This window comes from Heterocephalus glaber, unplaced genomic scaffold, assembly GCF_053883595.1.
Source record: "Heterocephalus glaber isolate CG9 unplaced genomic scaffold, H.glaber_assembly_v1.0 deba00000122, whole genome shotgun sequence".
In the NCBI taxonomy this organism is placed as follows: Eukaryota; Metazoa; Chordata; class Mammalia; order Rodentia; family Bathyergidae; genus Heterocephalus; species Heterocephalus glaber.
The window spans coordinates 8,117,049-8,189,137 of NW_028258138.1; the positions used below are offsets into that span (position 1 = coordinate 8,117,049).

Sequence of the window (72,089 nt, forward strand, 5' to 3'; positions counted from 1 at the left end):
ATGTACCATGGCAAAGTGGACACTAGCGCAAGCCCATATATCATGTCATACCCCACAGTGGCTTCCTGGGCTGCCTGTCTGGGAGAGAGGAGGCTGCATTTTCCTAACATTGATTCATCCTTAACAGTTTCAGAAAAATGAAAAGTTAAGGAAAGGTATAACACTGCATATAGACCAAAATAAGGTAACATCCTAAAATAGAATTGCCAAATGTGTAAAGAGTGGTTTCTGTGGATATTAACTCAAATTATATTTTTGAAATTGTTCTGAAATTGTTCCACAGTTTGTTGCATAAACTTGCCAAACCCAAAATAAGAACTTATCCTGATTTAAAAAAATATTTTCTTATGAGAAAGTGCAGTTATTTAGTATAAAGTCAGCTGATTTTATGTTAGATGACATTTTAGGGTTTTCAGACAAAGAACCAATAGTTTGGCTACCAGAATTCTCATTTTAAGTTGTCACTGTCAAATTTTCTTTAAAATTTTGTTAATGGAAAGTGTTGATTAAGTGATTGAAAACTGATAAAATATCAAAAGTTAGAGGGGAATTGTAGAAAATAAAATGGTATATATTATTGCCTTTTCACTTTGAAAAAATTTCTGGCATAAAAATAACAACAATAGGTTTTACCACTCCCAGCCCAGAGGAAGGGGATTCCGGGCTGCCTTTCCACAGCTCCCAGCCCAGAGGAAGAGGCTTCCAGGCCGCCATTCCACCACTCCCAGCCTGGAGGTAGGGGCTTCTGGGCCACCTTTCCACAGCTCTCAGTGCAGAGGAAGGGGCTTCTGGGCTGCCGTTCCATTGCTTCCAGGGCAGAGGTAGGGGCATCCGGGCCACCATTCCACTGCTCCCAGCGCAGAGGAGGTGACCTGTGTGGGCATCAAGAGCACCACCCCCCACCCCTGTCTAAATGAGAAGACACTTAAACAAGTCTTAAAATTAGACTTCCAGATCACCTACAGCAACCCCAAAGGGAAATGAGATGGAACACTCTGATACTCAACCACCTGGACTCCCTGAACTGGCAACAAAAGAGGATCTGGAAAAAATGAAATCAGAAATAATTTCTCAGATAACAGCAGAGATTGTGCTCATAGTGCAAGACATGATTAATAATTCTAGGGAGGAACAGAGGAACATGATGGAATCTCAACATAGGTAACAAATGGAATCCATAAAACAGATGCAAACAGATTTCCAGGAGATCAAAAACTCCACAGAAAGTCTACACAGCAGAATGAGACAATGTGAGGACAGAATTTCAGATATAGAAAATAAAATTGCAATTAGCGACCAGGAAATGAAAAATTGCTTTAAAATTGTAAGGGACCATGAGAAATCAATCTAGCAGCTGCTAAACGATGCAAAGAATAAAAATATAAGACTGATTGGAGTCAACAAAGAAACAGGAGAGAGTGCAGATGACATAAAAACACTGTTCACAGAAGTGGTGGCAGAAAACTTCCCAAGCAGGGGAAAAGAACCTGACATACAAATAAGTGAGGCATATAGGACTCCAAATAGCTTTGATTGAAAAAAATCTACACATAGGTATATAATTGTTAAGATCCCAGAAACGCAACAGAAGAACAAAGTTCTACAAGCAGTTAGAGAAAAGAAACAAATCACATACAAAGGAAAGCCCATCAGAATCACACCAGACTTCTCAATGCAAACCCTCCAGGCAAGAAGAGCTTGGAGTGATGTATTTCAAGCCCTAAAGGAAAACAGCCTCCAACCCAGATTGATGTACCCTGCAAAACTATTTTTCAAAATTGATGGAGAAATAAGATACTTTCATGAAAAAGAGCACCTTAGGAACTTCATGAATACCAAACCAGCACTCCAGAAAATTTTAGACAATATCCTAGGAACAGACAATGAGGATAACAACCCCAGGAAGCACAGCTAAATGAACCCATTGGGTACGACAAGAAATTAAATGTAAAGGAGGAGAATCCAAAAAAAAGAAAAAGTCATGACAATGATAAGTCAATACATGTCAGTTATAACCATCAACGTTAATGGTCTCAATTCACCAATCAAAAGAAATAGACTGGCAGAATGGGTCAAGAAGCAAAATTCAACAATATGCTGCGTACAAGAAACACACTTAATTCAAAATGAAAGTTAAAAGGTGGAAAACGATACTCCACGTGACAGGAACCCTGAACAAAGCAGGAGTAGCTGTCTTTTTTGCAGATGAAGTAGATTTCAAACTAACACTGATTAAGAGAGACAAAGAAGGACACTACATCCTTGTAAAGGGAACAACCAACAGGAAGAGATGACAATCACAAATATCTATGCACCAAACACTTGTGTGCCCAACTATATAAAACAAATACTAATGGATATGAAAAGTCATATATGCACTAATACAATTGTACTGGGGGACCGCAATACCCCACTGTCACAAATAGATAGATCAACTAGACAAAAAATAAGTAATGAAATACTAGATCTTCAATTGAACTCTTGATCAAATGAACTTAACAGATGTTTACAGAATGTTCCACCCCACCAAATCAGAATAAACATTCTTTTCAGGTGCACACATGGGTCGTTCTCCAAAATAGACCACATACTCGCTCATAGAACATGTTTAAGTAAGTGCAAAGGAACTGAAGTTATCCCCTGTATATTATCAGACCATAGTGCGATAAAATTGGAGATGCATAGCAAAAGAAACCGCAAAAATTTCATAAACACATGGAAATTGAACAACACAGTTCTGAATAAACAATGGATCACAGAGGAAAAATCAGACAGTTCCTTCAATTAAATGACAATGCCAATACAATATATCGGAATCTATGGGACCCAATGAAAGCAGTCTTATGAGGGAAATTCATAGCCGTGAATACACATATTAAGAAAACAGAGTGAGCCCAATTAAACAACCTGATGCTGAACCTCAATCTTCTAGAAAAAGAAGAGCAGGACAAACCCAAAGCTCACACAAGGGAGGAAATTATAAAGATCAGAGGAGAAATCAATGCAATGGAGACTAAGAGAACGATACAAAAAACTAATGAAGCCAAGAGTTGGTTCTTCGAAAGAATAAACAAAAGTGATAAACCCTTAGTCAATCTTATCAGAAAAAGGAAAGAAAAGGCCCAAATCCATGCAATTAGGAATGAAAAGGGTGAAATTACAAGAGACCCAGCAGAAATCCAGAGGATCATCAATACCTACTTCCAGAACCTATATGCCAATAAGATGGAAAACACAGAAGAAATGGACAGATTCCTAGTTACATATGAATTACCAAAGTTGAACAAAGAAGATCTAAAAATTTTAAACAACCCAATGTCAACCAATGAAATTGAAAATGTAATTAAAAACTTATCAACTAAGAAAAGCCCAGGCCCTGATGGCTTCACTGCTGAATTCTACAAGACATTTAGAGAGGAACTGCTGCCATTATTGTTTAAACTCTTCAATGAAATTGAAAGGGAAGCAATACTTCCAAATTCATTCCTGGAAGCAAGCATCATCTTGATCCCCAAAGCAGAGAAAGACCCAACCGAAAAAGAGAACTATAGGCCAATCTCACTAATGAACATAGATGCAAAAATCCTTAATAAGATACTGGCAAATAGAATGCAGAAGATCATCAAGAAGATCATACACTCTGATCAAGTGGGATTCATCCCAGGGATACAGGGATGGTAAAACGTATGCAAATCAATCAATGTAACATGCTATATCAATAGAGCCAAGGACAAAAACCATATGATTATTTCCATAGATGCATAAAGAGCATTTGACAAAATCCAACATGCATTTATGATAAAAAACCCTACAAAAAATTGGAATAGATGGTCTCTACCTCAAACTGATAAAAGCCATCTATGAAAAACCAACAGCCAATATCATACTAAATGGTCAAAAACTGATATCCCTCACACTCAAATCAGGAACAAGACAAGGATGTCCACTGTCACCACTCTTCTTTAATATAGTTTTGGAAACATTAGCCACAGCAATTAGACAAGAGAAAGAAATAAAAGGAATACAGATAGGAAATGAAGAAGTCAAATTGTCATTATTTGCAGATGACATGATACTCTATACAGAAGACCCCAAGAACTCCACCAAAAGTCTTCTAGACTTAATAAACAAATTCAGTCAAGTAGCTGGTTACAAGGTCAACACACAAAAATCAATAGCTTTCCTCTGTATGAACAACAGACTCACTGAGTCAGAAATAGAGCAAACAATTCCTTTCACAATAGCATCCAAAAAACTGAAATACCTAGGAATCAACCTCATGAAAGAAATCAAAGACCTTTTCTTTTAAAACTATAGCACTCTGAAAAGAGATATTGAAGATGATATCAGAAAATGGAAAGACATCCCCTGCTCCTGGTAGGAGGGATCAACATAGTGAAAATGGGCATACTTCCAAAGCTGCTATATAGGTTCAATGCAATCCCAATTGAAATCCCAGCAGCAAACTTCACTGACCTTGAGAAAACAATCCAAAAATTCATTTGGAACAAGAAGAGACCCAGAATAGCCAGAGCAATTCTAGGTAACAGAGACATGGCAGGAGATATCACAATCCCCAACTTGAAACTATACTACAAAGCTACTGTGATAAAAAGAGCATGGTACTGGTAAAGAAACAGACTGGAGGACCAGTGGAACAGATTAGAAGATGCAGAAACAACGCCAGACACACTCAGCCACCTCATATTTGACAAAGGAGCCAAACACCCTCACTGAAGGAATGATAGCCTCTTTAATAAATGGTGCTGGAAAAATTGGGTTTCAACTTGTCAAAGATTAAAACTAGACCTATATCTCTCACCATGAACTAAACTAAAATTGAAATGTTTTAAAGATTTAAATATTGAAATAGAAATGCTGAATCAGCTGGAACAGAGGTTAGGTAGAACTCTTGAAGACATTGGTGTAGGAAAAGATTTTATGAAGAAAACCTCAGTTGCCTATGAACTAGCACAAACAATCAACAAGTGGGATCTCTTTTTACTAAAAAGGTTGTGCACAGCAAGAGAAACCACCTGCAGTGTGAAGAGACAAAACACAATGTGGGTTCCTCAGACAAAGGCCTACTATCGTGAATCTATAAAGAATTTAAAAAGATCAGACCTCCAAAATTTAAAGACCCAGTCCAAAAATGGGCATCTGAAATGAACAGACATTTCTTAGACAAAGAAGTAGAAAGAACAAATAAACATTTGAAAAAATGTTCAACCTCACTGGTCATTCGAGAGATGCAAATGAAAACAACGCTGAGATTCCACCTCACTCCAGAAAGAATGGCTGCTATCATGAATTCAACCAATAACAAATGCTGGTGGGGCTGTAGGCAAAGAGAAACCCTGCTCCACTGCTGGTGGGAGTATAGACTGGTGCAACCACTATGGAAATCAGTATGGAAATACCTCAAAGAACTAGGACTGGAAGTCCCATTTGACCCAGCTATTCCCCTGCTGGGTATCTTCCCCAAAGAATTAAAAGAATCATACCACAGTGATATATGTGCACCCATTTTCATAGCAGCACAATTTGTAATTGCTAAAACTTGGAAGCAGCTCAATTACCCATCAACTGGAGACTGGATAAAGAAAATGTGTTTTTTTTATAAAATGGAGTACTACTCAGCCATCAAAAATGAGAAATTAGAGACATTTATAGCTAAATGGGTGCACATTGAGGTGATACTCTTAAGTCAAATAAACAGGACACACATGTAAATACCGAATAGTTGCTCTAGTGTGAGAAACTGAAAGTGTAAATAAGTACTAAAAGGTATAATAGATAATGTGAAAGAGGAAGAAAAGGGGCAAAGGGGAAGGGGAAGTAGGAGGTGTAGGGGAACGGAAAGAAGAGAATGGAATTAATATGAGAAAATGAAAAACTGGAAACAAAGTCTTTGTAAATAGAGGAGGATGGAAGGGTTGAAGGGAGGGCAAGGGAAGGGGGAAAAATAAGAACCAAGAGAGATTAAGTAAAGGTGCAAATTTCCAATGATGAATGTCATTGTATTGTATACCTAAAATGTACCAGTGATCAATTGATAATGCGAAATAGGAAGAAAAGTTCCAAAGGGGTAGGGGAAGTGGGAGGGGTAGGGGAAAGGAAAGGAAAGAAGGCAAAGGAAAAATGACGAGAAATGGAAAAAACTGAAACAAAGTCTTTGTAAATAGGGAAGGGTGGAGGAGGTGACGGGAGGGCAGAGAATGGGGAAAAAATAAGAACCAAGATACGTCATGTAAAGGTACAAGTTCCCAGTGAGAAATGGAAACGTACTCTATACCTGAAATGTACCAATAAAAGAATTTAAGAGAAAAAAATAACAACAAAATATTGGTTGATAATAGGAGTATGGTACTTTATTTATTTATTTGTTATTTACACTTTAAAGCTGGATGAACCAAAACTGGTTAGAAGATAAAACTTTCAATGTGTTTATGGCCTATACTCCTATTACGTCTCTCATTGTTTTTATTCTCATGCCCCAAATTATGTAAATAGATGACCCATTTCAAATAAAGTTGTAAGTGCAAAATAAGGTCAATAATTAGTTTAATCAATCTTTGCCTAATAGTAAAACAGAAGTAGTAATTTAAATAGATTAGCAACCAATGATTTTTCTGCCATAACATCATTCAGTAATATTTTAAAATTTAGGATTTAAGCAAAGGCCAAGTAAGTAACTTGCATTTAAGTGATTTCTTAATTTGTCTTAATGAACAAAAGTGATGAAAGCCCTACTTTGCAGAAGTTCCCAACAGCAGACAGCCACAGGGCACTTCTGGGTTGCTCAGCCACTGTCGAAATGGGGTGGATTGAGCAGCTCAGAGATTTTCAAGCTTTTTGTTCCAATTTCATTCTGATACATTGTTTATCAAATCTTCAATGTGGATATTAACCAGATAACAAACAATCAATACTGAACCCTTTTCTTTGCTACATCAAGATCTCTCGTGGGTAAAAATATCTCCTTAAAGAGTTGCCCACTCATTCATTCTACATACTTCATTCCTTCATTTACCTGAAGTAGCAAGTAAATGTTGTAAGCAAAATAGTTTTTAATCTTTGTCCACATGAAGGCTACTTTATAAAAATGGACACTTTTTCTCTGAACTTTGTTCATCCTGGTGCTTTTTCAGAGGTAGGTTGGCTCTGTTTAAGCTATTTGAGGGCTTCTACTGTGTATGATAACAGAATGATGTTCTTTATTTCCAAGGACATCTACTCAATTACAATTTTTGTCTCAAAGAAATTGACATCTCTTTAAGACCACACATGAGTGTTGGAAGGGTACTGTTCTACAGTTGTGTACATGAGTTTGCACATCTCTCCACACTATGTAAACGGTATGCCAAAGAAGCAAATATGGACCCTACGTGAGTGTCACACCATAGCTAGCTCCTATTTCTGTCCATGTTTAAGGTCATTCCTTCACGATAATGAAATATAACTCTCAAGATACATGCTAATGACAGTGTGGCTCTTTGGCACAGTTTATACCGTGTTAGGCACAGTTATCATTGGCCCAGGTGGATGGAAATTGAAACAGCACCTTTGGTATTTATCTTGTATAACTCGAAACACCAAGAAACGCCCACCATAGAGGTCACCACTTTACCACTGTGGGAAGCCGCTATCGGAATGTCTTAGTTAAGGCAAATACGTGGTATTGATAACTGCCTTTGGGGTTTGGGGAAGGCTGCCTAGGAGTCAGTCATAACTGTTCTGCTGGCTTGTATAAAACCTCAAATAAATGAGAACATTGCTGCTTAATTATTACCACTCTGTGGACAGTTTTAGTTTAGCCTGTTGTGTTAAATAGTTCAACCAAAAAAAGGTCTCAGCTCATCTACCCCAAAATAATTTCAGTGAAAGCATTTCTCCTTTCAGGGAAAGAGGATGGAGACTCTGTCATTGTTGGTATTAACCAATCATGGTACAAACCAGTCTTTGCTCAGTGGCACCACCACAAAGTATTTGGAGATCTGCCTCCACCCACAAACTACTTAATGGGAAAAAATTCACTTGCTGCCAACCCACTGTCTGATTTTGAGTTTTTATGGCTGTACTGCTCTGCTTGATGGTTGGGGTCTAAATATGGTCCCTGTTTCCTCCCTAAGCTTTTGTGCTCCTGTCAACCAAACCACAAGTGAGGGTGGACTTTCAGGGTCTTAAACCCAGTGAGCCCATTTTGATTGAACCATCTGCATTCCCCCAACCATGCTTTGCAGATGTTTTTCATTCTTAGAAGAGGTCAGAGTTCATTCTGAGAATCTAATGGCTTGTTGCCACCCTGGGAGTGGATTTTTGCCTTCCTTGCTGACATTTTAAGTAGACCACTGGGTGTGGGCTGCTACTCCGATTTCCAACATGCATGGTGTAATTACATGAAAATATTATAAACTATGTTTATGGAAAGGGTAAGGGTTGGCTCCAGAGCCCAAACCTTTCCAGAAGACAGTGTGAGACAGAGCAGAGAGCAGAAGGACTGGCCTGACACAGGGATGGTGAGGGAGTCCTTGGAGATCTGGTCAGCCTGTTCAATTCCTGTCAGTGCCTGGAGAGCTCTGAGAGTTTCCAGGACTTGATCCCTCTGCTGAGGGGGTCCATGCCATGTGGGAATGGTTTCCCAGAAAGAGATGGCAGGAGAAATCAGGAGAGGTGGACTTTTATTTCATAGGAATTCTTTTGCAAAATTCATTTTTCACAATGCCTCTTTCTTATTCTCTTACCATGATGTTAAGATGAAGTTGAATTCTACAATGGCTTATTCTGATCTTTTTTTTCCAAATATAAATCCATGTCTGCAAAAAGAATGTTACTAGGAGATGCTGTCATGAACACAGCTATCAGTGATGGAGAGCCACAGCTTTCCTACTGCAGAGTTTACCAACCCAGGGCCTGGGGACTCAAGTCTAGGAGTTAAGATAGTTGAATACAATACTTGGTTCTCTTTTAAAGTCTTATTTCCCTAATGTTTGATTCCATAATAGTTGTACCTTTTGGGTAAGAAAAAGAAAATCACAAAGACCATATGAAAGCAGTAACATCCATAATGATTAAAAAACATGTTTCTGGAAAGAGTTTCACAGAGTTGTATCTGTTGTCTTTCAAATGGTTTAAATCTTAGACTGAATAACTGGATAACTTGTTTTGAGACAATCTTGGTTCTACTATGGAAGGGAGAAATAACTTGAGTCACATGGTAAAATTTCATCCAAGGTGGGGAATTCTGGAGAAGGATGGGACTTTCTGCCATCAAAGGAGATAGAGGCTGCTAGGTAATTAGAAAAAAAATCTATAGATGTGAATGGAGATGTCAAGGGAAGAAAATGATTTTGTTCCAAATTAAAATGGCAATTAGACAAAATGCTAATTTTAAATACACTGAATGTAGTAGTCAGCTTTTGGTTGCTGTGACAAAATTCCTGATAAAATCAACTTAAAAGAGGAAGAATCCATTTTGGCTCATGATTTCAGAAGTTTCAGTCCATGGTCACTGGGCTCCATTGCTTTTGGGCCTGTGGTGAGGTAAAATATCATGGTGGGGAGCAAGTGGTGGAGCAAAGTGGTTCACCTCATGGAGGACAGGAGAGCAGAGTTGGGAACCAGGGACACAATATACCCTTCAAAGAGTTACTCCCAGTGACCTACTTCCTCTCATAGGCCCTTCCTCCTAAACTTCCTACAATCTCTCAATAGTGCCACCATCTGGTTATCAAGCCCTCAACACAGGAGGCTTTACCTAACAGTTCCAATCTAAACCGTAGCACCAAGATATCATTTCTTATCTATGAGATTGATAGGCATCTAAAAGCTTACTTTCATACTCTGATGTTCAGATGGGGTATCACTGTGTGCATCATTAGTGGAAATGCAATGTAACAAACACCTATAGAGGGGAACCTGGCAATATCTAGGAAAAGTAGTTAGGGATTTACCCTTTGAACTAACAATACTGTGTCAGGAAGACAATCCCAAAGATGTTGGTAAAATAGGAAATGACATTTGCACTAGATTCCTTATTGAAATATGGCTTGTATTCAACCCATCAGTGGATTATTTGGTGGAATAAACTGTGGTACATTCATGCAGTGATAAAACTACAAAAAGAAATATGAAAGAAAACTACCATCAAGTAATCTTATTTCTCTTGTAATGAAGAAGAGTGTGTCTAGTATTCTGTGTTAGGAGGAAAAATACCAATAGATATTTACACAATGTTTATATATATATATATGTTTTTAAAGAGCCAGTAGAGTGATAAATATAATATAAAAATGTAGGGTCCAGGGTAAAAATTAGAGATATCTGAGTAGGTCCTGTTGTATAGATCTGTCTTTGGAACTGAATAAATGTTTTATGTAACCTAAAATTACATAAGTAAAAAGAAAATAAAATTTGCAAATTAACATGGACAATGAAATACATGGTATCAACCCTGTATCAAGTTGATGAAAATAAAATCACACAGAAAAAATTTTTGTATTATAGAAATTTAACAGTACATTACATATAAGAAATATCCTAAACAGACAGTAAATGGGTGATTTTGCTTTTAATAACAATACCAGCATTGCTGTTTCAGAACAGTTACATAGATATACATATAGTCACATTGTAGGACAAGCAAATACTTTTGTTAATGACATTAGGAAACCATATTTTCAGGATAGAGATACAAAATAAAGTTAACGAATCAAATAGAATTTTTGTTCTTTTTCACTTAATTTCAAAATATCACATTAATTTGTGATTTAATTTTCTTTTTGACAACTATGCATTTCCTAGTGTCCTTAAAGTGGGAACATCCCCATGTCTATCAACAGGTGAATATATAAACAATGTGAGGTATCTATACATACATTGAAATAGTACTAACTAAAGGAGTGAACTGACAATCTACACAATGACATGGGTGGATCTCAACAACATCCTGAGTGAAAGATGTCAGGTACAAAATACCACATTTTGTATGATGCTTCATGGGATATTTTAGGCAAGGTGAAACTGTAATAGAAGGTGGAGGAGTGGTTGCCTGGGGTGGGAGGTGGAAAGCTTGAATGCAAAGAGGAATAAGGGAAGTCTGTGGGATGATGGAAATGTTCTGTACCTTAGTGAGGATGGAGGTCTCAGGAGTTTATGTAGTTGTCAGAAGTCATCAAACTTTAGATTTAAAGTTTGTGAATTGAATAGTATGACATTTATACTTTAATGCATTCAGTTTAAACCAAGACAAGGCAAGCTGGTGGGCTGGCATTCCACCTGGGAGCATATACCCATCTTGAACTCTTGCTACACATCCAGGAATGGAATGTGGCCAGTACATGGTGGACAAGTGAGCAAGGAATGGGGCCAAGGGCAACACACCCTGTCTGCCATCAAAGGTCAGTCTGGGGAGGTCTTCTGTTGCCTAAGAATGAGCAATCAGGAAAAAAGATCAACCAAGCAACAAAGGTCCCATGGAAAGTATGCAGAAACAAGGGAAATAGAAAGCAAGTTAAAAGCTGATCTCTGAAAAAGGTTTCCCAGAAGAATTAAAAGACAATCCAGGAAAATCATCTGTTTACTGTAACAGGTGATGGGGAGACAGGTTCCCTAAGACAGGATCAGGGATCTAAACGGGGAACGCACTGCCATTCTAGTTTCCCATTTTGCAGGATGAGGCATGTGTCAGAGCCTGTCCCAGCAGGATTGTTAAGAGCTTTGATGACAAATTAAAGATAGTGGATTTTATCTAGTAGGCTCTGGATTTTTCTTTTTTCTTTTTTTTGTACCTGGGATTGAACTCAGGACCTTGCACTTGCAAGGCAGGCACAGTGCCACTGAGCTAAATCCCCAGCCCTGGATTTTTCTTTTTTCAATTCAGGAGAGTAACATGACCAGGCTGTTTAGCTTTGTTTGTTTTTGACTGAGAAAGATTACCCTGGCTATGGTGGGAATCATAGTTTTGTGGAAGGAAAGATTGGAGGTGTGGTGGATGGCAATCCTTTGGGTGAAAGATAACTTGGTTCTGAACTGAGGCAGTGGATAAGAAAGATTGGATTAAAGTGACTTCATGAATGGAGACTTGAAATAGAGAAAATGGAGATTAGAAGGGAAAACAAATGTGCACTGGTTTAGAAACTTTCATTTGCCTGTGGGAAACCTAGGGGTTATAAGCTGTTGTATTATATTAGGCTTTTACTAGTAATTGTGTTTGGGGGAGATGTTATTAAAATCATGTAGATCCATGTCTGAATTATAATAAGCTCTTTCATAGCAGACTTCAGCGATGCTTGCCAAAAGTTCATTTTATTCTGGAATTTAAAGGATCATCTTGGTGTAATACCACTCTGAACAATGACTTAACTTTCACATTCCTCAAATCTCTGGATTTAGTCTCTCAGATTCAACTTCATAATTCAGTCTCTCCTAAAAGAGCACTTATATTATGGAAGGTATTGTGCTAAGTGCTATAAGAAATATGAAAAATATAGAAACTATGTCTCTGTATAGATATTAGTAATATGCACTCAAACAATACACTCTTTGGAAAAAGCAATATAAGATATAAATCCAACAGTCCAGGAGATGAGTTTATGTTTTTCATCTATTCTGAAGATGCCTTGATGAAAAATGCTTCAGGATCAAACAGTCATCCACAGGTTCTGTGCAGGATGGAGAATGATAAGACCTACTGTGTGGAGTGTTGAGAAGTTCCTCACCTGGACCCACCACTGGGAAGGCGTCCTCTCTCTTTACCCATTTGCCGGATTCATTCCATTGGTGTGCAGACAATTTATGCTTGGGATGAGCACAGTGGTAATGAAGTGGCTGTTGAGGAAACATCCTTTAGGTTATAGGACACTTGTCTTAATTGCAAGGTCCTTATTTGGCAAATCCATGCCTTCAGGATGTGATCAGAGAACCATTTAGCCCTAATGATATTTAATGGCAGTGGCTGGAATTTAATGAGGAAGATAATTTCGCATAATTGGGGGCTTCAGCTGAGTTAATGCTCCTGAGTGCCACTGCACTGGGGGCTCTGTCTGAGTCAGACATGTGCTTCCTGCCTGTGTTTCTCATTCTGTGGCCCCAAGGAGAGGTTCTGGAAAGAAGCATGCAGAGCTTTTGACTGCTCTGAGTTCTGCATCACTGTATGCTTCTTTATCTGAATGGAGAGAGGCATCACCCTGACTTACTCAAGAAAAGATTTTGTTGAAATTTCTTGTTTCCTTTTACAATTAAAAAAATTACAATTTTATTGACATTCTGAGTCTAGCACAGAAATTGGCACATAATAAGTGTGGAATGATTACCTTTTACTTGTCACTATTGGGTCTAGATGAGAATGTTTTGCAGACCCAAGATGCTATTTATGTAAATATCATGATGATACTATGATATAAAAACATCTAACGGTCCAAACTGTTTTTATAACACCACTTCTGACAACAAATGCATGAGTGAGGTTCAGAAAACCCCTTAGTTTAGGGAATTTATAGAGGTTTCATTAGATAGGCATTATTAATCAGATCATTAGCTGTTGATGATTACCTTAATCTCTAACCTCTCTCCTCTCCCTAGAGTTGGGGTGGGAAGGGATTGAGGTGAGGTTGAAGATTTCAGTTCCCTACTCATGGTTTGGTCCTCCTGCTTCCCAAAGCTACTAAGGATCTCCCAGCCACCAGTCATCTCATTAACGTTCAAAGGGGCACTTTATCAGCAGTGGTGGCGAGCTTATGACGGGTGCTACAGTGGGTATTTGTTTCATTGGAAGCTCTTAAAAGTTCACCAACACAGCTCTAGAGATTTCAAGAGACTCAGCAGCTCTTGTATCAGGAAACAGAGCCTAAAGGCAGGTGTTGTAACAAAAGAATCTCCTGTTACTCCTATTATCCAGGAAGTTACAAATGTTTTTGGCACTGTTGTTTATTGAATGTTTGTCCTTCCTAAATTCATACGTTGAAATCCTAACCCTAACTGTGATGGCATTAGGAGACTGGGCCTTGGGCAAGTAATTTGGGCATAAGGGATGAGTCTTTGTTAATGAGATTAGTGCCCTTATGAGAAGACACATCTGCAAATAAGGGAGTAGGCCCTCATCCTATACTGGATCTGTTGGCACCTTGATCTTGGATTTTCTTACCTTCAGAACTGTTAAAAATAAACATTTATTGTGCAAGCTACTCGGGGTATGGTAATTTATTATAGCAGCCTGAACTGACTAAGACCAGATCTCTGAACTGTGAAATAGGGATGAAGACCAAATATGTTTCTCATTGCTTTATAATATCACAAACAGGTATACAATTACTTATATATGGTATTATGATTTACATCAAGGATGTTCCTCAGAACCCTCACGTGGTCATTGGCGGGGCTTTTGGAAGGTGATTGATTCATGGGGACACTATAGGTGAATGTGCTTTTAGGTGGTGGGGCCTGGTCAGAAGAGGTGGATCATTGAGGGTATGATCTGGAAGGGTTTATCCCTACCTGGCTCCTTGTTTTGCTCTCTGCTTCTTGACCACCATGGTATGAGCAGCTTTCCTCCATGACAGGCCTTTCTACCATGCCATTTTCCCCCTTGCAGCTGGCCAACCAAGCTAGGACTGAGACCTTGAAACTGTGAGCCAAAATAAACCTTTCCTCCTTTAAGTTGTAGGTGTATAGTAAGGTGTCTCAGCAATGAGGAAAGTGACTAAGACACATGAATGTGAATATTTGCTTTGGAAAATGACATAGCAGAGAATTTTCTCCATTGATAGAGACAAGAAATGATGATAACATCACATGTCACACACTCATTGGATCCTGATGATGTACCAGTCACTACACAAAGTGCTTGTTGTATGTTATCACATTCTTTGCCGAGCAAGATGTGCCTTACATGGAGTTTGGTGAAAACTGTGGAATGGTTCTATTATTGTTTAATGTTATTGTGTAATTCTCTTTTCCTTGTGAAGAACCATAAAACCTAGGTTAAAATATGGAGAGACTCTACAAGGCCTCAAGTCTTTGTTACTGGATCCGCAGTCCCACAACTTCGCCCAGTATCATCGTATTCCTTCTAGGGCTTTTAATGCAGCCAAACTGTCAATTCAGAAATCACCAGGAGACCCTAACTGACTGACTGAGTCAACTGAACTCAGTAATTACACTTGTTGACAGGTCAATATGCTTGAAATAGCCATGACTGGTTCCTCTATCAAGACTGTGGAAATGCAGTGAGTTGGTGTTTAATACATTTTCACAAGCTAAATACCCACATGGAACACTGTGTGAAGCTAAGATCACTACAAATAATTCTTAGAATTGCTACTTGTCATCGTGTGGTTTTTGGAGTTTTCTCCTCCATGATGTCATAAAACCAGAGATAAGCAGGACTAATGACAATCTAGGCTTTTCCTGGAAGTTAGTGGTGGCAAAAGTATTTTTTTCCTTTGATTTAACTGCATTTTAGAGTGGATTTTTTGGGCAAAATTTCCAGGGACTATCTAGCTATTGATAAGTGCAGGGGCTGCTATCACTGGGCCTCTGATGATGACAGTGATGTGATGATGGTTGTGGTTATGATGACTTACTACATCATCCAAAAGAGAGTAACCACATTTGAAATAAGTACAGCGTTATCTGCTCTTGAACTTAAAATCCATTACAGGAGGCAAGACAAATGCACCAGTGTCATCAGCACAAATACTGGGCATCTGTTGACTCGAAAATGGGGAACTTGCAAAATGGCGTGGCTTGTCAGGTGCTTGAATGTCCACACCCTGCCCTACACTTCCTGATCTGTATAGGCTGGGCTTGGCTGTCTTTAGTAACTTGATGTTGGACATTAGTGCTTTAGGTCAAAATGCACTTTGCAAATTAGCAGTATAACCAAAGGATGAATCACAAGTTAGGCACATTTTCCTTCTTTTCTTCCTTCTTTTCTTTCTTCTTTTCCTTCCCTCCCTCCTTTCCTTCCTTCCTTCCTTCCTTCTTTTTAAACTTTCAGATCTTGTATAACACTTTTAATGGATTTTTTTCTATATTGGTGCATACACATAGCAAATTCTGATTAATTTAAGTCCCATTACCCACCCTCTTCTTCCTTTCCCCATCTCTAAAAGTCTACCTTCTAGTTTCTTGTCATTCTTATTTTTATTGTTAAATTTACTTTCAGATTCCTTATATAAGAGAAAATATAATATTTTACTTTCAAAGACTGATACATTTTGCTAAACATGATCATCTCCAGTTCTACCCCCTTTCCTGCAAATTATAGGATTTTATTCTTCTTTATGGCTGAAAACTACTATATTATGTACATATACCATATTTTCTTTATGCAGTCATTTAATGATGGGCATCTATGCCTTTTCCTCAGCTTAGCTATTATGAAATGTCCCACTATAAACATAGAAGTGCATGTATCACAATAGCATTATGTCTTTAATTCTTTTGGAAATATGCCAAAGAGTGGTACAAGCTGGATCAAATGGTATACCTATGTTTAGTTTTTTCGAGAAATCTCCATACTGATTTTCTAGTGGTTGCACTACTTTCCATTCCCACCACTGGTAGAGAGGGTTCCTTTTTGCCCACAACTTTGTCAGCATGTTTTATGTTTTGTATTCTTGATGATAGCCACTCTGACAGGGATGAGATGGCATCTCAGTGTAGTTTTATTTTCCTTAATGGCTCATGATGTTGAACAGTTTTTCATACACTTACTGACCAATTGTACTTCTTTGGAAAATGCTCTGTTCAATTCATTTTCCCATTTAATGACTGGGTTATTTGATTTTATTGGTGCTAGGTTTTTAAATTTCTTTATATACTCCAGATATTATTTCTCTATCAGAAGAGGATCTGGGAAAGATTTTCTCCTATCCTGTCAGTCGATTGTTGGATTGTTTCATTTTCTGGGCAGAAGGTTTTTAATTTGATGCAGTGCCATTTGTTGCTTCTTGATATGATTTTCTGTGCTATTGGGGTGCCGGTTAGGAAGTCTTTGCTGGTGTTTGTGGCTTCACATATTTCTCCTGTATTTTCTTCTAGCAGTTTCAAGGTTTGCAGTGTAATGTTTAAGACTTTGATCCATTTTCACCTGATTTTATTAAAGGGAAGCAATAAGTACCTAGTTTCAGTCTTCTGGGTGTGGATATCTAGTTTTCCTGGCACCATTTGTTAATGAAGCTGTCTTTTCTCCAACACATGTTTTGGCCTCTTTGTCAAAAATCAAACTGTAGGTACTTAAATTGTTTCTATCTCTTGTGTTCTATTGCCTTGGTCTACCTGTCTGCTTTTGTACCAGTACCATATTGTTTTTGTTACTGTAGCTTTGTAGCATAATTTGAAACCTGGGATTATGATGCCTCCAGCCTTGCTCTTGTTGCTCAGGATTGCTTTGATGGCTATTCTGGTTCTGTTGTACTTCCATATGAATTTTAGGATTGTCTATTCCAGTTCTTTGAAGAATGTTGGCACTTTGATAGGGATCACATTGAATCTATAGATTGCCTTTGTTACTACGGTCATTTTAATAATATTCTGCCAATCCATGAACAAGGGAGGACTTTCCATTTTCTAATGGCTCCTTCAGTTTCTCCCTTCAGTGTTCTATAATTTTCATTGTAGAGATATTTTACTTTTAGGTTAGGTTGATTCCTAGGTATTTATTATTATTTTTTGTACTATTTTGTTGTTTTGTTTTGGTACCAGGGATCAAACTCAGGTCCCTGCACTTGCGAGGCAGCTGGTAGAACCACTGAGCTAAATCCCCAGCAGTTTTTTATTATTATTATTTTTTGAAGCCATTATGAATGAAATTGTTTTCTTTGTTTTTTTCTTGGTGGGCTCATTATTGGTCTATAGAAAAGCTACTGATTTTTCAAGGTGGATTTTGTATCCTGCCCCTGTGCTGAATATTTTTATCTAAGAGCCTTTTGGTGAAGTTTTTAGAGTCTTCTATATAAAAGATTATATCATCAGCAAATAGGGATAATTTGACTCCTTCCTTTTCTATTTGTATCCCCTTTACTTTCTCTTACCTAATTTCTCTGGTTCAAATTTCAAATACTGTATTATACAAGAGTGGTGCAAATAGACTCCCTAATCTCATTCATGATTTTAGAAGAAATGGTTTAAGTTATTTCCCATTCAGTATTATGTTGGTTGTGGGTTTGTCCTATAAGGATTTTATCAGTATGAGTCTGTGGATTTGTCACATATGACTTTTATCAACTATGTTCTTCAGAAGTTTGTTTTATATTATTTTTGTTATTTTTGAGATAGGGTCTCACTATATAGTTCAGGCTGGCCTTGAACTTTTGATGATCCTTCTGCCTCAGCTTCCTGACCACTAGGATTACAGGTGTGCAATACTATGCCTGGATCTTCAGAGTTTTTATTATGAAGAGATGTTAAAATTTGTTGACAGCTTTCTCTGCATCTGTCAAGATGATCATGTTGTTTTTACCCTTGATTTTATTTATGTGGTGTATCAATGTATGTCAAACCATCTTTGCATCCCTAGGGTGAAAGCAACTGGTCTTGGCCTGTGAACTTTTTGTTGAATTCTGTTTCCAGGAATTTTATTGAGGATTTTTGCATCTATATTCACTAAGTATATTTGTCTATAGTTTTCTTTTTCAAGTTACATTCTTACCTGCTTTTGGAATCAGAGTAATGCTGGCTTCATAGAAAGAATTTGGAAGCATTCCTTCTCTTTCTATGTTTGAGGAGCATTGGTGTTAGACTTCTATAAAGATCTAGTAAAATTTTTCTTAGCTGGGAAATGTTTTATCACTATTTCAATCTCACTGCTTGCAATTGTTCCGTTTAGATTTTTCAAATCTATTTTGGAAAGTCATGTGTGTCTATATTTCTTCTAGATTTTCCAGTTACTGAAATATAAATTTTTAAAATAGTTTCTAAAATCCTCTGGATTTATATGGTACCTGTTGTAATTGCACATTTTTCATCTCTAACTTAATTAATTTGAGTCTTCTCTCTTTTTGGGAAATTTGAGTAAGAATTTATCAATCTTGTTTACTTTTTAAGAACAAACTCTGATTAACTGATTTAAGGAGATTAGATTTTTTTAAAAAGGAGATTAGATTAATTAAAAAACTAATCTAGATCCCCAGCACCAGCAAAAGAAAACCAGATAACTTGATCTCTTTGCTCCATGAAATTACACTACTGCAAATCCACTATCAGTATGTACTATTTTCATATCTGTGGTTTACACATGAAAAGAGTGATATATTTTTGCTCCTTCCATTCAAAAACTGTTTGTCACCCTCCCTCAGAGTGTAGAAATCAGCATTTAGAGAGGCATCCGAGATAGAGGCACTCATGATAGAGATCAGATGGTTTATAGTAAAAAACATAATTTGAGAAGAGAAACAGAGCAATAGGAGATTCATGGAGGAGGGAAAGGAAGAAATATACTGAGCCAAGTTTGAGCTTCCAGACTTCAGTTCAAAGTTCAAATCTAAAGCCTGGTGAAAATAGCAATGGATCTTATATACATTTTATGTTAATCTCAAGAAATCTCTTCACTAGAAACAAAAAGAGGTTCATTTTAAACTATGCAGTAATGTACACTGGTAGAAAACAAACAGCTAGCATGCTTTCTATGTGCTCTTTGCCACTTGGTGCTCTCATAAACGTCATGACTGTACCCTCGCCATGGACACAGTCTTCATGCTTTGACATCTAGGAAGACACGCTCCACCCAACAATAATTATTGACCTTTAATGTCCCAATGCAGCATAGCTAGACTAATTACACTGCACACTTGTGGACTCTTTCATCTTTTCATTTTTTCCCAGTTTGAAAATGAGTCCCCAGGGATGTGAAACTGTCCACAAAAGAGTAGAAAATATTAATCTCTCTGACTCTTTGAACATTAACTTCTTTTTCTTATAAGAAAGATTCTTGGCTTTGCATTTGTTGTTGATGTTCTCTTTTCTACTTGAGGATGGGAGAGGTGTAGTGGGACTGCTGAGCAAGATTTTGCAAGTCTTGTCTTCTAAATGTTGACAGAATTTAATGAATTTATTATATGGAACCAACTTCTGTCAGGAAGAAAATCTAATTGGATGGCATTCGAATGGAACAGACACAATTCTGAATAATGAATGCAGTGTATATATTTTTTAAGCAATCACAACACTAAGATATCTTTGCAACATTGTTTTGGTTTGATTTTCCTCATGCTTGACAATATTTTCGGAGATTTGTAGGAAGGAGACTGTCTTCTATTCCTAAACAATTACCAAATATGTCCCCTTTGCCAGTGTAATGACACTAAATCTAATTCCCTCAATTTTACCTGGAGAGAATGTGTAGTTAAAATTGAAACATACTTTTTAATGGTTCAAGTAAATTTATCATAGAATTTCCTTCTTGGATTCTATTTCTAGTATCACTTTATTTTCAAACCTCATTTGCCTATTTTGTCCACACTCTGGGATATGGAGAAAAGGAAATTAGTCATGTTCAACCCAATGGGGAATATCGAAAATAGAGACAGAAGTAACCACTATGAACAAAATTCTAACTTCTTGGAGACTGGCCAGGATTAAGTATGTGAGTCCTTGTATAAAATAGATGTTGTCTCTTTACTTTTTGGCAGTGGAACAGGGTGCCCAAACTTAGACTGTTACAAGCTTCATGTACAAAATTCATAGAATAACTGGAAATATCTGTCTACCCTTGTCAAGTAGGAGACTACATTAATGAAATCCAGGATAGAACAAAAGCAGATTTTCAAGAAGCTATTATATTACTGCTTACATTAGAGGTTAAATGCCTATAATCTGTTTTAAATGTTTTCTTTTTCGTTTGTGTTTTCATGAATCAAGGTGAAAGTTCAGTATAATCAGTGGTGGCTTAGAGGTTATGGGTTGTGGTGTGTGTTAGTCAGTAGCTGACACCAATTGCAGAGAAATCTATCAAGAGATAAGTAGGTGAGAACTCAATGCCTCTTAGGTCAGAGAATCAGCCAGGTTACGTCCCAGGTTGTGGTAGGTCAGGAACCCTGAGATTCGCCAGGGTCATTGTGGGGAAAAGTGTGTTCAGAATGACAGACTGATAGTTATTTTAAATGCAGGTCATGACATAATTTTTGATATTTATACTGAAAAATGCCTAAATCTTTTGTTGGTGACATAAAAAGTTCCCTCGAATGAAATTGAAAAGTCTCTAAAAACTAAAGTGAGTTCATTGTGTGATGCCTTAAGTCTAGTAGCTCCTTATAAAATAGACACTCAGGAAGAGGTTCTTATTTGGAGACCTTATAATTTTGCACTAGGTGACAGCAGGTGCAGTCCTGTGGTGAGGTCAGGCCCACACTGAATTGCTTCCAGCTACAAGTTCTCTCAATGCACCATGATCATTTCTCTTTCGGAATTCAGCATTGGATGTTAATATATCTAGGGTGTGTTTAGGTTGCTTGGATTCCAGTATAAGATTTTATGTTTATTTAATCATTCCAATTCATCTAATGCGAAATCTTCTAAGCAGCGGTTCTTCCAAACTTTTTGTTACCTGAAAATGTAACAGAAATGTTATTAGTCTGTCTTCTGTATCTTTATCCAAAGTGATAGCTATAGATATTTAAATAAATAGTGCTGTGTTACATATTTGTACAATTCTGATAAATGCAACAGATTTGTTTTTGGTGGCTAATCCAATATCAATAATGAAACGGAAAGTACTAGAAAGCAATCATTTCACACATTGTTTTTTTCTTCAAGGAGCTATTTACTGAGGGCCTGATACTATGAGCAAATTTCATGTGACTGTACCTTCAGTGGAATTTAATAAGGGAGACAAATATAAGTCAAAGGACAGACCACATAGGTAAACGTAGAATCACAACTATGATGGGTGCTGCCAAGGAGAGGTTCCTGGTAACAAAGGAACATGCTGCAAGTCAAGAAGTTGGGAAGAGTCTCTCAGGGACATCATTAAAGTCTAAGGAAAGGAAGGCGTTATAAGGCAGGGTTTGCTGTAGGTATCATCAAAGGATCAAAGGTAGTGAAGCACAGGAAGAGAGAGCTCCAAAGAGAGAAATGGGAAGAACCAGGCTCTTCGGGCTTTTTAGGACACCGTAAGGATTTGATTCCTTATTCCAAGAACAATGAGAATCTAATACTTTAAGAAGAACATGAAGGATCAGATGTGCAGATACAAAGACCATGGTATCACCTCAGAACACCCGATGGAAAGTAGGCCAAGGTCAGTTGGGAGTCAGTGGGAAGTAGGTTGGGTGAGGGCAAAGGCAGGTGGAGAGATTTGTGAATTCTTTGTCAGTGTAGAAATTCTGAAAGGATAAGAAATAGGTTCTTCTCTTTCACAGTATGACTTAAGTTGGCACATTCTAGAATTTATCATTTTAAATCTCAAAAGGTAGACGGTGTCATAGTCTAGAAGGAGGCCAAGTACGAGTCACAAAGGTGTGTGGTGCAGTTCAGCTGCTCTGTCCTATGCGACCTTGGGTGAGTCAATTCATTTCTCTGGGCCTCAGTTTCCTCATCCAATTAAGGGAGGATAATTCCATTTTAAGGTCCATTCAAACATTGTAGCCTCAGAAGGCCTAAGGATTAGAGCATTTTTTCCACTTCTTAATTTTGGGGGCTTTAACATTTAAAAGCTTTACCTACAAGATAGTTAAAATCTGGGCCTTGCCCTAAATGTGACATGAACAACTTCTGTACATGCAGAATGGAGTTTCACTGGACAGAAACTTAAACAAACAAACAAAATACTCATATGCACCAAAAGACCTGTGCATGAATGTCTTTAGGAGCACGATTTGTAAAACTAGATTTGGAATGGAATATATAAATAAACTGTAGCATTATCCATACAATAGCATGCTATATAAAATGAAAATGAATTAACTGCTGCTATGGAAAGTTTGTGATGAATGAAGATCATAAAGAACAATGTGGACAAAAGAGGCTCAACACGAAGTGGTACAATTTTATGAAGTTCAAGATAGAGGAGCTTATATGTGGTGATCCATCTGGATAATGGTTACATTCAGGGCAGACAATAGTGCAAGGAAGCCAGAAGCTGGGGGTTTGGGAGACCTAGGAAGACGCCATCTACTGATTTGGGAGGTTATTACATGAGGATGTTTGTTTTGAGAAAGTGTATTGAACTATAAACTTGACTTTTGCACTATTCTATATGTGCATTTGCTTCATTATTTTTTTTAAAAAATCTTAAGTGGAAGATTTATTTCTCCCCAGGGCCCAGTGAAAACAGATGTGCTTTCAATCAGGAATATGCTTCACAGTGTGGCATACACAGTTACTAAACATACCATGATGCCACACAGACATTTCATTAATAAAAGCATCACGTTACTTTTTTCATTTTGTGCCATTTCTGGCATTTGTTATCTTTTTTATACTCATTTATTTGCTCCACATAAACTTTCACTATCATACCACCATCTTCTTCCAAATAAAAAGAAGACCATAGAACATACTGTGTAAAATTGAGACCTATTTCCCTAGCTAGTTGCACCTTGCACCCCAAGCAAACAGGTGGAAGAGTTGCCACTGCGGATCTACAGCCATCTCTCAGTTGAGAGAGACCTCAGAACTTTCTGCATGTTGGGATTATCACTCTGCATGTCCTAGTGACATCCCTCCTCATCATGCAAACATGGCAAGCCAAGCCCTGACAAAAGATAATACTCAGGAATTACTTCATTGTATGCATAGTCTTGCAGTTTACAGACTGTGCATGCTCTGGGAGGCTTTAATAAAGAGATGTGTGATGTCTCAGAGTATTTTGAGGGATTTCTGCAAGGGAGATGCTGTGGATCTCTGTACTAGCCCAGCGGTTCTCAATGATGACTGTATGCTGGGATCACTTCAGGAGTTTTCACCAACCCCGATGGATGTCTGGGTTCCACCTCAAGAGTCTGACTTTGCTTCATGACACGTGGCCTGGGCTTTGGGGATTTTAAATATTGAGACTCACACACAGTCAGGGTTGAGGACTGTTTCTTGATGGCAAAGGAGGATGTCCACATAAAGCCATCACTTGAAATCAGTTGTATCTCTTAAGTTCTTCCTTATTCACCTACTTAAATTAGTTAGCAAGCAAGGAGAAATTAATGAATTTTTTAGAGAGATACAATTAGAAACAGAGGAAAGGTTTCCCCATAATGAGCCCAGAACCAAGTCATTTTGGGAAATATAGATAACTTTCACTCATCTCTTTTCTTCTTTTATTTCTCTTCTTTTAGTTTTTCCACCTTTGTCACCAACAACTTTGGGGGCTGTTTCCAAATAAAATCTGGTGGTGGTGACAGACAGGAAGCATCAAAGGGGAAGAGTTTGCCTTTGGGACAGACAGGCTTGTTTTGGACCAAGGGGAAGCCTTTCCATCTAATTCATACCATTAGGTCCATGAAATTTTAAAGACATGTGATGAAACTAAAGACTTTGTTTTTCCCAGTGGGGTGACAGGCAGGCAGATTTGTCCAGGGAATTCTCAGAATATGAAGACTGCTGTGCTAAGACTCGAAAGTTCTAGGCAAATCTGGATGAGTTGGTGACCCCACAGTCAAATTCCAACTTGGACAGCACCACCGTGATTTAGAAGAGGAAGCAAGACCCCGTAGTACTAACACTCACCTTCACCACTGCCTTGGATATCATTTCTACATCCTTCATCTGACCTGTCTTACAGCAGTGATTTTTTTGAAAGCTTGAAATTCCACATTATGTGTTTTCTTAACCAATGGGCATTAGAACTTGAAATGACATCAATGTGATAGACTGTACAATTGCTTTGAGAAAAATGTCTGGGGATAAGACAAGTAAAAATAAGCAACACAGATAAGAACAGCAGCAAAGCATGATGTTAGTCAAAAGAGGTTTAGAAGGGACAGCACAAAGCTTCTAAGTTTATACGTTGCCTACTTTGAAACCTGTGATTGATAGTAATGGATTACCCTGACGTATGCTGTGTTCATTAACGTGAAGGAGACCGGATAAGTCACACATGATAAATACTTTATTTATGAATGATTAAAATATTTTACAGCCATCTATCACTGTGAGCCTGGATACTCAAGTGTAGTTAAAAATCAATTCAAAGGGAAAGTGAAAGGAGAGATGGCTGAGGGAGGGCTCTTCCTCCCCACCACTGGGTTGCCTTCTGGGTTGTGCGTGGTTCTGCCTGGCTGCATGAGCATGCATGCGTGTGTTGTTTGGGTTTTGGCACCAGAAGCCTGGTTTAGTTGGGATTCAAGAGCAAGCTGTGCCATAAGAAACCCTGACAGGCTTTAATAAAGAGATATACAATGTCCCTGATGTAGTTGAGGGAACCCTGATGCTTGTGGTTTTGTATATGGTTATGGTAAATAACTAGCCTGCTGATTGTTGTGGTCTGGCCTTTGCTGGGAGCCTTGGGCCACTGGAGACCCATTTAACCTAAATCACCCACACCTGCAGGAGCCATACATGGCAATCGAAACAAACAGGATGGGGAGGTATGTAGGGGGGCTGCCTGCAGGCCTGCAGCCCATCCCATAGGGGAGTTCAATCACTTTCCTCTCGAAGGAAGGGCGGCCAGGAGGCTGACAGGTCTGACCCAGGCTGGAGAAAACTGGCTGTGTGTTGGGGTTGTCACTCTGCACTTCCCCTTTCCCCATGACTGAGTCTTGGAGATGCTCTCTGTAAATGAGCCCAACTGGGAGGAGTGGATGGCTGTGAGCCCTGAGCAGCCCTGGCTGCCTCCGCCCGAATGGGGGATCACAGCCTTCACAGCCTGACAGGAGGTGCTCAACCTGAACCAGAGCTGCCGCACCCTGCACCCTCCTGGTCTCTGTCTCACATCAGAGCCTGAGCTCTGGGCTCTGGACCTCAACGTATATCTATTTTGTCTTTTTTCCCCCTCTTTTTCAACTGGTTAATATGTTGCCTTTCTAACTGTGTAGGGAACGAGGTGGCATTTTGGATATCAGGATCTGTAGAGAGAACGTTGCAAAAGTGGAAGACATTGTTTTTGGAGCAAATGCTGAAGCTCATGGTCTTGGGCCATCTTTAGCAACATGAAAGAGTTCAATATGTTTGGATTTCACCTGCTGAAGCAACTTGGTGCTAGGGCTCATCTACTGCCCCTTTCAACCCACTCCTGAATATCTAAAGGTCTGTGTCTCAAACAGTGAGGGGTGGGCAATTCCTTTATCGCATTCAATGTGAAGAAGACAAAATGATTGTACTCCCCTCCCCCCAGAATGGACAATTCTTACATTTAAAAAGGCAAGAGAGGCATCTTCCTTGAAGCTGTTGGCTACATTTTTATTGTGCATCTGAAAGCAGGGTAAGTTGTATTGTTATTAGTAATGAGGTATAGAAATGATCCCTGAAAGTATAGTCTGAGTTGTATCATTATTAGGAAAATGGAGAATGTACTCAAAGATTGCAGTCCAGCCTGCTCTCTCTGTTCCTATGATGTCTACAGGCAGAGATGCCTTTCCCAATACGGCAGCAGACAAATTACATCTTCCATGCTGCCTGAGTGATGCTTCTTGAGGGCTTCCTCTGGGCTGTGTTCTGCCATTGGAGAGCTGGGAGTGTGAGGGAAGTTCTATGGAAACTCCATGCTTTCCTTTGACCTGGCTCATCTAGCATTCTTCAGCTACTCATTCTTTTGAAATCCCCCATGCTTCCACACATCCATAGAGAACTAAGTGAGAAATAGAGAGTTACTGATATTCACTGAAAGTTTGTGCCCCTCCCATCCCAATTCATAAGTTGAAGCCTTAATTTCTGAAGTGATGGTATTTGGAGTGAGACCTTTGGTAGGTAAGTAAGTCATGAAAATAGAGCTCTTTTCTTAACAAGAAAAGACAGAAGACAGACAATGTTTCCTTCTGCTATGTGAGGATACAGAGAGAAGGTGTCATTTGCAAACAAAGAAGCAGGACCCCACTGGTCTGAGGACTTCTATTATAGCAGTCTGAGATGACTAAGATAATTTGTTTTCTTACAAGTCCAAAGCCAGATGTTGGCCAATTTGGACCCTGGTTAGGTTCTTCCTAGCTTGTGGCCTGCTGCCTTCCTGTTACATCTCTCGTGGTGAAGAGAGCAAATAAATGAGCTCCCTCCAGTCTCTTGTGATTAAGGCACTTTGTTAGTCCCTTTTCCATTGCTGGGAAAAATACCTGATATACACAACATAAAGGGGAAAGAGGTTTATTTTGGTAAGGTTGGCTTGCTCCAGGACAGAAACATTATGGTGGAATGGAAAGCTGCTCACTCACTTCTTGGTAACTAGAAAGCAGGAAGAGATGGAAAGAAAAAGAGAGAGAGAAAGAGAGACACAGAGAGAGACAGACAGAGACACAGAGACAGAGACAGAGAGACAGAGACTGGGGACAGGATATACTCATTAAAGACATGCTCCTGATGATCCACTTCTTCCACCTAGACCCCACTCTCAACACCAAATTCTGCTGTGAATTCATTTAATGGATTAAGCTGCTGATGAATTTGGTGTCCTTATGGTCTAATCACCTTCCGATAGCTCCACCTCTGAACATATGAGTTTTTTGGAGGACTTTTAAAAATCCAAACCATGATAGACACAAATCATATTGAATCAGGGCTCCATTCATATCATCTCATTTAAAATTAATGACCTTTGTAGAGGTCTTTTCTCCAAATAAAGTCACCCTGGTTATTGGTGCTTCAACATACGAATTTAAGGAGGACATAGACACTCAATATGTAACACCATTTATGTATACATCTTTTACACATTAAAACCCCCCCCACAGAGGCTAACACAAAGATCAAAACTGGTGACTCTGATGGGCTCTTCTTAAAAGTTACCTGGTTGTCCCTTTCCATATCAGGGGAGATGGCAGGAAGGTTCACAGTAATCAATATACAATAACATAATATTAATATTTCCTGCCTCAATTGCAGGCAGCAATTGCTTATCTACTTTAGTGTTTCTGGGTTCTCAGGGTGCTAGGCTGCCAAGGCTCTTGGTTGTTATGGCTTATATTCCCCTAAAGCCTCATATAGTCATAGCTGGGGCTTTTGGGAGTTGCTGAATATTGGTTGTGTGATATTGGATTAATCCACTGATTGGTTTATCATAATTTTGGGTGTGAGGGATGGATTTCCCGAAGAGGGAAAACCTACTCTGGGTGTGGGTGGCAACAACTAATAGGCTTTAACCTGGATGGAATAAAAAGGGAAAGCAAGAGGAAGGCTGCCTGCTTCCTGCCTGCCCTGACATGGACTGTTTCTCCTCTGCTGTGCCCCTCTGCCATGCCACCCTGCCTTGGAACCAGCCAACCATGGACTGAAACCTCTACAGACTGTGATGTAAAAAAAACTTTCCTCCTTTAGCTTGTAGGTTTTGGGTATTGTGTCCCAGCACTAAGAAAGTAACTAAGACATTGGTACTGAGTCCTGAGCACTTGGATGGAAATGATGCAAATGTTTCCTACAATTATGAAGCCAATGGATATTCTCATTAAGGAAATATTTCCTCTTTGGTATGCCTCATCCAGAAGGAAAGCAAACAACCATATTGACAAGTAATAGTTTATCAAAGGATGTTATTGCAAATGTATGGTCAACTGTCACATTAACAATCATATCCAATAGGATTTAAAACCCAGGATGATTTTGACTGGTCCTGTGAAAATCACGGGAAATACCCAGGCAGATTTTATTTAGCAGCTAAATATTATTAGTTTGGCACACAGTTAACACAATGACAGTACAATTTAATTATAGCATGTGTGACCATCAATGATGTCTTAATGGACAAATTGCAGCCATCTAGTTTAATATTCCTAGTATTCATGTTTGAATGGAAGTCTATAAATATCTAGAGAGAAAATGAGTGCTGAGCAATAAAAAAACACTTGTCTATTGGCAGTTGTATTGTTTTCAAACTATTTTCTAAGCATGTAGGGCCAGGGGGTGGTATCCTGGGAGTTTGGGTGAGACTTGCTGCCTCTTTGGTGAAATGTTTAGGAGATGTTTGCCTGAAGAGGGTGGAAAATCAACCATCAAGACACAGATGTAGGGAGAGACTGACTGACTGCACCCAGAACCGTGTCTAACAACATACAAAGCAGGGGAGAGAGGACTCCAAGAGAAAGTGCTAATAGTAATTTATCAAGCTGACTTGAACATTCCAGGAACACTATTTTAGGTGCTCCCACAGGAGCTAGAACAGGTGTACATGTGAGTCTTCTGGTATACCCAGGGCAGCAGTGTTAAATGAATGCAAGATGTAAGAGACCTCACAGAAGGAAGGGTGGGGCTCCTCTGAGAGGTTTCTCTGTTTTGTGGGAAGGGTAGTAAGTACAAGTTCTTAGAGTAGCATTTAGGAATACATTGTTTTAAGCTGAATAAATTAAGGTCTAAGCTGGGTGTGTGCCTGTGTGCAGACACAACAAAAGACCCACAGTAATTTGCTTTGTTTAATCTATAAGGTGTTTCATTTGATAATGGGCTATTTAAATGCTGGTATGGTTTCATGAAAAAGGCAAAAAAAACAAGTATTAACATTTTTTTTGTTATTGTTGTTGTTTGTTTGTTTTTTGGTACGGGATCGAACTCCGGTCCTTGCGCTTGCGAGGCAGGTGGCGGAACCACTGAGCTAAATCCCCTGCCCTATATTAACATTTTGTAATCTGAATGCTCCCCAAAAGTAATGGAAGATGAATTTTGTCTGTTCTCAGCAGATTTCCTAATAAGGGACACATCGAAATTAGCCCAAGCCCAAACAGCCAATGAAACTGGCCCTTTAAATTTGATACTTATGAGGAAATGTTATGCATCCATAAAAAGGAAGTCATAAAAACTTATGTAGTGATATTGAAAAGTATCCCAAGTATAAGTAAAAAAGCAAATTTATAAACTCAATATTGTTTAAATAAATTTTATGAATACATTTATGGAAAAAGCTAGTGTGTATGTATATATATATACATATATATGTATATATATATATACATATATATATATATAAAGTGATTAATCTATGTGGAAGATAATTTTAATTTACTTCCTATTGTTCCTAAAAAATACTATAAAATAAACTTTAAAAATATGTGGAACAAAGTTTTTAAGCTCTTTAAGTTTTTGACAGTGATACTTCCAATGACAAATCAAATGATTTTGAGATTAAATGTAGCCCAAGTATCCTCAATAGGGCTGATAGTGCATCCAACGGGAGAAAAGTGAATTTTAGGCAGCAAAGAATTATTACAATGGCTTGTGGCCCTTGGAAGGGCTGTCAAGCATGATCAGACCCTCAGTGTTTCTATCCTATCAAAACTTCAGGGAAACAGGAAGGTGATCAAGGAAAAAGATGTCTAAGGGACTCTTTGGTGGGTTGGTAATGGGAAAAAGGACAGAAATGATGGCCTGGTGTGGTTTAATATTTTTAGGGATAAGGTCAGTAAATTGAGTATAGCTATGCTTCTTTTAAGAATGGATTAAAGCATTTGGAACCCAAAGTATAAAGAGTGAAAGAAAGGAGAGAGGGTAGGAAGCAGGGGCAGACTTTGGGAGATGGGGAGAGGGATGACGGAAAGAGGAGAAAAGGGAAAATAGGGAGGGAGGAAAGAGGGGAAAAGATGATCAATACATGAGATATAGATTTGTACCAGTTCCTCCAGATGAATGTAATTATTGTGTATTGCAAACATATACCAATGAATACAAAGCCATTGAAAGACCGAATAAATATATTTTTTAATTAAAGACCCCCCTTGGGCTCAGAATCCCAAGCTAATCAAATTGCGACCTGTCTTTCTGCATTCCCCACCTTGGCTTCAAGTACCCAGAACACCCAGGTGTGAGCAGAGTCTGGCACCTCACTTGCAGCTGACTCATTTGTAGTGTCACAACTGTGAGCCCCCGGCTCGGGTTCATCTGGCTCCTTACACCAACCCCCTAGCACACACACAAGTGTACTTACATGTCTGGGTCACAGATGTAATAAATATGCTCTGCTATTTCCTGCCTGGAGACTGTCCATAGTTGCATTTGAGTCTTCCCCAATGGCCACACTTTACCATTATGAGGAACTCTTTGGAGTCTGAGATCCCATTCACTGAAGTCCTTGTCCCTACCCCCAGAAAGGATTGCTGTGCCCTGTTGGCAGCATGAAGTCCAGCATCTCCGGGAGAGCTATCTCTGAGCAGCATGCTGCAGGGCTGATGGCACCCTCTTGTCTCACTTCCAAGTGGTAATTGAGTGATAATTGCCCTATCCTCTTTTGAACACCACCACAGCAAAGCCTGATAAAGTTTGTAACTATTTAGATCGAAATCTGAGAACTCCAAACAATTTATTTACAAAGAGAGACACACAGATAGGTTCTAACATGCCTCATAAATCCTCTTTCCTTGACCGCAAGGATAGCAAATGCACAGTTCTTGGGGGAATCAATTAGCATGACCAGGAATTACCCCTGCGATGCGAATGGCTTTCCTAGGCCTAGCTGTTAAGCACTAATGCTAAGCAAGACAAAGCCTTGGGGATTCTCTTTGAGGGTGGAGTGGGGACTCCCTGAGGCTGGCCAAGGTGGTCAGGGGCCGCCCTGAGTAGATGGGCTTACACCAAATAGCAGTAGGGTATATAACAGTACTGGGTGGATACATAATAGGATATAGTAGATAGATACATAACAGGACAGGCACCAGAACAGAATCTTTGGGCCGTGATCTGTTTCTCAGCCTCTGAACCCTTGGTCCACCTTCCCTCTGGGGCTTTCCTGCGCATTGTAGGTATTCAATGCAAAGCTCACTGCCCAGGAGATGCACCCTTCCACCCACTAGATGCCAGTAGCACCCCTACTACTCTCTGGTTGTACCAACCCACATACCCTACAAAGGGCAAAATCCTCACTTCTGCTTTTGAGAAACAATCAGCATTCCTTGGTTTTCCAACCCAGTTTTGCAGGGGTTAATTTTTTCCCCTAGGTACAGATTAATAATTGGATATCATTGCCTTCTCTCCTCTCAGCCCTTGCTGAGTGCCCCGCTATACGATTACATATTGGCTAATTCTTCCATCTTTAACCTGAAGCTTTGAAAGGAAACAGCTTTTATCTTCTCTGTTACATTGAAAGGGGTGGGAAGGGTTTGAATATCTATTGCTTTGCATGCAAATTTTAATCCTGTAATCACCTTCCAGCAGTTTCAAGAGGAGGGTGACTGAAAATTCACCAGTCTTGACATTAGGCCTGAGAACAGACTGGAGGAAACCTGGAAAGGTCATTTCCTACCCCCACCCCAGCCCAGCCGCAATACCCAGGTTTTAGTGAAAGATAACTTAAGAGAGCTCCCAGCCTTGGCTCAGAGGAAGCAGGACCTGCTCTTGTACTCTTCGGTCTACACTGCTGGCTCCATGTAAGAATGACATTTTTCAATTATTTACAGTTTGCACATTCTTCCCAACATGAGTGAATTACTTCTCTGTCCTGAGAGGGGCAAAAAGTAAGTTTGTTGGAAGCATCCTTTGGTGTCACTTTTCTTTATGTTTTAGGCTTGATCAGAAAAAAATAAATGAATGCACAGTAGTTTGGCAAAGTGAACAACAGAGCAAAGCAAACATATTCTTAAAAGCAGCAGTCATTCAAAAGAACTCGGACGGACATTCGCTTTTCCCTGTGAACTCTTAATTGTTCAGTGGTGAAGGAAAATGAGGTCCCAACCATGTGCTGGCTGCTGTGCCTATGACTGGTGTAGGGCCGATTCCTGAGGCAAATTTTTATCGGAGGAGATGGCTTTGTGTGTTGACTCCTTTCACTGTTAACATCACACTATAAATTACATGGCTCCTGTTTTTTCTTGTAGTCTAATAATTTCTCTGGAACAAACAGAAGCCCACTGGGTCTTGGCCTTCCCAGGATGTGCAGAAGCACAGGTCAAACTCCAGCACACTGGGAGAATAGTAAGTTTCTGTTCATCTCAGAGGAAGCAGTCTACATCACTGCAGAGATGCTTTCCAAGATTAAACCATTGAAGATTTCTATGCATGTTAGCATATACTATCAAGAAAAGCAGATGTAGGCTGAAATGTAAAACTTAGTTATTGACAGTGAAACCCTGCAGAGAGAAAAAAGGATGATAATATTCCAATGCTTTTAAATATGAGACTCACTTACCTACCTCCATTGCTGTTCTGATCAAGAAACTGATACTGAAAGAAGAGAAGGGAATGGTTCCACATGAAGCAGTTGGTTAAGAACTTGCTGTAACTCAGATTCTTTTCACTATGTTCACTGTCCCTGCAACAAGACTGCATGTTCTTGCCCCGGGGCCTTTGCACCAGCTGCTGCCTGTTTGTTCAGACATCTTCCCCCAGATAGATACTGCCTCATTCATTCTTCTACTTTGTTCGAGCCTCTGTTCAGATGCTCCCTTCTCTTTGACCACACTGAACAATAGCAGCCCCTGCCTGTGCCTTTGTGCTTTCTTTTCATCACATTACTCACCTTTACCTGGCATGATAGTTATTTGCTATTGAAAGCATCTGCCAAAGCCAGACAATAGCTTTTGTGTCAGGAGAGAAAGGCCCTGCTGCACACGTGCAAAGCTATAGTTATAAAGATCTTAGAAATGGGTAGCAGATATGGTGAAAAAAAAATTGGACTCTCACAAGTGATCAAATAAATGCGAGTGAAATGAGAAGACTCTACAAATTGTGCCAAGGGTACCAGTGAACTACATTAGCGAAGTCAACTCTCCCTTGCCTCAAAATCTCACTCTTTTTCCTCTGTGATCCTGCGATGTCATACACCCCTGGTGTGTCAGTCAGGTTCCCCAGATAAACAGGACTGATAGGATGTGCAGGTCAGATAAACAGGACTGATAGGATGTGCAGGTATGAGTGTGTGTGTGTATGTGTGTGTGTGTGCATTTAAGTGCCACATAACATTTCAGTCAACAGCAGATTGCGTACACGACACTGGCATGTAAGATTATATCACATAGCAATGTTGTGGCTGGCTTAGTTTGTATAATTATACTTTACGGGGTCTTCACAACAGCAAAATTGCCTATGTGATTTTTTTCCAGAAGGTATCCCCGTGGTTAAGAGAGAAAGGGATTTTAAAAAATTGGGTCCTACAACTCTATGGGCTGTATGGGCTGGCAAGCCCATCATTTTCAGAATGGGCTCGAAGTCTGGAAACCCAGAGAAGAGCCACTGCCGCAGTTCAGGTTCGAAGGGCTTCTGCTGCGATGTCCTGCTGGGCAAAGTCAGTCGTTTTCTATTAAGGTCATCAACTGATTACAGGAGACCCACCCACGCGAGGAGAATAATCTGCTTTACTCAAAGACTAATCATTTAGATATTAATCTCATCCCAAAGCACTCTCAGAAACATCAAGAACAATTTTTAACACAAATTTCTGGGCACTGTCCCAGCCCAGTTGACACAAAGAATTAACCATCATGCCTAATTTTCCTCCATTGTACCAAAGATTCCATCTTATTCTCCTTAACCAACTGTTCCTCCAGCAGGATTGTTGAACTGTCCTAGGTAGGGTTACCAAATAGACCTTATAAAAGTACAAGACCTTCAGTGAAATTTTAATTTTGGATGAAAAGAAAAATTTAGTATAAATATGTCTCAAGTACTTCCACTACCATGAAATGATTCATAGTTAAACTGGCATTCAGATGTAGTGGATTTTCCTGTATTTCATCTACCCTGCTCTACCAGGGCTCAGTGCATGGTCATTTTCTCTAATCTCCCTCAGAGCCCTCTTCCTCTTCAGAGATTCCAGACTACAGAGATGACTCTGACACATGTACTTTTAGCATGGCCCCTGGGGGTTCCACTGCTGCAACAGAAATATTGAAGTCCCTACCCTGCTCAGCCTTTACAGTCAGTAAATAGAACCTCTATCCACAGAGTGGTAACTTCAGTGTTTCTTTCTTATAACCCAATTTCCACCAATTACTTTCAAATGTATTCTGAGTCTAACACCTTTACGTGGCCTTCATTAGGCAGCCTGTGTCCTTCCCCTCTTTCCTGGATCACATGACAACTGCCAAACAAGTCTCTCTGCCTCCATTGTTGCCCCTCACAGTGTATTTTCTCCTTAGCAAGTAGAAGGTGTGATTGAAAAAAAATGGTTAATGTTTACATTAAAAATTACTACAGGAAAAGATACATTGCCATTAATTCCTCTCAAAATATTCTCCCTAGTTTCCAACACACTTGTTCTATCATTCTTGCCACTTTCTGGAGCAGTCATGGAAGTCTTCTTCCAAGAGTTATGCAGTCATGGCTGCCTCAATGTCCTGAGTTGTTGATTCAAACCTTTCCCTTTCATGGTCATTTTGACTTTGGGGAGGAGCCACAAGTTGCATGGTGCCAGATCTGGTGAATAATGTGAATGAGGACATAACATAAAGTTTTAATGAGCCTGCCTTTCCATTGGATGGTACATGGCAGCAGCATTCACTATATTTCTGATCACACCTCATGAAAACACTGATGAAAGAGAACTTCCAGAACTGCTTCACAAAGTGGCAAGAATGATAACATAACTATGTTCGAAGTAAGAAGTATTTTGAGGAGGAATTGATGGCAATGTCTTTTTCGGCAATATATTTTAAAAATTAAAACATTCATCCTATGTTTCAGTCACCCCTTGTACATTTATTTTTATAAATATAATCTCCCTTACTCCAAATCATGTCACTCTGTATAACACTCTCCCAAAGCAGCCAATTGTAGTGAAAATCTAAACCTTGCCCAAGTCTCTGCCATTTGGGCAGCTCAGGGGCCTCCTGGGCTTTCTTTATCTCTAGCCTTCTTTATCTCAAGCTGGCCAACAGGCTGGCCTTCAGCTTGGCACGTGCTCTCTCTTCTGCGTAAGAAGCACTTCCTTATAGATAAGGCTGCCCCTTTCAGCCTCCACTCATTGCTGTCTTTTTGGGGAGTCTTCCCAAGCCACCTGGACCCCAGCCTGATGTTGCTTCGTCTTCTCCAAGGCAGGTGCAGGATCTGCACCTCCTCCAATGGAATAAAGGCTTCTGTAGGTCACAGGTTCTGCCCAGGATTCCATCCTTCTCCTCTGTAAGTTACTTTTTTTCCCACTACAGTATTATCAAAAAATGTTTCATAATATTATCAGAAATGAAATGGAGTGGGCACTCTGACAAATTGTGGATATGAACTCTCATTGCTAAGAATGTCTCAAAAGCAGTTTGTGCAGCTTTAAGAATCTTAAAGTGACCATGTCTTTGTATCACTGGTTACAAATTTAAAGATCTACTCTAAGCACATAATCCTCAATGGGTCCAGGGATTCTCCATATGGCTGTTCTTGGTAGAGAAAGCTTATAGAAAAGCCAAAGGTGCAACAGTGGGGGAATGAATGCACATCACAGTGTCCATCTAGGTGATGAACATTGTCAGCTTTTACAAGTGGCATTTTCCTTTCCTTGATCCATGACCTATGTGTCTTCCTCCTGACACACTTAAGTATTTGTGAAAACACAAAATGATTTGCAAAAAATGCAGTAAGTTAAAAGACTAGGTTTCTGTAGGAATGTCTGTAGTGTCTGTAGACAAATATCCACATTCCAGAAAAGAACATCACATCAGGTGAGAGGCTCTTCCCATGGTAACTGCTAATATTTAGAACCTTCATGGGACAGAAATGGAGGCACCACCTCAACCTAATCAGCAGATGGTTTTAGAGACATTCTGAGCAACTGTGTCACCCACAAAGAGACTCGCCTGTTGGAACATCTCTAACTTTTAAGTATTCTGGAAATGTCACAAGCCTGGAGTTGAGCAGAAAGGTAATGTGGTTGTGTGTATGGTTAAGGGTGGAGTTGGGGATAGAAACAGCCAATACAGAAAACATCTCAGAAGCTGTCCCTTCAGAAGGTTATAATGCTCCTGCATTGCATTAGAAAGAGTATCAACCAACTAAACATATTCAAGGGAGTCAGATTTTCAGATGATTGCACACAGAGTAGGCAAAGAACATTCTTCATCAAACTGAATCAGAAGAGATAAAGTGATTGATGGACATGAGTCTGTGGAGTAGGGGACATGAACATCAGCCCCTCCTTCAGCTTTGGGGGACATCTAACACAGTCAGGACAGTAACACCCACCCAGAGCTGATCTACTGACACCGTCACCAGTACTGTAAGCAGATCGATTAGGGTCAGTAATAAATCTGAACAGAGTAAGACACCAGGCATATAAAGAAATTCTGAAACATAAAAGCTGATAGAGAATATATTAGTTTTCCAGAACTGCCTTGACAAACTGCCATGAATAGAGTGGCTTAAATAACAGAAATATTATTTATCGCCTCACAGTTATATCTATTCCGGAAGTATATCCAGGACTTCTGGAAGGTAGAAGTCTGAGGTCAAGGCATCAGCTGGCCCATGCTCTCTCAAGGCACTAGGAAAATAGTTCCAGAATTTTGTCCCAGCTTCTAGAAAGTCCTTGGCTTGTGGGAGCAGTCTTCACAGCCAGTTCTCTGTGTTTGCATGTCTGCATCTAAATTTCCCTTTTTTAGAAGGACGCCAGTCTTAAATTTGATCTCATCTTAACTAATTATGTCAGAAGCCCTATTTCCAAATAAGGTCACATTCTGAGGTACAGGGATGTTAGTACTTCAACCTATGAAATTTGGGGAGACACAATTCAACATATAACACCAAGATAAAATCCAGAAAGGGGGGATAACTTTGGAAAAGCATGTGTTTTGTGTTTTCAGTGTAGCACAGGACAGTATGAATTTCACGTCATAAAATAGAACATGAAATGAAAACCAAAAGATTGAGAGGAGAAGAAATACTGGGTTGAGAATTAGGTGAATGGGGATAGAAAAGGAGAAAATGTGGATAAACTTTGCATGGAAGCTCAAAATAGCAAATGGTAGGTTAAAACTCAAGACAGATATAGTAAGATACAGAATCAACATTATAGAAATCTGAACTGATATGTAAAGTGCTAAATACTATTTTAGACTATTGGACTATTAGACTATGTTTTAGACTATAAAAAGATCAAATATAGAGAGAGGAATGGAAAGATAGATATGGGAAATAGATCCACAGACATTAAAGAGATGGCTACTCATGAAATATGATGGGTATAGGCAGGTAGATAAATAGATTAATTGATGGAAACAGACGATAGATGGATAGATATGGAATAGAGGACATATAAATCAATATAAAGACAGATGAAGAGAGATATAAGTGAGAGAAAAAAGATGTGGAAAAGAATGGATAAATACTGGGAACAAAATTTTCTGTATTTCAAATTCAAGAGGTAAGAAAATTTTCTTTGAATACTGAATGACATAGTCACCGGGACCAGCTCGAAGCCCACCCCAGCCATTTTTGGATAGCACAGGCTGAGTCGATGTGCTTCTGATAGCCACTGATCAGTGGCATTTCTGCCTTCTGAAATTCAATCAGCAACTGCCTCACTCTGCTAACATCACTTCTTCAGGTAATAGTCAACCAGCAAGTCAAATTCAGGTTTTTGATGTACTTGAACTCTGTGTTTCTCAAGACAGTCTATGAAACCATTTCAAAATGGTATAAGAAAATAGAAATACATATTTTGCCAATAAATTAGGAAAGGCTTCTAAGCATCAGTTAATAGAATATTACAATTAAAGCTAGATAGATAAAAATAAGACATTTGAATGTCACAAATAACTATAAACAACATTGTTGGACAAACAAATGAGAAGTTTATTTGCACAAGTATAATACTCATGCTGTTGATAACCAATCATCCTTGTGCCATATACTAATTCCCAGGAAAGGCATGAGAATCCCAAAAGTAATACAGGTACAGGATGTGAAAGAAAATTGCAGGAAAGACCAAAATGACAATGAACAAAGGGGAAAAAGTTTTTCCCAAAACTTTTAAATCAAAATCAAGAAATTAAATAGAAGAAATGCAAATTAAAATTGTAATTTGGTCTTTTGTATACCAAATGAGTGCAGATCAGCTACCCCAGAAGGCAGTGCTAACAAGGATGTGGTGGCGTGGGCTGCTCAGTCATTGCTAAGGGAAGTGTTTTGGACTGGGCTTTCTGAAGTTGCATAGTGTTGTCTAGCAAGAGCTCTAAAACAAAGTGCCTGCCATCACCCAGAACTCCTCCACTCAATAGCTAGTCCTTGACAGTGACAAGGAGCTCAAACCACATTTTCAGCCCAGAGATTCATTACTAAGGTATTTATAATTTAGTAAGCAACCCAGTGATCTTAAACATGACAACATAAATTCTGGTACATCTACATGACGGAATATTTTGCAGTCATTAGAGTTTGCAAGAAGTTTTTACCCACATGAAAACTCTGGTGATAGAGCAAGATAAAAATCCAGAATATAAGATTGTAAGTACTTTCAAATTTTATTAAAATTATTTATGAAACACAATGGAAAACACATCTATTTTCCCAGTGACTATCTTTTAATTAATAATTTGGTTATGGGTGACTATTCATTTCCAAATTCTAGCCTTTTCTCCCACTGGCTTTTTGTAAATTCTGTTTCCTCAGGAACCTTTGAACTCTTTGAGATTGTTTTTTGTCTTTTCTTTCCTTAAAATTATACTTTCAATAACACACAGAACAGAGCAACCTCTGTCAGGGATGGAAGGTAGCAAGTGTATTGCATCTTAGCTTCATCCTGCGCATTCCAGATTTCTAGGGTACTGTATGGCTTTTCTGGAATTCTCTTTTAGGAGAACTATAGCTGTAGCTCAGTGACTCATGGTTCAGATCACTTGCACCTTTCAGAGCTGGAGGAATCTCTGCTAGTTACATTTACATAGTTCTTTATACACTTGCGATATAGCTCCATCAAGAAAGGTTTGCTCAAGTCCAGTTTCATAATTGTCCCTGGCTTGGGAGCTAGTGTAGTGCTTCCGTGTGATCACGACTGATTTGGGTAATTGTTGGCCTTTCTTTTCCTTGACATAAAATGAGAGGGAGTTTATTGGCCAGATTCCAGGCAGCATGCATTATTTTAATAGTCATATACACAACACACAAACCACAAATTTCATTGCAAACAGAAGAATGTTCTTGTGACAGGAGACAATTGTCATAACAAAATGCTCACATATGGGCCTGGGATTTAGCTCAGTGGTTTCGTCGCCTGCTGCGCAAGCTCAAGGACCTGAGTTTGATCCCTGGTACCAAAGAACAAACAAACAAAAAAAGCAAAACAAAATGCTCACATAAAGAAAAGAAATAAAGCTGTAGAATAGCATGAGATTCACAGTAAAAAATCCAAAAATTGTACAATAATATTAGAGGAATATATATGAAAATTTTACTGTTGCTTCCTTTGGATGGCAGAAGTATAGATTTTTGACTTCTTCATATTTTCCTGCATGTCTCACAGTTTCTATCATGCGTCAGAAAAAGGAAGGCTATTATTTGCAGAATGTGGTGGAGGTAGAGTGGGTGGGAGTAGGGATAACGACAGCAAAGAGAATTATAGAGTAAAGTTGATCTTGGGAAAAAAAAATCCCTCAATGAAGACTGATTTGTATGTTACTTGCTGTGGAGGCCAGGCCCACCCACACCCTCTGTCTATCAACAGCTGTGCCCTGAAGTAGTGTTATGAGTAGCACTTTGCAAATATGAACACTCAGACTTAGGTAGATCATGCAGGTTTCCCGGGGCCACACATCTGGTGCAGGGCATCTTGTGCACTGCCATTATCTACTCTTCGTGCATCTCTGGGGGAGATGAAGAGACATCCCCTGCCCCACAGTGTACTTCCCCAGTCAATCAAAAAGCAGCAAGTGCTAAGTACTCTCAGAAAATTTCCCAGGGGTTCCATCAGAAGCTGCATTTCTGTGAATCATAGGGACCTACATTTTTCCTGCCCTGGAAAATGAATGGAACCTACTAGCATGTACAACAAAATATTTACAAAGACCACTCTCTCTCTCTCTCTCTCTCTCTTTCCTTCTCATTCTCCCTCTTCTCTCCATCTCCTTCCCTCCTTCTCTCCCTTTTTTATATCAATTTTTTTTTCTTTTGCCACATGCAATCATAAAGGCAGCTAAAGTGTGGCTTTTGTCCTTGTCCGTGAAGTTGTCAGACACTCACTCCTTCTCTGACCGCCTGTTCCATGTATGAGGTGCCCAGAGGAGCAGAATACTCTGGGAGGATGAAGTCACATGGCCTGGTTGATATTTACAGCATTACAACATCATTCCCCAAAGCTATGTTCACTAGGGGCCATGCTTCCTGGAAGGATACAGAGTTTGCCTGGCAGTCCCATTGGGGACCCAGGTCCCAGTGCCCTCGGGCAGAACTGCTGGAAGCCACATTCTGCAGTGTCCAACATCTTTTGTTCTCCTGCAGAATTTAACTTGCTGGTACTCAAAGGAATATTATAGGAAATCTGTGTCCTGGGAGGTTAGGAATGCTGTTTCATTTGGCCTCTGGGTTCATTTTTGTGCTGTGAATAAACTACTTTTCGGTTATGACTCTCCCTGCTTTTGCATTTTCTACTTTTCCTAGATGTCCAAGAGGGCCACAGGCTGTCTGCACATTGCCAGCTGAGCTGAGGCCAGGGGTAAACTAAGGGGTTCCCGCTGAAGTGTCCCTATTCCCTGAAATTATCAAGGAACTGGGAGCAGAGATGTTTTCAGATTCCCATTCAGTTTGTGGTTGTGTGAACTGGGAAATTGCATTTCTTCCCAAGATTGCATTCAGAGATTCTCAGATAGACTAGATGGCAAGGGGAAAGTGCAGATATTTTAATGAGTGACCCAACTAAGTTGGCTGACAAAGTGGGGAAAGCTCAAGGACAAGCTCAGGGAATGCTCTGGGACTTCTGGCAGTGTGGTCTGACAGCTGGATCATTGGGGTGATGTAGAGTCCTCTGTGTCTGTGGCCTTCTAAAGAACCAGACTCAACACTCAGAACTAAGCTGATGTCTCGTGAATCCTCACAACCTGCCCCGCAGCAGAAGGCAGCCTCCCCATTCTTCAGATGAAGAAGCTGAGGCTTTGAAACCCTGACCATCCTTGCTGATGTTTCACCAGTACAAAACAGAAAAGATCAGAGTGAAACTCAGGACTAATTATGCCCCCAAATCATCTTTCTGAATAACTCCTCTGTCTTTTGAGCCTCATGGTGAAGTTAAAGGGTTTGTTTTCAGGTTTGATATTTGATGAAGTACTACCCTGGGCTCCAGTCATTCCAGTTCTCTACTTCTAGGGACAGTGAGAGGGTAGAGGGGGTCATCATACTATCAGCCTTTGCAAGTTCCCTTTGGATTGCCTGGCCGTAGGATTGCTCCCCCGTGCAACTTGCAGAATAGCTGAGGAGGGCAGTGCTGGGCAACCTTGGTGTGAATATGAGGAGCCCCTTTTGAGTTTGCAAGGACTTCTAAAGAAAACGCAGCATGCAAATGCTATAGCATGCACCGCCCGCTCACCCACATGCATCTTACTGACTACTCCTGGTTGGGACCTCTTGAACTTCTCCTCAAAGGATGGATGTGAATTTGTGACCAAGAACTGCCGAAATGTTGATGTGAGGAAGAAGTTGTGGAGGAAGCTTCTAACCACACCTGAGTTTCAAGCCTCCTTTGGAAGTCCGTTCTAGGTGATAAGGCAGGCTAGCTTGAAGGTCTCTCATCATGGGCCTTCAGACCCCAAAGAGTCTGACTTGTGGCTGGAGCTGTGCACTGCCACAGCCCTGGTTTGCCACAATGACCTTTGCATTTTTGATTCTCAATTTTGAAATCTGCCTCCAGATGGTGGTTTGCCCCACAGAACTGTTCCAGTAGTGTTAACGAGGCTCCAAAGTCCCTGCCTGATGCCGGCTACTTGGCTACCTGTGTTATTAGAGCAGGCCACCACCTATTACCCGTACACTGTGGATAATGTGAGCTTAGTTTCATTCAAGCTTTTACATGCAAGTTAGATTTTCACCCTGAAGGCTTGACATCATTTGCTATTAGCCAACTATTCTTGATGAGAGAGGAGATGAGATCCTAGTGTTCTTTAGTTTTCTTTGAGAATCCATTATATTTTGAAATGCAATTCTACTCTGTTAAAGTTTTTAAGTATCAATTTTGTAGCACCATTAGTAATAAAAGTCATCTTACTTATTTTTCAGAAATGAAAGGCACTGGAAAAGAAGAATAGTGTTGGTACATACGTGTTTTCTGACCAGTTTTTAATTTTATGATAAAAATACCATTATTTCTTAAGTTTGTATCACTTGACAAAGGACGAAGGCTTGGTAAGCAAAGAAATAATCATCCCTAATTTTCCACAAGTAAAAGAATCCATCTATATCATGTGACCAGTGTATATTCTTATTTGTGAAAGGAAATTTGTTAGGCGCTGAACTGAAACACATATGGTTAATACCTCTCCAAATAATATATATACTTATGTAACAACAATAATACAGACTTTCTGTAAAATGCTATGTAATTACCTTCTAATTTAATATTGACCTTTCCCCGGGAAATCCAAATTATTGAAGATTTACCATAAGCTGAAAATTATGGATTCCTGAAGATTTTTGCAAGGAATGTAATTTGGTCCTTTGGTAGTTGGAGGGAACAGGGTTTTCTCTGCATGGATGTGTTTCTGGCAAAGTGGTAGTTTGCAGAAATTGCTTTGCTACGTGATGATGGACAGGCTCAGATGAAAAGATAGCTTTGGTTTTATGCTCTGGGATTCGCATTTCCCATAAGATGACGTCTTCATCAACTGTGGATGGCACCTACCTTGCTTTTATTATGAAATGTTTGCAAATGCCTTCTTGAAAAAAAAACTAATGTGGGCTGAGTTTGTACTGTAAAGATTTCAGTATCCCATAAAACTGACACTCTAATATTTTGTACCAAAGATGGGCCAGGACAACACAAAGAACTGGAGGAAACTCCTCAAGCTATATATCTTGCTGAAAGGGGAGTTTCACCTCTGATAATTTAGGAGGTCAGAGGGCAAGTCTAAGTTCTCACCCTCTGGATACAAGAGATGGCTGGGAACAATAACAAGCGAGTGTGTGTGTGTGTGTGTGAGAAATACATTTAAATCACATTTACTCTCCCTTGTTTTCAAACACTTAAAAACATATTTTACTTTGCTGGCAAGAAAAGATAGGAGGAATTAAAGCCTCAGCAGTTTCTATGAATAGCAATGTTGAAATGTTCCAACAAAAGAATTCAAGGTGTTTCCCGTAACCCTTCTCCTTCCCCAGAGAAATCTCGGGTTAATAAATTAACCAAAACCAAGTGTAAGCCAAGATATATAAGGGTGGTATCTCCTTGGATCCATCCACACATACTAATGTCAAAACACAAAAGCATTCAAAGTGATCTTTGCCTAAAATGGAACCTTGCTCCATTATTTTTAACTAAATCTAATGAAACAAATGAATAGCAAATTTGGGAATGCTCTGAGACAGTAGTTATCCGTACTGATGTGGACAAACACTGTTTACTCAGAGGGAGAAAAATGAATGAAGCCCTTGCTCAGATTCTCCTCTCCAAGGTGTCTGTTCTCTCCCTCCCATCTTCCTGAGGTTGCTCCCCCAAGTACTTTTGCTTTCCCTGGGAGACCTGATGACAAGCCATAGGATATCTATTAGCACACATTAAAATAAAACAACGCTTGGAACTTCTACTTTAGCTGGGACCAATCCAGAATCCCTGGAAGCAAGAATCTGCCAAGTTTCTATCTCTTGGAATTCGATGTTTAATCAGTGACACTTACTTTGCCAAGGTTGTAAAAATAAAACAATCCTCAAAGCACTAAGCCTTTATTTTGGTCTGCAAAGAAATTCAAATGCTCAGCTGATGATCAAAACATAAAGACCTAGGGTAGAATAGAGCAGAAAATAATTGTAACCATGTGTGTACATGCCCCTTAAATATTTGTAAGACAAAACATGAGAAATAGGCCTGATCCAGAAGATGGTAGTGCCCACAAGTCTCAGCTAAGTTTAGCTTCCTAGTTATCTTTAGAGTGCTATCTTAGTAAAACTTCTGGGTCTAAAGTTACTAAGAGTCACTGGTTCTTCTATGCTTTGAATCTACACTAAACTATGATGATATATGTGTATTTACATGTATGAAAGCTTTTTTTTGTGCATGGCAATTTTACTGTCTTATGTCCCAACCTGCACGTGTTATACCCTAAACATTATATTTATCTCGTAGTGGTGCATAGTCTACCAAAATGAAAATCACTGTTGTGTCTTGTATTTCAAAGCTGTCACCATCGTATGGTGTTTCGACTTGGTGGACAGTCTTGATAATTTGAAATACAGCTGTGTCACAGTATGAGGGGCTAATGGGTTCCCAGACCCCCCTTGTATGCTGAAGTCCCTTCTGTAGAATGACACAGCATTTGATAGAGAAGCTGTGTACATCCTCTTGTATCCTTTAAATTATCTCCAGATGATTTATGATGCCTGATACGTCAGTGCTATGTAAACTGTTGTTAAACTATATTGTTCAGGGGAAATGACAAAAATGTCTGTACATGTTCAGTACAGACACAAATTTTTTTCCAGATATGTTTGGTATTTGGTTGGTGGTTGGTTGAATCTGAGCATGCGGAAGCTGGACATGAAGCCCACTGTGGTTGAGTGCAAAGGGAATTTGCTAACAGAACATCAAATTTTAATACACTAGGTGGAGGTTTATCATAATCTTTCAGGTTTTGGAAAAGGCTGTTCACTTTATGAGGGATAGAACAAGCAGAGAAGGGAAGACAGAGCCCAGGCATGTGCATGTTGGGCCAGTTTCACAGTGGGTTCTGATCTAAGGAACGGTCTCTGGCTGCTGGACCCTCCAGGGATTTTGAGCCCCTGTGCTCCCATATCCCAGGGCCCACGCAGGATTCTGGGTTGAGGACCCTGCAGGGCACAGGGCCCATAGGGTTGCAGGACCCTTAGCCCCCTACTCCTGGCCTCCAAAGCCAGAGGGCAGCTAGATGCAGCCACTGTACTTCTGTCTCCCACTAACTGAGATTAATAAAAGCAGAGGCGCTGATGCATTATTCATTATTTTCTTTGTAATGGAATCCAGAGTACTGTAGTTCTGAAGGCTGCTCTATGCTTCAATACTAGCTCCAGGCCAAAAAGGAAAAAACAAAAAGGTAGGAGGAGGAGAAGAGGCAGAATGGTTATCTGTCGCCTGCTGCCTGCCCGGCTTACTGTGAGAATTCTTTCTGTCTGAGACCAGCAGACAGACGTGGCGTGGCGTGCCACCAAAGGGGCCTGCTGTGACTTACAAAAGATGTAGAAGCCTGTTTTAACATTCACAGGAATTTTTCCATGTATAAAAAGGAGGGAGCATATTCTAATTATAACTATTATAAAGGATATGCCTCTGTCACCGATTGACTGAATAAACAAAACTGACTTTTCAGTTTATCATAAGCTCAGTAGGAGCACTTGGGGCAATTCCTTTGTACAAGAAAGCAGAACTAAGAGTCACAGTCTCTGAGTTTTGTCTCTGAATCTGCAGGCAGCTTTAGCAGGAGCCAGCTGCAGACCCCTCCTCAGTGGTCAGGTTTCCAGGACTAGCATTTGCCTCTTGCCAGTTGCTTTCTGGTTGGCACCTTAAGTGTGCAGTGTCACCCATTCTCTGTGGAAGGAGCTTTTGCAAGACACTAAACCATACGGTATTTTTGTATCCAGCTGGAAGCTATATCCTGTTGGCTGCAGATTTCCCAGCATCTCCATGGAAGGACCTTATGGATTTGTAGGAGTGATATAAAAGGGAATGAGGATGTGTGGGAAGTTTGTGTTGGAAGGAGCTTGTGTAGTGTGGTGGTGATTAAGGATAATAAACTGTGCTCTGTCTGAATGGCTCACATGGTGTTCTGTGTCATTCCCGTTGGGGGTGTTCCTGCTGCTGGTGCAGGTGGGAGGCAGCGACATTTCCATAAGATTATGAAGCCAGTGGCCCCACATAGGAGTGTGGAGCTCTGCTTTCCACCATGAAGTAACACAAACTTTGGGTTTAGTCCCAATCTGTTTAGGAAAAGAGCTTTCAGGAGCTGCTGCTTTGGTTGAATTTCAGGTTTTTGGCATTGATAATGACGGCTAGCTCCTTGTGTGGTGATGACTAAAAGACCTGGGTTCCCATCTGCCTGGTAAATGCGCGTCAACCAAAACACAGAGAGAAGACCCCACCTGTCTGCATACCTGTAGTGTCCACAGAACTGGATGGCTCCCATATCCCTCCAGACAGGCCCTGGAGGAGTGGGATCCGCCTGCAGTGCCTCCGCCACTCTGAAGCTGCAGCCCCGCTGAGGACTTCCTGGCAGCACTGGCAGCTGCTACACTTGGCTGTGATGATGAAACCAGGGACACAGGGAGACAAACAGGAAACCCTCACCCTTAACAAACTGGCTGGAAATCCCAAGCAGCCCCAGCTCTCACAGGCAGCTCCTTCCTTTCTCTTTCCTGGCCCTCCTCCTGCCCTGCGTTGCTTTTGTGAGTACAACAAGACCAAGACCAGTGTGGGTTGGATGAACTCTCCCAACATCATGATCCCCAAACAGAAGACAAAATGATAATAGCAATAAAACAAAACAAAGCAAAAAAACATTTGGTAGTTTGGCAGTTTCTTACCAAGCTAACTATAGTCTTACCATGTGATCCAGCAATGGTGATGATCATTGGTAACAATATTTACTCAAATGAGCTGAAAACCTCTACAAGCCACACACAAATGGTTAGAGTACCCTTATGCATAGTTAGCAAAATTGAAGACAGCCAAGATGTCCATCAGCAGGTGAACTGCTATATATTTATACAGTCAAGAGTTATTCAGCAGTAAAAAGAAATGAGCTATCAAGCCATGAAAACTTAAATGCACATTGCAAAGTCAAAGAAGCAATCGGAAATGATATTTTATTTTGTGACCTTTAGGAACAGGCAGAACTGGAGACTAACAGATCAGTGATGCTCAGGGTTTGGGGAAATAAAGAGGAAGGGAAGGGAGAATAAATGGGCATAGGGCATTTTTAGGTCAGCGACACTGCTTCATATGGCACTGTGATGGGGAATATGTGACATCACGTGTTTGTCAAAACCTATAGCGTGTACAACACCACAAGCGAAGCCTAAAGCACACTAAGACTTCGGTTAATTATGGTTCTTCATTACTGGTTTAATTATAATAAATGTATCACATTAAGAAAAGATGTCAATAATAAGAGAAATTTGTGGTGGGGGAGGAAGTCTATGGGAACTGTTTGTATTTGCTACTCAATTTTTCTGCAAGCCTAAAGTGCTCTAAATAACTAAAGTCTATTAATATGAAAGAAATCATTTTGGACAGTGGGAGGTAGTCAGTAGAACTGATCTTTTGCTGGGTGGAGCTGGAGGGTGTGAGTTTAAGCACTGCACAAACCTCACTTAATCTGGATTTCTCTGCAGTCAGATATGATAGAATTTGATTCTGGTGGGCTTGAAGAAATTCCACTCAAGTCAAGAATAAAGTGGCTATACCACTTTCCAGTCCCATTCCCTCTTCTCTTATTTTGTTTTTACTATTTTTTTTTGTTCATATCTTTGTAATATCAAGATAGGTGAGGAGACATTTTTAAAAATAACAATCAACATCTATAATTTTGGGGGGGTTATATATAGTCCATTAAGAATCTACTATGAATGCCTAATAATTTTAGGCACTGGGAGAGATACAGAATTTTTTTACTTGAGATCTTCTTTCTTGGTTTTTAAAGTTTTAAAGAAATCTGAAACTCACCATAGAAGAACCATTATTATAAGGTTTGCAATATAATAATTTTATTATTGCATAAAATAGGCCATCAGGCTTAAAATTAATTTTCCTATGCTGCTGAAGAGCAGGTTTGTTTTCTCTCTCTCCCTCTCCCTCCCTCCCTCCTTCCCTCCCTCCCTCTCTCTTTCTCTCTCTCCTTCCCTCACCCTTCCCTCTCCCTTTCTTCCTTCCCTCCTTCCTTTTTTGCATTTGAGAGATGTATATGGATCAATGGCTCCTTTGGTGAAATAGTCAATCTTGGTTTTGCCGTATTCAATTTAAATTTTACTAGAAATGGCAAATGTTAAATTACAGATAATGCCACAGAAGTCGGCACACAATGTTAAACTTGCTTGGTTGCTGTCTGGACCTGATTCTAGGCTTGTGTTCTTACCTGGCTGCCTGAGGAGTTAAAAGAAACAGCCTGGTTGAATGTCATTGGACATGGAGGAAACTTGAGTGGTCCCATAAGATTCTGAAGACTATACTAAAGAAAAAATGTCAAACATCTATGCTATGGTTTGGATGTAGTTTGTCCCCCAAGATTTCATGTGTTACAGGATTTATCCTTAGTGTGACAGTGCTGCAAGGTGGTGGACTTTCAAGAGGTGAGCCTAGTGGGAGGTCTTTAGGTTGTAGCCTCAAAAGGGAGCAGCCTAGACCCCTGTCTGTCTTTGGCTCCCAGTCTTGCCATCTCCTCCTCTGGCACACATTTCTGCCTCCATGATACCAGCAGCTGTAAGCTCCTCACTAGAGTTCAGCAGATGCCAGTGCCATGCTTTTGACCTGTGAGCTAAAGAAACTTCTTTTCTTTATAAAGTACCTAGCCTCAGGTATTTTGGTATAGTGATAGATAACAGACAAATATGATTTGATTGTTTTATATAGACTAGACATTAAAATGATAATATTTTGGACATACCAGGTCAAGGATATGTAGTTAATATAATTCCAACTGTTTCTTTTCCCTGTTTTAAAATATGGCATTTTAAAAATGTTTGTCATGCTATCATAGTAAAATACTGTACCATCATTCAGTAGTGATTTAAACAACAGAAATTTTATTTTCTTGTAACTCTAGAGGCTGGAGATCTAAGATCAAGTCATCTGGAGTCCCATTCTGAGGCCCAAACAGCAGCAATCTGACTCAGAAAATAGGAAGGAGACGCTGCAGTCAGGGCTCAGTGACTTAGCTTCCCATGGGTGCAGTTACAAATGGTCCCTGTCCAGGAGTCTAGGGTGGGCTTTAGATATTTGAGTTTCTCTTTTTTTTCTGGTATCCTCTTCAGGTAGGATCCCAGATACTGACTGAGCAGGTTGAGAACTTATGGCTGCTATCCTTGGCCATGGGAATCTCCAGTGCTTTACGGACAGAGCAGTGAGTCTCAACCTGAAGTCCCATCCTCCCCAGGAGGCTGTTCATGCCCATTATGCCAGCCAGTCATTAGTTTACATCCTGGTACTGTGCTGACTCAGGCTCCATGTGACTTTAGCTCATTCCTGCTATGCCTCAATTTTCTTCCTGTGGAGTGGGAGCCTCTCCCACACTTACAAGGACAGATGAGTAAAAACCTCCAATGCCTGGCAACTTACAAGAGACAAATATGGCCTACTTAGGTGGGCACAGTAGAACCCCATGTTTATGCAGATGACCTGGCCAGAGCCAAGTCACACCTGAGAAGTCTGCCATTCCATGCTTTAGGTTTGTTCCTCAAGTAGCAGTGAATAGGGCTCCCACTGCCTCCATTCCAGATCCCGTCTGGAGACAGGGAAGAGCTGGGACCATTCCTGTAGGTGCATTTCCAAGTCTGCAACTTAGAAAAACAACCAACCTGTAGGTCACAGGGAAAGAAGCTGCCCCAGTAACTCATGGGCAACAGTTTGTGGGCATCTTACGGGGAATTTTTCTGCTAGGTGTAGAAGACAAAGGCAGATGTGGGGACAGGGTATTTGGAGAGGGGAGTACAAATATGAGGTGTGATCAAAATATATGATGAATGTTTAAATTAAAAAATAATTTATTACAGTGAAAGACATATTGCAATTAATCCCCCTCAAAATATTCCCCTCACTTTGAACATACCTATCCCATCGTTCTTTCACTTTCTGAAGCACTTCTGAAGGTTCACTTTGAGCATCTTTGTGAGATTGACAATATATATGGTGAGTGCTGTTGCTGAGTGCCATCCAGTAGAAAGGCAGGCTCACAATAAATATGACAATCTGTCCTTATCCTCCTTATTTACTGGATCTTGCACCATGAGACTTCCAGATCTCCCCCAAAGTTGAAATGACCATAAAAGGTAAATGTTTTGAATTGATTGAGAGAATTGAGGCATCCATGACAACACAATTAAAGACATGAAAGAGGACTTCCAGAACTGCTTCAGAAAGTGGCAAGAACATAAGTGGGGATAAGTGTGTTCAAAGCAAGGGGAAGAATTTGGAGGGGATTAAGGGCAATGTGTCTTGTACTCTAATAATTTTTTTAAAATTTAAATATGCAAAGTATGTTTTGATCACACTTATATGTGTCAGATTCCTAGAACTGTTGTAACCAGTTACTGAAACACAACGCTATAAAGCAATAACAATGTACTTGCTCACCATTCTGGATGTGACAAGTCTGAATCTCCCTTTCCTTCTCTTATAAAAATACCAGTCATTCAATTTAGTCATTGGATTTTGCCCACTTCAGGTATGACCTCATTTTAACTTTATTTTATCTGTAAAGACTCTATTTTCAAATAAAATCATACTGATGGGTACCTGCGTGTTAGGATTTGAACATATCTCTCTTGGGGACACCATTCCATGCACTATAGTACGTAAGGCAACAATGGAAGACTAGAGAGATTGGAATTAAGGGAGATTCAAAATGCTGGGCTAATGAGCTTGGATTTTGCTTTGTATCTGATCAGTATGAGGGGCAAGGGGTTATGGAAAAGCTTGAGATTACATCATTCCTAGAATTTTTTTTCTTAATTTTATTGGTATATTTTAGGTATACAATATAATTACATTCATCTTTGGAAATTTGCACCTTTACATAATCTCTCTTGGTTCTTATTTTTCCCCCTTCCCCTGCCCTCCCTTCAACCCCTCCACCCCTCCCTATCTACAAAGACTTTGTTTCCAGTTTTTCTTTTTCTCATATTAATTCCATTCTCTTCTTTCTTTTCCCCTACTCTTCCCACTTCCCCTTCCCCTTTGCATCTTTTTTTCCTAATTCACATTATCTATTATACCTTTTAGTCCTTATTTACACTTTCAGTTTCTCACACTAGAGAAACTATTCAGTATTTACACATGTGTGTCCTATTTATTTCACTTAAGAATATTGCCTCAATGTGCATCCATTTAGCTATAAATGTCTCTAGTTTCTCATTCTTTATGGCTGAAAAAAGAACCCTACGTATTCTTTATCCAGTCTCCAGTTGCTGGGCATTTGGGCTGCTTCCAAGTTTTAGCTATCATGAATTGTGCTACTATGAACATGGGTGCACATATTTCGCTGTGGTATGATTCTTTTAATTCTTTGGGGAAGATACCCAGCAGGGGAATAGTGGGGTCAAATGGGACCTCTAGCCCTAGTTCTTTGAGATATCTCCATACTGATTTCCACAGTGGTTGCATCAGTCTACACTCCCACCAGCAGTGGAGCAGGGTTCCTCTTTCCCCACAGCCCTGCCGGTATTTGTTATTGGTTGATTTCATGATAGCAGCCATTCTTTCTGGAGTGAAGTGAAATCTCAGTGTTGTTTTCATTTGGATCTCTTGAATGACCAGTGATGTTGAGCATTTTTTCATATTTTTATTTGCTATTTCTACTTCTTTGTCTGAGAAATGTCTGTTCATTTCAGATGCCCATTTTCAGATTGGATCTTTAAATTTGGAAGGTCTGATTTTTTTAAGTTCTTTATATATTCTAGAAGTAGACCTTTGTCTGAGGTCCTAATTATAACATTAGCCGGTGGCTGCTATAAAGGATGACGTTGGGGGAACTGTGTGCATTAGCCTGACCCTGGCTACCCCTTAGATGTTATTTCTACCTACTCCCTGTCTTTACTATTGACTTTGTCACTATACTCTACACTTATGATACAAAGCATTTCCTATGCCCCAAATATATTCCTTTGGGCCTTCAGCTTACTTACACATTCACACAAGTCTGATCAAATATCACTGACCAGCTCAGGTACCACTTCCTATCACTCTCTCCTTATTCTGGATTATTTGTCTAAGAGCATCCTCTCTGACTGACCAAGTGTCTATGTGATTGGCAGTTCTTGATGGTCTCCCCCAATTAGAGTGAAACCTGTGTGTGGACAGGGACTCTGTCTTGCCCACAGCTATATCCTTGGAACCTAGAACAAGACTTGGCACAAATAAGGGACCCAAGAAATAACTAAATGAGTGAAGGAATGAATGAATGAATGAAGAAGGACCAAAGACACGTTGTTGTAAGAATCCCTATTTCTGTGTTCAGGAACAGAGAAACTCCCTGTTGACTAGTTGGCTCTGGTCTTTGCTGGATGTGTTGACTGCCAGTGAGTGGCAGGTGATTTGTGGAGGGCATGGTATATTTGAAATCTTCCTGTATATTCTGCTTTCCTGGACCACTATCTAGCAGTTCTTCATCATATCTCAAGTATTTCATAGGCTCGACCCACTTCACCTACATTACCCTATGTCTTGACAATTTCATCTTTATTCACACCTGATAGCATGGTTCAGAGGGTCTGTTTTCTAAGTATTTCTACCCATAGTCTCTGAAAAGGAGTTGCCCTGCCCCCAGCCATGCTTGACTCTATTACCTTACCATGTTTGTTATAGATGATTGGAGCAGAAGTGGTTTCCTGATCCAACACCAACCAATCAGCTTGCAGGAAACTGATCAATCTGCTTCTCTCTCAAAAATTTGAACAGGGAAGAGAGGCTCCGTCCAACTGAAGGTTGGTGTTGTGCCTGATAGGTCCAGGAATGTTGCTATGTTGTCCATTGAAGAGATAGAAGAAAGGAGAAAAGCCAAAAGTCACAAGAAATAGACAAAGAAGGAAGACTATGGGACTGCTGAGTGATGGGAAGGGTTTATCTGAGGTCCTGGCTGTGTGGCATAGCTGTATTTTGGGTTCCTGTTTCTATCTTGGAGATCACTTTTCTATCCTTGTAATAACCCAGTTTGGGCACCTGACATGAGATTGAGATTGAGCAGTAAGTTAACCAAAATTAATCAGAAAAACACAACAACAAAAAAATACAGCATGGCCAGGGATCCCTGGTACCAAAAAAAAAAGTGAAATTGAAAAAAATACATCATATCAGTTACTCATTTCCCTCATTTCAGGTGTTTTTAATGTAATGTAATATGATGTGTCACTATACTCTGCCATGGATATTGTAGAAATTAAAAAAAATACTAATAACTAATTATCTTGAGGAAAGGTATCAATTTTGTTAGGAAGACAGATAATAGATATGACACAAAACTTAATTGGAATGAAGAGATCCATGGAGGCAGAGTTAGGGATGGCATTAGAGTCAGTTGTAGTAGGATAGATACGATGTAAGGTGAAATGGATGGGACAAAGGCTTGAAGAAAGGGTCCGAGGACTATGAGGCTGTCCTTAAAGCCCAGAGTTCACAGGTATGATATGAGAGTTAAGGCTATTGGCATTAACATTAGATGCCTTGGTTCACTGCAACACACTCTGGTCCACCTCTCCTTCCAGCGGCAGCTGGGCCGGATCCCACCTCAATGGCAACCTTCCAAATCTCTGCACTTCCTTCCTCTAGGCTTTTTCCAAAGCCATGAGTGCCATGGCCCACCACAGAGTGGCCCAGAGATTTGGGGCAGCTACACTGCAGTACTCTTTGTCCCCTCTTCCTTTCTTCATAGGGACATTGAGGCAAATTCTGAAAGGTTTCTCAGAGAGTTGTCAAGAGCCCACAGTGCTGTCAAGTTCAATAGGGCCATTCTCTGTCCCCCTTTTCTTCCCATGTCCACATCTTCCAAATAAAATACCAGTACTCAACAAAGCCATAAAATAAGCTATATAGGCCTTCCTAACTGCATTTCAAGAAGAACTGAAATGTATTTCAATTGGACAAAATTCAACTTTACATACTCTGTAATACAATTATAATTTCTATATAAGTAATACAATTATAAGTAATTTGTTTCTTAATATGAAATTGGATGTTGCTTGTCTGCTGTCTTTTCTTTCTCTTTAAGTATACCATTGGAAAATTTAGCCGCATGTAGTTTCTTCTTGTCGGTATAACAGAAAAACGATCTGTTGTTTTGGGTTTGATTCCAACTTGCTCAAAGCTCGAGAGCTGATGCGTGCTCCCTCTCCACACTAATGAGGTGTATCTATTCCTATGACATTTGTAGACCTGAGCTACAGGGTCAGCTCAGGATTTCGTGGTAAAATATCTAGGACTGAGTGCCTTAAACAAAAGGAATTTATTTCTCGCAGATCTAGGAGAGTTCTAAGTCCGAGATTAGGGGACTGCATGGTTAGACTCTGATCTGGGCTCTTTTCCAGATCTCTCCTTGTCACAGTATCTCACACCTCACATAGACAGGAGGAGAGAGGCAGAGATCTTCCTTCTTCTTCTAAGCTCACTGGTCCTAGCACGAGGGCCCCAGTCCCATGACCTAATGTCACCCTAATTACCTCCCAGATGTCCCATCTCCGATTATTGTCCCACTGGCAATTAGGGGTTCAGCTTAAGAATTTCAGGGCCATAACAAAGGCTGTGTGTGAAAAGTGAATATAGGAAAGCTCTTATTTGAATATTATTAAGCATTTCAAAACAACAGCTGCATATCATTAAACCAAGCACAAAATTCTTCTCCAGCAGGGCCCTCTCAGCTGCATAGTTTGCTCACTGCTTTCTACTCTCCATTTTCAATATTAGGGGATTTGGATTTCCCTGGGAAGTCCTGGCTCCACCTCTTACTGGCTGTGTGACTCTGCACTTGCTCCATCACCTTTCTGAGCTTCAGTTGTTCATATACAAAAATAGTATAATAACATTTACATCTCAGGATGTTCCCAAAACTAAATTAAGTGAAAACATCTGGTGCACCCATCTAGAGTCTGTGCTTGGAATTAGCATGTGCTTATTCAGGGCTGGTGTGATCCCTTCTTTGAGGTTTCTGCACTTACTAAATAACAGAGCTCATCTCCATGTGCTAATAATCCACAGTTTTACCTACATTGCTGGCAACATGTCTGTGGCATGTGGTAATGTTTCAGCTTGGAGTGTGTTGGGAGAATAATCCATTAAAGAGGGAAAAATCAATAGCACAATTAGGAACCATTTCATCCTATAATAACGCCAGCTGCCATAAAGGCCACTGCTTCCGAGTGCTGCCTCTAATGGTATGTGCAGCCTGCTGCTAGGCTCGGCCCCTCCTCTTCATATGATGCCATGTCCTCTTAGGAAACATGGATATCAAAATTGCAGCAGATACAGACATACATATCCTGCCTTAGTCAATATACAACACAACAGTTTAAGAGACAAAACCATTTTCCCTGCCTTAGCTAAACCCCATCACTAATGTAGTTTTGTTTTTGTGCTTATCTCCTATTTGGGTTTCTGCTTTTCTTATTCTCCTTTCTGATAGAAAGAATGTAAAACAACCAGGTTTTATTATAGCAAGGAAGCTGAAGAACTGTGTGAAAATTCCTTGAGGAACTTTGGCATCAGAAATGGCCTGTACATAACGTCCATCATTTTCTTGTTGAGGACCTAGTTCAGTTTTCCACCTTTATCTTATCATTGTTCTTCGAGATTGTTTGTTCATGGATTCATCAAGGACCAGGCACTTGTGTGTTAGACTTTGTGTGGGGAGTTGTGCATTCATTAAATAAAGGGTTTTGGCCTATAAATGGTCATTTCCACAAGTGAAGGCCAATTTCAAGATGAACCATGAGGGCATTTTTTAAAGGTCACTTTAAATTTAAGTTTTAGTTCTTTTTAGGGCATAAAACAAGACTAGATAGTAATTAAAACTTTCAGCAGTGGAAATAGCTTCTAGTAATTTTAGTGTAATTAAAACATGTATTTTATAATTAAAAGAGGAAAAAAAGCAAGCTGGAAAAAATAGAAGTAGAAAACCAAATTGTGACTCTTGTTTTTTTTTTAAATTAGTATGTGTTTGTGATACATAACAATTACATTCATCTTGGGGAATTTGTACATATACATATCTCATCTTAATCATGCCTACCTGTCCCCTTTCCCCTACCTTCCCCCTTTCCCCTTTTTCCAGATCCCCTTCACCATCTCCAAGAATCTACTTCCCTATTCCTGCCATTTCTCCCTTATTTTGATCTTTAAATTATTTATAGTTCGGTTTGATTCTTTGGTCAAGCATCCCCCAACCTCCCTCCTCCAACAAGAGAAAGTCACACATGCCAATCTCATTTGGGGATGAGCGTTCCATCTGAACCTTTGCCTTCCTTCTTCTCTCTCTAACATCACTCAGACACCTAGGGACCAGCAAGTGTTTTTTCACAGTTCCTGGAGGCTATCACCCAGCCCCTAGCCCAACACCCACACACTCTCTTCTTCCTCTCCATCTCACGTTCTCAAGGGGGGAAAAGCACTTCAAAGTTGATCTTTCAGGGGTTCAGCCCACGTGCTCTTTCTCATTTTCTAAAGCTCAAGAGGAACAAAAAACCTTCACATGGAATATGATGTCAGTACTCCCTGTTTGTGCAGCTTCCTCACTCCTGACTTGCCGTTTGCTGACCCCACACCTCTTGGGCGGTAGAATAGCCACTCCTTCATCTCAGAAACAATCTGAGGACCCCAGGGGCCTGCCTGCCTGCTCCCTGTGTGCCCAGCTCCTTCCCTCCCTGACTTTCACAGAAGAAGCCAATAGGTGGGGTGTGTTTTGAACAACAGGACATGAGCCATGAGTGGCTCTGTCAAGTTGGAAATACACACTTCCAAATTGGATTTTGAGTTATGTTTCCCAGTGACTGCTCTCCTTGCTTTTGATATGAGTTGAGAAAGAACCATCACGTCCAGGAAGCCTAGATAAGTAAATACATAAATGCCTGACAAATGACTGAAGCTCATCATGGAGGTCAGGGAAGTGTCATCCCTGATTACTGCAAATGGTATGGTTTGCATGTTTCCCCTTACAGTTTTCATGCCTTAACTATCACTCAAGACAGGATACAGGGTGCTGTGACTTGTTATGTGCAAGTTCCCATGCTGCATTTTAATAATTGTTGTGCTAGATTTTTCATGGCAGCTTTGTTCAACTTGTTCCTTTGCTTTAAGTCTTCTTTTTCTAAAGAGATTTTGAAAGAAGAGACATGCTTGTCCATTGTTCCTTGGCAGAAAGAAAGCACAAAACCTTATCATCTTCCAGGCTACTTGCTAGTCAGCTTTCACATCTGAAGAGGGTAACCACCTTCCATGCAAATTACTTGTCATTTCAGGATCTTAAAAATTTGAAGTTTTTAAAATGAGTGTAATTTTTACATATACATCACTTGCTTTCAGTTCTTATTTTTTAACTCAAGTTCCAATCATCAATTTGATTTGATAACTAACGTCAAAACATGTTGTATAAAAAGGGAAACTTCCTCTTTTCCCTTTCTGTTCTCATCTTATTCTGCCTTCTGGAAGTCAGCAAATGCTTTAAGAATTCTCCATTTCTGGACATAGTTATGGCCTGGGATGTGGTTAAAGTCCAGTGCTCCTTCCATAGTGATGCTGGGAAGTAGCCATTCTTCTGATGGGACCACCCAGAGCAAGTAGTCACCAACAGCACTCTCTTTTTTCCAACAAGCTTCAGAACCCTGGCCTGGACACAAAATATGCTGTCTTCTGCACTGAAGATTTGCAACAGCCTCTGATGAGCTTCATGACATTATCTTTCCTTGATGCCTTTTACCTTGATTTCATCATCATAAATTTGTTTTACCTACAGCTCAGAGGATGGATGTTTAACAGTGGCTGTGTTTGCAAGGCCCAGGGAAAGGAGTTATTCAATAGTGCTTTACATTTGTTTTTAGGCAGTGATCGAAGACATAGTTGGTAATATCTGTTTCTGGCTACCAAAAATACATATGTTCAAAGTTTAAAGAAAAACATTCATAACAGCAAAAAGTACCCAAGAAAACAAAAGTCTCTTGAAACCAAATAATATATATATGTCAGCATTTCTTTGTGTTCTTATATATCCACACATGTTCACACACTCACACACATTCTTTGTACATATGCACACAAAAGAGGATTTCATTGTAAAAGCTGTTTGCCCCTTATGCTTTGACTTTTATGTCATAAGCATTTTCTTTTGAAGAAATATAAGAGCTGCCTCATGTCCCTTCCTACAGATGTGTCAAAATTTACCAATTTCTTCCTGCTGGAAATGTAAATTGCTTTCTTTCCTGAGACATCTGAATTTCTCATAATAATCATCGCATGGAACATCATTTATCTCTTTGAGATAAGTAACTAGAAATATCATGCACATTCTTTAAAGCTGTTGATACCTATTACCCAATTGTCCAGATAAAAAAATAGTTTATGAAAATAGGCCTAAAAACTAAGATAAACCATTTCTACACTCTCACGATAAACTTAATAATACAACATAAAATGTAGGAGGTACTATGTAAAGGGTTTTATGTGCATTTTCTTTCACTTAATTCTCAACCAATTTCAGAAATAGCCCTACTATTATTTGCACTTCACAGATGTATAAAATAAAGCTTAGAGATCATGAGTTAATCTAATCAGAATCCCACAACGTTAGTTTTGAGTCTAAAGCCTGACTCTTAGCCACCACTGCAAATGGCATATACATTGAGCTTCTAATAAGCATAACTTATTGTAAGGAGATGCACAGAGGAAAATCAAGCATAGTCTCTATTTCTAAAGCTTTCTAGTCCAGCACTGGGAAGCACTGGAAAGTGCATTCATGAGTGTAATACAAAACAAAGTTGAGTCGAGTTACATGCTATGAGGATAGGAAAGTCATGTGGGATACAAAAGACATGAGATTACAACCCCCTGAGAGGATGCAGAAATGCTTTGCAGGAAAAGAATTATTTGACCTTACTTTTAAAGGCAAAAAGTATTCATACATGTGGAGAGCCAGCATTTCTAGTGGAAAGGCCATTTTAAAGTCCTGGCAATAGAGGAACACAAGTGGACATAAGGAAGAACTTGAGGGCTATACAGGAGATTATGGGAACTAAGATTGCAAAACTGAACACCAAATTATAGAGCTTTGTGCAAAATTAAGGAGACAGGGTTAGATCTTATAAAGAATTGATGAGTCACTCAAGAGACATGATTTGTGCATCCACAGAGTAAGTTTGGAGTCAATTGAAATGTACTGAGAGTAGAAGAAACTAGAGATGGGAACACAGGTAACATGGCAAGAACAGGATACTCGTGTTTGTGTGTCATCTAGATTTGACATACAGGGACGAAAGGGGAGGAGTTCAAGATTCCTCCTAGGTGTAGGCCCTGGGAGATGGGGCAGACAGATTGCAACTGGCAAAAGCTGGAAGAGCGTAAGGAGCAGGAGCTTATTCGGGAGAGGATGGAATCAGAATTGGAACGGATGAATCCTGGAGTGCTCTTGACCACTGGAGGCACCAACTGAAAATCTGCCCTTGACTTTGGAAGAAATCGCAAGACTTTGGGAATAAATCTTAGTACTACCGGTAGGGAAGTAAGAGCTGAAGCTGAGAATTCATGCATCATTTGTGAGGAAAAGAGAATAGAGAGGAGGCCAAGTAGGATCTTTGCACAGTTTGAGAGTAGAAACAAGGAGAGAAATGGGCAAACGACAGCAAAGATCAGAGCTTGAAAAGAAAAGAAGGCAGCTGGATGGAACTAAGCTTAGGAAACCAAAGGACATATTTTTAAGAGCAAGTATTGATAATTAGTGAGATGATGTTAGCTTTGCATTGTTGATCTGCAGGTTCCAAGGTAAATAGCAACTGAATATGTGCCCTACAGTTTAGCAAGATTATTGCTCCAGGTGGTTGTTCGGAGAGTTTCCTTAGTGGGATGCTAGGGAAAAAAGCAAGGCCAGGGAGGAATGTGGAAGCAATAAGAAAGGGAGAAGATAACCTGATAGTGTGAATATATACAAACATACATATATATATAATATATCAAAATACAAATAGGGCCAGGGATTTAGCTCAGTGGTTCTGCCACCTGCCTTGCAAGCACAAGGTCCCAAGTCTGATCCCCGCTACCAAAAACAAACAACAAACAAATATAGTATAGGGAAGACCAATGTGGCTTTTAAGTGGAAGACAAGAAGCCAGTAGCAATTTCTGACAGAATGGAGATATAGGGCCAGAGGAGTAATTTCTGGGACACAGTTCAAAGGAGATGGGAGGGAAAAAGTCAAGGGTCCAGGTCAAGGGAGTTATATACAAAATACACCTATCTTATGGAGGAGAAAGGGGGCAAGGAGGCTAAGATCAGTGCAGAAGTGCAGGGAAAGGCAGATGAGGGAATTGTCCTTGATGGCCTCTAGATTTTGGTCAAAAGGAAGATGAAGTCATCTGAGGGACACTGAGCCCAGGGGAGAGGGTGAATTGGGAGTGTAAGGAGTATGATTCGGGGCCAAGAAAACAATGGATGCACCAAAATCTGCCTTTTCTTTACTCCTGACAAAACCAACAATGAGGAAAACCATTCTCCTAAGAATCCTAGTTTGATCTTTTCTATAAAAATCATTCTGTTGGGCTGGGATTTAGCTTAGTGGCACCACGCCTGCCTCGAAAGTGCAAGGTCCTGAGTTCAATCCTCAGTACCAAAATAAAGGGAAAATAAATCATTCTGTTGTGTGGGGTTAGGGAGGGGCAGCGCAAAGGATGAAACACAGGTTTGTCATTTGAAACACAAATTTGACAATTTGTCAAAGTGTTTGAGACCAGCTGGGACCTCCACCCCAAATTCCCTTGCAACAAGAAAGTGTTAAGATAATCATTTTGTTGCTCAAATGGTACTGAGGAGATGCAAAAGCTTTTAAATCTTACACATTCTAAACTTTCTATTTGGGACAAGATTTGCACATGAACTGAAAGTAGAAAGCAATGTGCACCAGCAAAATGATTATATGGGTATGATTATTATTTTGGTAAGTTATTTTCTATAGTTACATACCATATATAATGTTTCTGGCTCTATAGTTTTATAAACATAGGGATAGCTCAAAAATTGGTCTTTTAATTATAATGTTCACTGTTTCTAAACACTGGAGTTCAAGTTTCAACATGTACATTCAGATCCTTGAGAGTCTCATGGTAGCACAGTAACCCTTTTCTATTAGTGCTGAGTTTATTCTGCAGAAGCTTTTGACTCATCTACTCTTGACCTATTCCAGGAAGCACATTACGAAGGAGCCAGCAGATAACAAATCTCCAACTTAGGAAGAATTGCTTCTGGAAACTGCAGGCCATGAGATAAGGTTTATTCCATGGGAGCTGACTTTATCCAACCACACACTCGAGTGATGTAGTGAGCTCTAAGTAAGCTTTGTACACAGAACTGATAAACTCTGCACTAAATTAATTAAGAATTCTATTGCTTTAATAGCTTGTCCTAAAAAAACCAGTGACTAATATGATGATTTATTATGTGCATGACAAAAAATGGGGCTATACAAATTTTATAATGGGAACTCTGGGGTCACATTAAATCATCTTCAAATTTGTTGATATATGTGGTATCCATGCTACACTATATGGAATTATTAGATCATGGAGAATTTAGGATTCTTTCATGAGCAGAAGAGTAAATCTTGCTGCTGATTTAGAATTTGTAAGATATTTTAGTAAAAATTATACCATATCATTTGCTTAGAGGTGTACATGTTGGTTCCCAAAGATTTTTTTTGGTCCTGTTCAAAGGAAATTCAGCTTCTAAAGAGGCACAGGTAAGATTTGAACTCAAGACTTTAACTGACATTCAGAGAGATGGTATATTCATATTTTTGAGATCCATTCTTTCTTTCATATGTTTATTTTAACATCTTGAATGTATGGTTCTCTTTGAGTATTTTCCTGGCTTTATCTTCTTGGTTTTTATTTGAGTTTGGGTATAATAGAGCATTTGTTGTTGTGTTTTAAAGTTCTTTATTGTGCATATATTTCCAGTGAGAATGATGTCCTTCTGCCCTGGTTTAAGGAAGGTTTGCTGGAGTAGTTCTCTACTTGCTGATGGGACTACTCCAGCCTTTAACTAGGCTGGGTGAAAGTTACATTACATTCTCATTTTGAGGACTACATACTACAGAGGCAGTGAATGCAGTCTTTCAACATGTACATCATATTGGGTTAGGGTTGTAATGTTTTGTGGGGTCCTATTTTTCTCCATAAAATCTCTGAGCATAAATAATCTTCCTTGCAATATTGACTTGATGAGTAAAGGAGAACTTGAATGGGGAAATTTGGTTAATTCAGAGTCTATGGAAATATCCTAGAATCAACATTCTACTTCAGATGAGCTAAAAACTTGGTCCCCATCCCTGGGAAACTCAATCCCAAGCCATCAGAATCCCCCCACTCCCACCCGTAGCTCTTTTCTCTCCTCTTCTTTTCAGGACACGATTTTCAGTCCCAGTGCTGGTAGATACAGCTTTCAAGTTCCCTCTTCATTTCTAGGACCTTTGATTTTTACTTTCTTCCTTGTGCATAGTTAAGATTTTAACTTTCTCTGCTGTTTTATCTAAGATTTCTATTGCTTCATTGCATTAAGTTTTCCATAATGACTTGGTCTACTATGTTGCAGAACTAGATACCTGGAGGGATTCTAAAGCCAGCTTTGAGTGAAGCTTGGGACTAAGGCTTTGCCATGTTCTTGGGAACTAATCCAGCCAATCAAAGGGTTGTTCTTTGGATTCAAGTCACAAGTCTATTTGTAGGTGAGAATATCCCTTTTACTAGTGTTAATTTTTGATGGCAACCAAGAGAGTCCCAACTTTCACTGTATTCTGTATACTAGAGCATTACTTCTCATATTGTGTTTATGGAATGATATTAATTTTTTTTGGGGGGGGTACCAGGGATTGAACTAGGGTCCTTGCGCTTGCAAGGCAGGCAGCAAAACCACTGAGCTAAATTCCTAGCCCTATATTAATATTTTTAAAAGCTTTGGGTTTACGTAAGTTTGGAAAGTGATGGGTTAACTTAAACAAGTTTCTGTACTGCTGGATTTCTCAGAAAAGAAGAGGAAGACAGCTGCCTTCAGCATCACTCCTCAATATAAAAGGAAGTGGGAAAGGATCACATCTAAGCATGCACAGTGGAAAGAATATGGGATTAGAACCAGAAGGTTGGAGCATCTCGGAGTCCCACATGAAAGGAGCAGCAGAGCTGGCTTACAAGAGCTGCCCTATCAGTTTGGTTCCAAGCATTTGTCTATTCTTATAGTGCAGTCTCTTTAAATTTAGGTACAATGTTTTAAAAAAGGTCCTATGATCTACATGATAATAGCTTACTGACATAGTCAATCTGCATTTTACATTTGGATTCATCTCAGACTAGAAAGCTCATAAGAGAACAGATGTAAACTAAGTGTTTCTTGTTTCCACTGTGTGCAGGATCTCATTTAGGATAAGAGCTAACCTTCATTAATCACTGGCTCCACCCCAGATGCAGGGCTTAGCACTCTACAGGGGCTGTAAGCCTCCCAACAAGTCTAGAAAGTTGATTCTTTAGTTGATGGTTTCATATTACAGATGAGAAAACTGAAACACAGGCATATGAAGCAACATTTCCCTTTGAATTGCTTCATTTCACTTGGTTTTTCACTATGACTTATGGTATGTCAAGATAAATGCTGATGTTCTTGATCATGAATCTAATTTTTGGTATCATCTTGAGTAAAATGAGATGGTAGTGAATATGCAATTGTAATTGGTGAATAAGATACACTCCCCTCTGAGGTTTAGATTTGAGGCTGTAGACTTTTGATTACCAAGTGATGGTAAGCAAACCATGTTCCCTTTCCTAGATCCATTCTACTCTTCTATTAAACAGGGATTTATAATGCTTAGCCTATCTCATAGGTTTGTCATTATCTTTATGTAGAAGCTCATTATCTACTGTTAATTATACAAAGATGTAAAACATTATTATTGTTACTAGATCACAGCTTTGGTTCTTTTTTTCTTCTGTCATGGGAAGACCATGACCCTGGCAGGAGATGACGAGCCTGGTGGCTGGGTTCCAGGTGTGGAGTGGCTGCCGACACTCAGGTGGGCCAGGTGCCAATGCCTGCGATGAACATTCCATACCTGCTTCAGGCCCAAGAGCAGTATTGCGAACTTTCTTCAGGAAAGTTCCTCTTGCCTGGATTTGAGTGGTCATGCTTTTAAAGTAAATACTAATTTCTTTTATTTAAAAATGTTTTGATGAGAATTGTGGGTCAACAGAAAGGTACGTTTCAAGGAATGTTACTATTTTTATTATTTTTTTCTACCAGACTGTCTCAAGATTCTTTACAATTACAAAAATGTGCTTTTGAAGAAGAATATTGTACCTAACTGTTTATAAAAGAGGACCCAAAGAAGTCTGCTTCTTCTAAATCTGCCTAACAACTGGGGTAATAAATATTTCTATATTTGTTTTTGGAGCCCATCAGAGTTGTCAGACATGTTTGATTTAGGCTTAGTTCCCTCGGAACAAATGATGGCTACACTTCCTTTTCCTGTGCCACTATCATGTTTTTCCAAGAACACTGGTTCCCTCAATGAAGGCCCCAGCTCCCAATACTAACTTGTCCACTTCTCTGGGAAGTGTATGTCCCTCTGATAACAAAACAGATGGGGTTATGAGAAAAGACAAATTCTGCCCTGAATAGAATTTGTTGATGCATTCATTCACTCCGTGATCCAGACATTTAGCAAACACATATTCAGTGCTTACCCTGGGTTAGCTATGACTGGGGCAGGTAGGGGTTTTGCTTTTACAGAGCTTTTAGGGAGGTAGAAGACATTAAACAGGCAAGCACTTGAATCATTTTTTCAGTAGGGAACCTTATGCCATTTGCAATTTCAGCTGTGTGCAATTTCTTGGGAAGAAATGGAGGCTATAACTGCATATTTCTTGGAGGCCTTAGCAGGGGAATTTGTGTAAGAAAAAAAGATCACTTACTATTTGGAGAGTTATTCTATTGGAAGAAGTAAAAAAACCTGTAGCTATTTCATGGGGAGAAGAGTAAGTTAAATTATGTCTGAGTTTGGAGAAGAACTTGTACTTTGCTGTTGAGAGTCAGGTAAAGAACTGATTTTAAGTGTCATGAAGGATTGACTCTGGGTAGGATCTCTAGAAATGGTAAGAAATTTTAGACCTCCTTAAGGGAGGTGCTGAGAACTATCCTGCCCTGGAAGATCATGATACTGCTGAGTAGAGCACAGGGGTCTTTGACTTTCTCAGGGTGCTGTTCTCAGTAGCCCCTGCTCCTTCATGAAAACATGTTTAAATATATGTCCTGAACTTCATTGAGTTGCGACACTCACTTCCTTTAACATTCATTGCAGCTGGGTCTTGCATTTTGTCTTTCTTAGAAGTATTTGATTTTTCACAATATTTTCCATTTTTATCTATTATGATCTATCTCTTCCTGGCAGAGCCGGAAACATGATACCAGGATTAGGCAACTCTCCAGTCTCTTTCTCTAGGGTAAAGTCTGAAATAAAATAACCCTAACCTATCTATTATCTCTGAACAATTTTCTCTACTGCCACTTTCTACTTGTATGGGAGAAAAATGATCCATTCATTTTGAAATGTATATATTTATCAAAACTTTCATTTGCATTGCAGTTCTTCTGGTCTTTATTGGGTGATGAATAATACCCAGATCAGAAGATGCTTTTGGCTTCAGTTTCTGCCTAATTAGTATGTTACCCTTTAATTTATCTCTCTTGGTGGGAGTACAGTTATTGGCCTTTCATCTGAAGTTCTGCTTATTCCTGTAACATTAAAATTCTGCCTAAAAACATAAAAGGAATCAAAAAAGTAATGAATTTAGGTTTTATTTTAGTAGCATGAAGAGTAGAATGAATTTTCTAAAGTGTGGGAAATCAAACCAAACAGAGATATTTACTGAAGCCACATACAGCACAGGCCCCTCGCCCACTTCAGAAAGGAGAAAGGTCTGCACTGCACAGTTCCTGTTCAGAAAGCAGCAGATGAAGCCAAAGCTTTGGAAAGTTTGTATTTAGGACAGTAGAGCTATTGTCACACCATGATGCTAATGTGGTGACTAAAATGGAGAACTCAGGTCCTCATCACATGTCACTGAAATCATCCAGCAGTCCAACTTCCTCAAAGAGCTTGGAAAATGCTCTTTATTTTAGAAATTAAAACAGTTGAAAAGGAGCCCAGTGTGGATATAAACAGCAAATCCATTGCATTCTCCTTGGGCAGCCAGCCCCTCTAGTTTTGTGTAGGACTCTGTAACATGCAGGGGAGATTTCTGAACTATGAATATCATGAGATGACTCTCGACAGCAAGCTGTTTAATTTGAGGGTCACTACGTGAAATAGAAATCTTATTGTTCTTTACCATTTTCAGTGCTGCCCATCCTGGTGATACAAGTTAAGAAACAAGAAGATACTTTTGCCTACCTATGAAATTTCTAGAAGTTTCTAGAAGAAAATTGCCCTAGGGAAAGGATATAAAAGTAAATATCTTCTAATGTTTCATATTATTTCTTTCAGTTAAATTCTTTCTTTTTAATTCAGAGTTTTACTAAAGTAAATATACTGTGAAAAGCATTAATAACAGAAAAAAATTGTAATTTGCATTTAGTAAGAAACTTGAATTTATAGACCTGAATATGGTTTTGATCTAGTATATATATCATTACATTTGGGTTCTTCCTATTTTGAACTCTGGTTCTAGAAAAGTGATAAAATATTTTTACCAGAATGGTAAAATATCTACTGAAATTCTTATACTAAAGTCACAGAATAGAAGAATGTTGGAAAGTATAAGCTACTATATTTAATTTCTTCTTCATTAATTCAAAATTTCAAGTTTTTCTTTTTTTTCCTGTAATCCCAGACACTGACATCATAAAACAACGTACCTCAGGGAGATTTTGGCAAATAAAATTTGCCATGAAGTTTGGTATCTCTAAGTTTTCAGAGAGCCAGGTCATTGTATAGTGTTTATGAAAAGTTAGTGCAAAGGACTATTAGGGTGATCATTTTCCTGAGCCGGAGGAGCAGGGCTGGTACTCTTGTGAATCCAGATGCTAGGTAGACATTGTTTAAGAAGTAAAAAGTTCGTTTTAACCACCTGCACATCTTTAGAAGTTGTGAAATGCCAGAACTCGTAAAAGCTGGCTTCTCATCCTGATTTCTAGGAAATGTTTTTGTTCTCATTAGAATGAGGCTTTGTGATCTCAGCTTCTCTTTTCCCCTTTCCTCTCCACCTGTCTTTTCCCTCTGAAGTTCATGGGGTTCTGCAGCTACACAGCTCTTCTCATGGTGTCTTCAGGTGACTTCTGTAGCATTTCTCACTGACCCTCCGTATAGGCCTTTGAGGTTCCATTTAGAAGTGTCAGACTTACAGGTACAGCCCAGGGCAAGAGTACAGGGATTTCCACCTTTTTTGCCTTGTTGGAAAAGGGCACCAAACTAAAGGAGCTGTGAATACAGCTGATTATTAGCTTATCTCACTGAACATTGGCTCCAAGGGTCACTACTTCTCCATGGGAAAATCTATTTTTTTCATTTATTTTCCAGGATGTTCAGCCTTACATATATCTGGTATGCAGCTCAGGAAGAGGAAGAGTAGGGAAGGAATAGAAGGATTTCAGGGATCGGCAGTTAGAAACATATATCTGGTTAATTTACTATGTGTCTCAGTCACTTTCTTGGTTGCTTCAACACAACACCTGAAACCTTCAACTTAAAGGAGGAGAGGTTTATTTTGGCTCACTATTTACAGAGGGCTAGTCTACAGTCCTCTGGTTCTAAGACATGGCAGCGTGGCAAAGAGGCATGGCAGAGGAGAGTTGCTCAAGGCATGGTGGACAGGAAGCAGAGTCAAGGAAGGAGCTCGGAAGGGAAAGAAACCCCCCGGGCCACACCCACAGTGACTCCTCCTCTAACCAGATCCCACCTCTGAACAGCAAGCCAGCTATACTGCCTTCATAATCCAGTCACCTCCTAGAACACTCACCTATGATCACATGAAGCTCTGGGGGTACACCTACCTATAAACCGTAACGCTAGAGTAGTACAGTTTCTTGATTCTGTTTACATGGGTGGTTGAGGGAACCATAGGAAATAAAATGAAAATGTTTATGATAGGAAATTCAACTGTTAGTAATTTTCTTATTGATAATTATAATTCTGTTTTAGGAGAGGGAGAGAGAGAGGGGAAATGGAAGAGAGAGAATGGGAAAGACAAAGTGTAGGAAAGTCAGCGAGGGAGATGGGAAGAGAGAAGGAATCTTTAAGCCTAATTTCAGTTCCAGGGAGTCAATTGTTTCCATATATTTTCAAATATATTTAAAATGTGTACATGTAAAGGTAATTGACTTGGGTTTAAAATGTGTACAGATAACATGGTCTCAGCTCAGAGTCTGCACATGTGCTCAAGTTCTGGGGAAGGAAAGGGAGACAGGTTGATGTTAAGGCTTTGGACTGATGCAACTCACAGCTGCCAGCAACAGCCCCTGCTCTAGTGGGGCACAGAAAGATGGGAGCTACTGATTGTGCATGAAATTGCTGAGGGGACCCATACTCTATGAGCATTATCTTCCGTTGCTTGTGATGATTGTTAATATTTACTGAGCACCTAATACATCCTGAATATTAAGCACTTGAGATGAATGGACTCATTTAAACCTTACACGGCCCCTAAGGTAAGAACTGGGATTTAATGAGGAAATGAAAGCACAGAGAGGTTCATGAACTTACCCAAGGGTGGTCAGCTAGTGAGGCCTGAGGCAGTCAGTTGCTGGAGCTGAGTCCTGTTCACCCAGCTATGCCACCGTCAACTCAAAGTCTTTATCTCTGTACTGCTATTCTAAAGAAGCCAAGAGGTTCACTGGATTTGGCAACAGTTTTTTTCTTCTTGCATCAGATCTGTATCCTAGAAAAAGTAATTTTCTGAGGGCCTCAGTAGCCAGGTCAAGATATCTCTACCATTTAAAGCTAAAAGTGGGGCTCAAGTTTGGTGAGTAACAGAAGGAAAATTGTACTAGCTGTTTTAAGTCACTTTTCAGAATCAGAAAAAAGAAATGGTGGAAAAACTGTGGACCACGTTAGAGATAGGAAGACTACCTTCCCACACAAAGGGAAATTTTGTGTCATCCAGTCTAGATCCAATTACTTGGTGCTGTGGGTCCTTCCTTCTCCTGTTCCCCATCCTCCCTGTCTCACATCAGCCCTGTACCCAAAGAAGAAGCCTTTCTGCCTGCCTTTTTTTCTCTGCCTTTCTCTTTCTTTCTTTCTTTCTTTCTTTCTTTCTTTCTTTCTTTCTTTCTTTCTTTCTTTCTTTCTTTCTTTCTTTTCTCTCTTTCTTTCTCTTTCTCTCTATTTCTTTTTTTCTCTCTTTCTTTTTCATTTTTTTTTTTTTTTTGCCTATAGGGGATTGAACCCAAGGCCTTTGCACTGAACTACATCCTTGTGCCTTTTTAATTTTGAGTCAAGGTCTCAATAAGTTGCTAAGTTGCCCAGGCTAGGCTTAAACTTGTGGACCTCCTCCCTCAGCCTTCCAGAGTGCTAGGATTTCAGCTATGCACCATTAGGCCTGGAGGAGTCAGTCTTGAGAGATCTGTATTTAATTTTCAAACCTCACCTTTCTTTCAAGTTCAGTTCCAAACTCAGGGACTGGGGAGAAATGGGAAGGAAACTGGGAAGCTCACTGGGTCTGAAACCTCCTCTGGTGAACTCTTAGTTTCACTCTCCTCTCTGGCCCTGAATGGAAGTTCTGCTTGCTGACATCTTTATAGATCCGTGAGTGGTTAATAGTGTTCTTCAGATGTGTTCAGGGAATCATAGAACCTTGGTCAGTTGAAGGATGGGTTCAAATGGAGTATCCGTCCCAGACCCATAGAATCAATACAGCCAGGAATAGGTCTGGAGAGGATGGTACTAAATTTCATGCCTCAGATGAATTTTTGCACAGCTTGCAAATGATCCCTTAATTTTGTTTGTTGGTAGAGATTCGATTCTTGGATGATAATAATTAAAATGTGTTCTGGCCAAGTACTGCTGTGATGGGTCCATACCAGATCTGTGTGCATAGAGAACTACCTGCTCCGCTGGGTTTACCTAATGATATGCCAATTTGAGTAGAGAGAGAAAATGAGAATCAAAACCCAGGAGTTTCTCACTGGCTTTTCCGTTTGCACCTCAAACATGTTGGAGGTGAGACCTTTGCACTAGTATTTCTCTATTTTGAAAAATGCTCCTTAACCCCTTTCACAGGGCAATGGACCTGCAGACAGTTATTTCAAACCTTTCAAAATAGTCATACATACAGGCCACAGACTTCCAAAATTTAAAGAACTCATAGTGCTTTCAAAGCCTGAAATATTTGTAATTCCTTGAAGACCATAAGGGCAGCTTTTGATAGTACAAAGAAAGATAGCACTGACTTTGTGGGAAGTTTTAATCCGGATTAGAAATTATCTCACACGTGGGTGGAGAGATAAAATGCAGAGATGGAAGAGTTGTTTATTTTATTCATTGAGAAAAGAGAAATACAACTTCTGTGTATGTTTGGTATTTTAATGGGAAGAATATGTGTTTTGGAAATTTAGGGTTAGAGGCACTCACACACATCCTAGCCTGGCAGCAGCTGGGAGTTGCTAATTTGAGAGCGTCTGGGAGACTCACACTTGAAATTGAGCTCATCAGATCAGCCCAAAGCTCCTAGTGTGTTGTACTTTAAGAGATTCTGCATGTAGAGGCTCATGAGCCTGACAGGAGGTGCTCTGCATGCTTACACACCAGCAGACACATTCACACCCCTGTGGGTGGCTTTGTAGATGGTGTATTTGCCTCTCATTTGCTGATTAGACACAGGGAGAATATACTTTTCATTTAATCTGACATCAGCCTTACGAGAACAATGCTACTTTACCTTTATTTGAAGGAGGGAATTGTAAAGCTTACAGTGATTAAACAACTTGCTCATACATCTTAAAGACTGAAATAGAAAATTTACTCCAAAGCCCAGGCTCTTACCTCTTCTATCCTGTTTCTGTCCTTCTGTATCTCTTGTTGTACCTA

The 72,089-nt window shown here is 39.7% G+C and overlaps 1 long non-coding RNA gene across 1 annotated transcript; it reads right to left on the reverse strand.

The window, feature by feature from the left end:
- Positions 1 to 16,748: 16,748 nt before the first annotated feature.
- On the reverse strand, positions 16,749 to 47,484 carry LOC147830328 (uncharacterized). The gene is made up of 3 exons (XR_015451804.1): positions 47,227 to 47,484; positions 44,784 to 44,885; positions 16,749 to 21,544 (listed from the first exon to the last, which is right to left on the reverse strand). It is a non-coding gene; the product is annotated as an uncharacterized LOC147830328 (long non-coding RNA).
- Between the last annotated feature and the right edge of the window lie 24,605 nt (positions 47,485 to 72,089).